This window comes from Setaria viridis, chromosome 8 (genome assembly GCF_005286985.2).
Source record: "Setaria viridis chromosome 8, Setaria_viridis_v4.0, whole genome shotgun sequence".
In the NCBI taxonomy this organism is placed as follows: Eukaryota; Viridiplantae; Streptophyta; class Magnoliopsida; order Poales; family Poaceae; genus Setaria; species Setaria viridis.
Genome location: NC_048270.2, coordinates 13,178,271 through 13,250,359, shown reverse-complemented (window position 1 = coordinate 13,250,359; position 72,089 = coordinate 13,178,271). Strand labels below are relative to the sequence as shown.

General features: G+C 45.8%; 1 protein-coding gene, 1 long non-coding RNA gene and 1 pseudogene across 3 annotated transcripts; 2 read left to right on the top strand and 1 right to left on the bottom strand.

Moving 5' to 3' along the window:
* Positions 1–9,682: 9,682 nt before the first annotated feature.
* Positions 9,683–12,846, top strand: LOC117866557 (uncharacterized). Of its 2 annotated transcripts, XR_004642936.2 has the most exons (4): positions 9,683–10,323; positions 10,458–10,545; positions 11,309–11,394; positions 12,607–12,846. It is a non-coding gene; the product is annotated as an uncharacterized lncRNA (long non-coding RNA). The 2 variants fall into 2 exon arrangements; XR_004642935.1 differs by lacking the exon at positions 9,683–10,323 and having other exon boundaries at positions 10,330–10,545.
* A 9,763-nt stretch (positions 12,847–22,609) lies between these two features.
* On the top strand, positions 22,610–40,202 carry LOC117866456 (uncharacterized; annotated as a pseudogene).
* Positions 40,203–40,882: 680 nt separating this feature from the next.
* LOC117866455 (phosphatidylinositol 4-kinase beta 1) lies at positions 40,883–51,532 on the bottom strand. The gene is made up of 16 exons (XM_034750661.2): positions 49,295–51,532; positions 48,459–48,647; positions 48,291–48,339; positions 47,407–47,539; positions 46,728–47,205; positions 45,827–45,907; positions 45,628–45,750; positions 44,930–44,999; positions 44,289–44,386; positions 44,091–44,195; positions 43,706–43,759; positions 42,650–42,793; positions 42,504–42,557; positions 42,350–42,424; positions 41,775–41,858; positions 40,883–41,704 (listed from the first exon to the last, which is right to left on the bottom strand). The coding sequence occupies exons 1-16, from the start codon at positions 51,053–51,055 to the stop codon at positions 41,603–41,605; spliced, it is 3,600 nt and encodes a 1,199-aa protein (XP_034606552.1). The 5' UTR covers positions 51,056–51,532; the 3' UTR covers positions 40,883–41,602.
* Positions 51,533–72,089: the final 20,557 nt, after the last annotated feature.

Sequence of the window (72,089 nt, the reverse complement as noted above, 5' to 3'; positions counted from 1 at the left end):
ATTTATTCGGCAGTGCCGTTACGCCGAGTGAATCTCTAATATTGTACCCGTATACAAGAAAAACGGAAAGCTACGCATATGTATTGACTTCAGGAATCTTAATCAGGCTACGCCGATGGATGGGTATCCAATGCCGACAGCCGATGTGTTGATAGATGCTGCTGCTGGACATAAAGTCATCAGTTTTATGGTTGGTAATGTTGGGTACAATCAGATATTAATGGCCGAAGAATACATTTTGAAAACAGCTTTCAGGTGTCCGGGCCACCTCGGTTTATTCGAGTGGGTAGTAATGACCTTCGGATTAAAGAACGCTGGTGCTACATATCAACAGGCTATGAATTACATCTTCCACAAGCTCATTGGCGTCCTGGGGGAAATCTACATCGACGATGTCGTAGTCAAATCAAAAGGACATCAAGAGCATTTGGCCGATCTGCGAGAAGTATTGGAGTGCACAAGGAAGCATGGGTTGAAAATGAACCCGAACAAGTGTGCATTCGGTGTATCGGCCGTGCAATTTCTAGAATTCATGGTTCACGAGCGCGGGATAGAAGTCAACCGGAAAATCATAGCGGCCATCAATAAGGTCATGGCCCCACAGAACAAAACTGAGTTGCAGTCCCTAATCAGCAAAGTCAACTTTATCAGGAGATTCATATCCAACTTGTCCTGGCGTATTCAAGCCTTCACACCATTATTGAAGTTGAAGCCTGACCAGGAGTTCGTATGGGGAGAAGAACAGCAAAAAGCACTGGAAGACATCAAGCAATATCTGATCTCGCCACCTGTATTGGTCCTGCCACAAGCTAACAAGCCGTTCAGACTATACTTATCGGCTGATGAACGAGCTATCGAATCGGCGCTGGTACAGGAGTTCAAAGGAAAGGAACGGGTAATATATTATGTTAGCAGAAGACTTCTGGATGCCAAAACAAGATATTCCCCGGTAGAACGGCTATGCCTATGTTTTTATTTCTCATGCACCAAGCTCAGGCATTACCTGTTATCGGCAGAATGCATAGTCATATGCAAGGATGACATGGTAAAGTACATGCTGTCATTGCCAATTTTGAAAGGGCGAATTGGAAAGTGGATCCTAGCTCTGTCAGAGTTTGACCTAAGGTACAAATCGGCCAAAGCTGTCAAGGGTCAAGTCATGGCTGATTTCGTGGCCCAGCACTGCGGATCGGAAATCGCTGTCGTTGAGCTGGTTCCGTGGACTCTATACTTTGATGGTTTGTCATATGGGGCCGGATCAGGAATCGGCATCGTTCTCATATCACCTCGGGGGGCAAGTTATGATTTCTCTCTATCAATAGAAGCGTCCACGACCAATAATCAGGCGGAATACCGAGCCGTCCTAAAAGGCATTCAATTATTGAGAGAGATCAAAGCCGACGCTGTAGAGATTTTTGGGGATTCCATGCTCATCGTAGATCAGTTAACGGGAAGATCTGAATATAAAGATGATGTCCTGAGGATCTACTATGAAGATTGCCTCCAACTCTTAAAGGAATTCAAGTCCGCGGTTATTGAGCATATTCCCAGAAGCTATAATGAAGAGGCTAATAGACTTGCCCAACACACGTCCGGGTATTGGCCAATTCAAGGCACCATGACTCTGGAACTCACGGCCGATGATTGGCGAAAGGAGATTGACGACTACCTAAAAGATTCGTCCAAGAAAGTGGATCGGCGAGTGCGTTTTCAAGCTACAAAATATGTACTACTCAAAGATGACTTGTTTTCCCGAACGATTGATGGGGTTCTGCTCAAATACCTGGGGACGGAAGAGGCAAAGATCCTTATGGGAGAAATCCATGAAGGCGTGTGCAGAGCTCACCAATCGGCTCATAAATGAAGTGGATGATTAGGAATAACGGATATTATTGGCCGACGATACTCGAAGACTACTTCAAATATTATAAAGGGTATCAGGACTGTGAGAAGTTTGGCAACGTACAACGTGCGCCAGCATCAGCTATGAATCCGATAATCAAGCCATGGCCGTTCAGGGGTTGTGGAATAGACCTCATTGGACAAATTTATCCTCCATCAAGCAAGGGACACAAGTTCATATTAGTAGCCACTGACTACTTTACCAAATGGGTGGAGGCAATCCCATTAAAGGCCGTGACATCGGCCGCTATGGTCGATTTTGTGAGGAACCACATTGTTTATCATTTCGGTATCCCTCAAACTGTCACAACTGACCAAGGGACGATGTTCACTTCAGGAGAGTTCGAGCAGTTAATTGTCGATATGGGAATCAAGTTGTTGAATTCTTCTCTATATTATGCTCAAGCTAACGGCCAGGCTGAATCGTCCAATAAGGGGATAATTAAGTTGATCAAAAGGAAGATTGAGGAACAACCTAAAAAGTGGCACTTGTGTTTGACCGAGGCTTTATGGGCTTACAGAATGGTCTGCCACGGGGCCACTAAAATATCTCCTTATCAATTGGTGTATGGTCACAAGGCAGTGTTGCCTTGGGAATTAAGGACGGGGTCAAGATGTAGATGGCTTCAAGATCAGTTGACGGCCGATGACTATTCCCTCCTCATGAAAGGAGAGCTTGACGATTTGGCAGGTCAACGATTGAGGGCCCTGATCAGCATTGAGGAGAATAAAAAGAGGGTGGCCAGGTGGTACGACAAGAAGGTCAAAGTCAAGCAATTCTCCCAAGGAGATTTGGTATGGAAGTTGGTACTGCCGATAGGGTCCAAGGATCCCAAGTTCAGTAAATGGTCGCCCACCTGGGAAGGGCCGTACAAAATCGGCCGATGCGCCCCGGGAAATGCATATATACTGGAAACGATCGAAGGAGAGGAGTTCACAAGGGCCTTGAATGGAAGATATCTGAAGAGGTACTACCCTAATATATGGGTCAATGCATAACTAATGGTGGAGTGTATCGAGATGGTGCGGCCAACTCCTATTAGATAAGATAGCTGATGCAAAATAACATCACCTTAATAACAAAACATGTGTCTGATCTGGCCGATTTATTATTCAGTACAAACAACGGGGTACATGGCTGACACGGTACAAGTCTCCCTTAGAACAAAAGTACCAACACATCTATTAACCACGCTTTTTCTTAAGCTCCCTCTCTACCCGACCTAACTCTATCAAGAGGCGGATGCTCCTTTCCACGAAATCCTTCATTGCGGCTTCAGCCTCAACTTGGCGAGGAAGAGGGTGGCTCCGATCAAGCGGTGGTTGAGACGTTCCCACTGCAGCGTCTTCAAGGGCAACTGGGTGAGGGAATGGATGACTCCTTTCGATTGGCGGCCGCTTGGAGCAGTTGGCGTCGATGTGATCCCAGATCCTCTGGACTTCAGCAGGGACATGATCCCTGAGTTCTTCGCAATGGGCTCTGATCAAATCTTTGTCCTCCTGTGACAATGGTTCATCGGAGTGCATGATCTCGATCGCCCGTTCGAGTTCGAGACCAAGGCGTCTCGGCTGAAAAATTCACAAATAACCGCTCGACATCAGACTGATCAAAATGTCAGACCGGGGAATGGAGGGTGAAGGAAGATCTCGTACCTGGTTGACAGAGAAGGAGGAAAAGGAGGAAGTTGAAGAAGACATCTTGGTGAATATTCTGATGGTTTGAACTACTAGAAGAGAAGAGGACGAGTGAGGCGAATGCCCTTGGAAACAATACGGGGTTTCGTACTTATAGAAAGAAAAGGGGCGAGAGTTTGGTAAGACACGTCCCATCAAAGTAAAAGGGGTAATAAATGAAAGGCTGCCACGAATGACGGGTCAGGATTGGATCCACACATCAACGGTCAAAAGACATTAATGTTTTTACAGAGCGGCCAGTACTTTTATAGTTCATCCAAGGAGGGCATTAATAGCCGCAATCGCTCGTTGCCTAACCTGATCGGCCAAGTCTAAAGTTCGCTGGTCGTCGTCGACCGATCCAGGGACTTCTGGCATATGGCGATGGAGCTTGATTGCTTCGTGGGCCAGGCTCTACCTCTCTTGCTTTAGCTCGGCGATAACAGAAGGGAGCTCTTGGAGTCTTTTCTCTTCGATGGCTATGTCCTTGGTCACCTGCTCCATCTCCTTGGCGAGCTCTGCCCTTCGGCGCTTGAGGCGATCTATAGCACCAACAATACCCGGGTGGGAACTTTCAAGGAAGTTGATTTGGTGATGTACCTCTTGGGCTAAGTGCTTGTAAGAATCTTCCTCCTCACAAGCTTTAGCTAGCTTGGCACGATCGTCCATGTGGCGCAAAGCTCTGAACACTGGGATCCGCATTGATTCAATGTATGCGGCGGGCGCCAGGGCTTCTTCCACCTCTTTTGGGACTCGACCTCTGATTTCACTGAGTAGTTGCCGAATCGGCGAGGCGTCCTCCACTAATCGGCCGATATCGTCTTGAAGGAGGGTTCGTATGCTCTCGAGTTTGGCACAGACATCATCAGGGATCGAGCTCAGTATGACTTGACACGAAGCAACCTCCTCATCATCAGAAAGCGCGACCGCGAAAGAGAAGAGACTGTTATTGGGAGTATCTTGTTCCTGTGAGAGGATAAAATAATAAGCATCAATTAGACGACGGTAATAGGGAAATCGGCCGATTTGGGTGATGAGTCTCTTACCTCTTTGAAGCGGATTTCTTCTGCTTGCATCGGTGGGAGTGCTGCCCTTGGTTCAGGAACTAATGCAACTAGCTCATCAGAGGAGGAGGATTCGACGATTATTGGTGCCCTGCTCGGACCGGCCTCCTGGAAAGGTACGAGGAGCAAATTCTTATGAGTATAATACAAATGGTCAGATCTGATGACATGTGGTGATTGCCGTACCTCCGTGGGTTCCCTGGCCGATGGCTGTTGAAAAGGTACAATTGATGTACCAAGGGTAGCCTGCATCAGAATTGGTCAAGCTTTTGATTAAGTATTAAAAAATTGAGTTAAGGGATTCTTTACCTCAGTGGGAGGAATTACTGACACTCCAATTTCTGCTTGGGGTGTGGCCGATTGCTGCGGAGGTTGCCCTGGGGTGATCTGTGCGGCCTGATAGAAAGAAGTTAATATCGGAAGAATACTCAGAAAGGCATGAGTACGAGGTGACCTGGACAGCTTCTAATAGCAATGATGCAGTGGCCGCTCCAGCTTCTGTAGCAGCTTGGGGGTCAACTTCTTCGATGATCGGAAGAATCGGCGCAGCCAAAGATTCAGCCGATGCCACCGCCGACTGCTCGGCCGATTCTGTGCGGGCACGCACTCGGCGGCTCGTCTTCTTTAAAGTTTTATTCGGCGTCTGTTTCAATCGGCCGGTGGTGATGTCATCAATGGTTGGGGCATGATTGTCGATGAGTGGGAATTCCGTATATGGGTAGCGGTTCTCTATCAGCCTGCCACTCCGGCTACGCGTTGGAGGAAGTCGACTCTCAGACTATAAAAGAAAGTAAGAGTTAGCGATAAAATTTTTAGCATAAGAAGGAAAATGGCATCAAAATCAGCTGAGGGAAAAGCAATACTACTGTGTTCGGGTCGATGTTCTCAGGATCCAGATCATTGCAATACGTCGCGGGAGACGCACAAAATAGATGCTGCTTCCATTCTGCCCACCATAATTTCAATGGTTGGACAACAAAAGGAGATACTATCCAGTTGTTCAAATCGATGGTGCTGGAATCGGGCACTCGGTCGCACAGCCGACTATAGTCGAGACCCTTGGTGAGCTCGTCTCGGAATTTCACGCAACCGGTGAAGTAGACTCGAATCGGCAGCTGACCTAGGCCGAACTGCCGTGCCGCAACTGATGGATTGTAAAACTCGTGAGTAGGGGCATCTTTTCCCGAGAAAAAGTTCGCCGGTAAGATCCCTGGCTTGATCAAGACGTCCGTGAGATCATTGTCAAAGGTGTTGGACGTCGAATCATAACAGAAGGGGAGCTCAACAAAAGGCTCTGTCCTCTGATACGGGCACCAGCTGGTGGTTTCTTCACTAAAGTCGTTGTAAAAACATCTAAAGTATTCGGCTACTTTGGTGGCGGTGAGTTGGCAACCAGGGAAGACTGACGCTGCTTCACCGGAAGAGGTGCATCGGCGCCGTACGGTGGGGTTTTCTTCTAACTCAATATTGGGGAATGTCATGTGCTCTACCCGATGCTGAGATCTTGCTCATATACAAATTGAGCTAGAGATTGATGAACCACCAGGGGCCACCTGGATTTCCAATCAGCTCTCCCTTTGATAGTTTGACGCCGATTTGGTGCAGCATATGATAAGTCGATCCTAGTAAATGCTTCCTGAGGGGGACGGAGGCTCCTCTTGATAGTGCTTCGGCTAGAGTCTGTGTGTTGGAAGAAGGGCCGACTGCCCTACCGCAAAAAAAATATTTCTCCAGCCACATCATCAGGAAGGCCGCGTATTCTCTCTCTGAAACTGTCCCGGTCTTCATGTTGTTTTTAATATACCCCTTCCACCCGCCGATTCCTTTTGTTTCCAGCCGATGGGTCGGCTTGACTAGATAGTGAAAGGGAGTATCGGGGGAAGAAATGTCAAGGCCGGTCAACATCACAACATTGGCCAGAGTGGGGGTCATGGGCCCATGGCCGAAAAGGAACGCGTTGAGGGCGTCGGACCAGAAGTAGGAGGCTGCCATCACCAAGGGTTCATTTCTCTCCATTGAACTCTCTTGGAGTTGGCTATTCTTTGGTACCACTCTTTCCAACCGGGAGTTTCATTCGGCCAAGATCTAAAAGTGCCTGACCAATGATCCAAGTTCATAGGTGACTGCTTAAATGGAATCCTATGGGTTTCCAAGTTGATCAGGTCGGTTGGGTATGGGTTCCCCATAGGGCCTAAACAGATGAGACCAAGAGCTTTGGAAAGACGGATGGTTATTTGGTGTCTGACTGTCTAAAAAAGGGAAAGGGGGAAGAACTAAGAATGGATCTAAAAGATGCGTGGACAGTAAAAGTAAAGAGAAAAAAGTTCCAGATGAGTACCTCTGGAATGAAAGTCATCATCGCCGACGGAGCTGCTGGTGGAGCTGCCGCCATTGATGAAACTGCCGGTGGGGCCTCTGTCGCCCATGGAGCTGCGGCCGCCGCTGATGGAGCTACCGGCGGAGCCTCCATTGCTGGTGGAGTTGCTGATGGTGTCGCCATTAGGAAGATGAAGCGGAATGCGGATGAAAAGGGGGTCGCCGAAAGATGTGGTTGGAAGCCAAAAGGGCGCCGGAAGAAGATGGAAACTAGTACGCCAAGAAGGAAGTTACTGGCTTGTGAAGAAGAAGTGCGGGGCGTGCCAGTATTTAGAGATGGTCCGAGAGAAGGGGTAAAGGAGGGTTTTTTACCGTGCCATCTACGCGAATTATGGGGGAGTGGTTGTCTCAGGCGCCCATTTCGAAAAGATTGCAATCATCAGGTAGGAGACCACGAAACGGAAGGAGATTTTTGCTGCGCTTGTTTCGGATGGGAAGTTAAAAAAGAATTTCGAAGTAAAAGTTTTACTCCGAAACTGGGGGCATGTGTTGACGCCAGATTTTGACACGTATGGGATCGACGTCAAGAGAAGAGAAGATTGGCTGATATTGGGGATTAAAAGGTGACGATTAGGAATCGGCCGATTGGTGCTACAGTTGGGGATCGGCTGATTGGCGCTACAGTGTTTATCGGATGGAGTTGGTGGAGATCGGCCGATAGGAAGGCTGGAGCGATTGGGCCAATATGGGCTTAAAGTGGATCAGAGAGAAGATAGAGAAAGATTGGCCCGTGGGAGTACAGTAACCAACTCCGATACGAGTTGTGTTTGTAAATATTCATTTTTGTTTAAAATTAGAGATAGCTCCTAGTCGGTTAGGAAATTGGTTGTAACAGGCTATAAATAGCCATCCTCAGAGATTTGTAAAACACATCAATCAACACAAACAAATCTACTTTTCATTGTACTTTACTTTCAAGTCGGGGACTTCGCCAATACTTTTCTTCTTTCACGAGTTCATACAGGTTGGCAGGGTTGCATTGACACAATCTCCGGCCGATTCTATAAGTTCTGTTTATCGAGTAATATCTAAGCTTTAACTTCGGGCGCATCGCTGTCGTTTCGTTTAGATTTATTCATCAGTTATCGATATTTACTAGAATCATAGGTTTCATCTATTGTTCTAGTTTTATCACCAGTTATCCAGCTTGAGATTCGAACTATCAGCTCTATTTTTGTTATTTTTTATTTATCATTATCGCATAGCCGATTAGATCTATCTCAAGTGTTGCTTTCGTAGCTTTTTCTAGTTTACTCTAGTGGTTTTCTTCACAATCACTACGTGATTGTCGGCTGTATCATAGCCGATTATCTTTATATAGCAAATCGGCCGATTCGCTGATACATTTTTCGAGATCGAAACCTTAGCCGATCGGAACCTGTGAAATTTGACACGTTTTCTTCCTTGCCAATCAACAGGTTAGATTGGCTGGCACGCCGCGTGAACCGCACTAGGACGATTACCCGAACAGGAGCTAAGCAGATTCTCCCGGGTCCTGTGTCCGACGCTAAGGGTCAATCGGCTGACTTCTAGCGCCAACACTGGTGTAACAGAAAGTTCCATACGGTGTGATGAACGTGGTCTTGATCTAGTCTTCTTCCTTGAGAGCTATCTGGTGATACCTCGAGTAGCAATCAAGAAAGCAAAGTAGAGCAAGCAAAGTAGAGCGCACCCAGCTGTCAAGTCGATAACTTGATCAATCCTAGGGAGCGCGAAGGGATCCTTTGGACAGTGTTTGTTGAGGTTCATGCAGTCTACGCACATCCTCGACTCGTTGTTGTTCTTCTTTCGCACCAGGACAGGGTTGGCCAGCCACTTTGGATGATGCACTTCTTTTATGAAGCCAGCCATGAGTAGTTTGGCTAACTCTTTTTTGATAGCTTCTCTTCTGTCTTGAGTGAACCGATGTAGTCGTTGTCGCTTGGGCGTTGTCATATCCCTCAAAATTGAGTGATATTAATTGTGTCAGTTTTTGTAAAAATTTAAAACTATTTGATCATGTGAATCTTATAAATACTTGGTCAAACTTAAGGTCAACGCTCAATTCTTTTCTCTAAATTCAAAAGTTAGTAATTAAATTGTGCATTTAAATTTAAGACATGTTTGCACGTGTGATTTGGATTTGGATTTTATTTGATTTAATTTGGATCTCGAAGGTGAGTTTGTATTTTCGGATAAGATTAAAAAATACAAACTAAAGCTAGTAGGTAAATAGCATAACACAAACCTAATGTAACTAACTCTAACTTAACCTGCCAACTCAGTCAACCAACCTGCTAACTCGGTCGAACCGCTAACTTTCCCGACCTTTCCAAAGTGCTCTGGAATTTCTTAAATGGATTAGAAAGTTTTTTCCCCGACTTTTCAAATTAATTACTTGATTTGATTTCGGAAAATAATCTAATTCTTTTGGACTAAATCCCCGGGAGCTCAATTTGAATTATGGCGATATTTTTCGGCTTCCCGAAATAAATATTTGCCATTTAATCCGTTCTTGGAAAATTAGTCTAGTTGATCTGTTTCAAGTCCACGGGATAAATTGCAATCAATTTATTTGACAGGCTTAATTTATTTTTAGCCCAAATCTTAAGGCCAACTAAAAACCCATCTAACTAACCTAACTCTAATCCCCTTCTATAAATAATCTCCTCTCTCCCAACTCCCCCTCTCCTCTCCATTTCCTTCCCGCCGCCGCCGTTTGCCTCTTCTTTTTCCAGCTCCTTCCACCGCGAGTTGCAAAATCAGCAGCTAGCGCCGGTTTTCTTTGATTTATCCACCGCACGAACTCCTCCGTTCTTTCTTCTTCCTGTTCTCTGCTTCTTCCATCGCAAAAACGAGCAGCGGAGCAGCACGAGCCAGCGCCGCCGGTCTCCCGCGTGCGCCCCGCTCCTGCGCTCGCTCCCGCGCGTGGCTGCCTGCTCGCCCGTCGCCTGGGCCGCACGCCCCTTCTTCCTGCGCCTGGCAGCGCCGCGTCGCCCACCTGCGCCTGGCTGCCCGCGCTCGCCTTGGCCCAGCCCTCCTGCGCAGCTACGCCGCACGCCTCTGCTCGACCCTGGCCGCGTGTGCTGCTCGCCCATGCGCGCCCGTCGCTGACTTCCTCCTGCGCACGGCCGCGTGTGCGCCTGGCCGTCGTCGCCCGAGCTGCCGCCCGTCGCCGTCCGTGGACCAGAAGGAGGAGGCTTGGAGATGTGCTGTCGCCGCCAAGAGAACCGCGAGCCGGCCCTGCCTCACCTCGCCACAGCTTCGATGTCTCCCCGCACCGGCTTCCACCTCACCCACGACCAGGGCCGAGCCGGCAAAAATCAAGGTCCTGTACCAAATTCTAAAATGAGATCTACCTTTCTAAAAAATAGGACTATAAATAAGATATATGAAATATATTACAATAACATATATCAAAAATCGACGAGATGCTTGAACCGCGAGCTCGCCGTGTACCAGTATGCTACCCCTGTACCGAGCCGGCTGCCTTCCACCTCGTCTTCAACGTGCTCGATGAAATGCTCCAACTGGTCTGTCCAGCCCCTAGGTAAGCAAAGCTCCCGGCTTACTTGTCTCTGTGTGCCAGCCTTCATACCGAGGAGTAGCACCGCTACGCAGCAGCCCCGCAGTCGCTTGTGAGCCGGTCTTCGAGCTGTGCCCCCTTTTGTTGCAGGTGATGTTGCTTCCCTGCTGCCAAGCTATGGCCTTGCACCACGGCCATGATCGTTGGCTTCTTGTGGCCGTGCGACCATCAACCGCATGTGCTTTGCTACCGTGCCTTGCTGCTGCCGATTTCCAAGCTTCCACTTTTAAGCTGTCGCCATCCGTTGTTTGGGCGAGGCTAGAAAGCCAAGCCTTGAGCTACCACCGCACGCTTTGTCTTCGCTGCTACATTGCCATCCCTTTTTGGCTCTATGTGCCATCGCTTCCTTTCAGGACCTTTTGCCCGAACACCTTGCTAGCGCGTGCACCCACCCACTCGCAAGCTTGCCATACCGCAACCCACATGCGTGCGTGGCCACCAAAGATCCCAACCGCGAGACCCGCGGCACAACTAGGAGCTGACACATGTACCCACCTTAATTTCTATATTTAAATTGTTTAATATGCTTTACTTCCTATTTAATTCTTAACTAATTCATACTAGCTCAGAAAATTATGAAACCAATTCCACTAAATTTCTAAAATCAAACCTATGTTTGTAGCTAGTTTGGAGTTATTTGGATCTTCTATTTTGCTCTTCTTGGTATTTTTGCATTAGATATATTGCTCGTTATTTATTTTCGCGTCACATCTCGTGTATGTTGTAGACCCATTTGAAGACCCGAGCTGCGACGATCGAGAAGACCCTTCGACCTCGACTTCAATGGCAAGGACTTCGACAAACAAATATAAGGTATCATGTCACTCCCAAACATGTAGATCCTATGCATGCTTAGGTGCTAGCGCTTTATTTATGATGCTTGCTTGATGATGGATTGCATAGCCAATGTTTTAGCCATGCCTTGATAATTGCTATATCCTGCTTCCTTGCTTTACCTACTTCTACAGACCCCTAGCTAGTCCATCATTATTTCATCTATATACATGGTTTTGAGTTATGGATGGGTATATACCATGGTTTTGGTAATGGGATTCCTTGACCACTCTCACGTGTGTTTTAGGTGTGTTATTCCTTGATGTGTACTTCGCGGGAGCGAGACAGGGTAGGTACTGAGGAGTGCCAGGCCGGGAGAGAGCATTCTAGACTCTCTCCATACCTTGTACTTGTGGCAGGTACCTTGCTTGAGGTGTTGGTTGGTGCTTTGGCACGTTCTTGTTCAGGAGAGTGTTCACTCTCAGCCGATTAAGGACCGAGTCAGTTTACCACCAGACATAGCATCTATTTACGTACATACTGTTTCGCTCACGTATGGGCGGGATTCGGTCCGAGACTAGTAGTGGATAGCGCTCTTCCCGCAGGCGGACAGGAGGTCGTGTAAGGAGTTCAAGGCGATGGCCTGCTCTGACAAGACTGCAGCCTGGCATGGTTAGGTTTCACAGCCTCGAGGTCTTCTCTAGTGACAGCGTGCCCTGCAGATGAAGATAGTTCTAGACTCAAGGAGTCGGGCGAGAGCTATCCACTTACTAGGGCTCCGGCCGTTAGGTGGGGTTTGGACGACTTGCTACTGTCCAGGCTCCATCCGGATGGTTACAGATGTACAACCTCTGCAGAGTGTTTAAAGCTATAGCTATAGTCCATGTCCAGAGGTATGGACAGTGCTAGTGTCTACCGCTACTCTTGACTAGACTTTTCTTATGCTTCTACCTTCCCTCTCTTTGGTGATGAGATAGGCCAGCGTTTGCCGTTGAGATGTGAGGGGAGAGAGCTATCACATCGCCTAGAGTGCTTGGGACTAGACCCTTGGGTGAAGGGCCGGTGTTTTGTGCTGACTACCTTGTTGAGGTGCTGACCTCAGGATATGTGCTTGCTTCCTTGACTTACTGCTGCCGCATGCATAAACCCCTGCAACCATATATAGGTTTATCATGCATATAGTATATTTCCCTTGTTTCCTTGGCTTTCTTGCTTTTGGGAGTTGACATGGCCTACCCGCTTCTCGGGTAGATGGTGGTTTTTCAGGAATCGGTGCTCGACTACGGCTTCAACTATAATGGATGGGAAGACTAGGGACCGTGCTTCGCTCAAGTCACCTATGAAGAAGGAGTTCTCCATAGCTTCTGTTTCCGCTGCGTAGATATTTTACCTTTCTTGATTCAGTCCCGGTGGACTTGTACCGGCATGTGCCGCTGAGATGTATTCTTACTCATGTTATCTATAATGATGTTGTACTCTATTTTTCCTCTCTGTTTCTGTGTTTGTATGGATTTGTACTATCTGAGATAGAGATTCGCATGTGATAGCCTTCCTAGGACTATCACCGAGGTGCAAAGGCTTGAATTCTCGAAAATAGGAATTCGGGTCCGTTTCAGGCGTAGCTTTGGGATCCACATTCAGTGAGTGCACGATCAACTCCCTAGGCACCCCCGGCATATAAGATGGCTTCCATGCGAAGATGTCTTTATTGGCCCAAAGGAAGCTGACGAGCACATCTTCCTTGGGATCCAGCGCTGAGCCAATCAGGACCGTCTTGGAGCTATCACCGGTCTCAAGGTAAATAGCTTTCAGATCAACCTCTCCTGCTATCTTGACCTTGGTTGCCCCCGACTTCTTCTCTAGGATTTCAAGTTCTGTCGGGGATAATTTCTTGGAGGCAGCGAAGACTTGCATCATGGAGTTTGGCACCTGAGTAGTCGTTGCCAGCTCCACAACTTCCTTGTCGTAGTCGTATGATCTCTTCAAGTCTCTGCGTAGGGAGACTACTCCCTTGGGTCCCGGCATTTTGAGTACTAGATACACATAATGTAGGATGGCCATGAGATTGGCCAGTGCTGGTCTGTCGAGGATGACGTGATATGAAGTTCCAAAGTTGGCCATCTCAAACTGGATGTACTCGGTCCGGTAGTAATCCTTGGTCCCGAAAGTAACTAGTAGGACCACCTGACCAAGGGGTACAACCGCATTACCTGGAACGATCTCATAGAACGGAGAGTCATCGGGGTGATCATATCTATTATGTCGAGGCCCATCTTCCTCAAAGTCTTGGCGAAGAGCATGTTGAGGCCACTGCCGCCGTTGATGAGTACTTTTGTGAGTCAAGAGCCTGTGACGATGGATCCAGGATGAGAGGATAACATTCTAGGTCGGATAAACTAGTCCACTGATCCTTCCTGGTGAATGTGATTGGCACTTTAGGCCACTTGAGGAACATGGGTGTTGCTGGTTCAATGGACATAATTTCCCGGAGGGCTAGTTTTTGGGACTGCTTAGCAGCAGTACCCGGAGTGCCGTCGAATTTGATGTTGATGGTGTTGGATGGGTTCTAGAATTTCCCACTATCGTCCTCGTCTCTGTCTTCTTTGGCCTTTCCCTTGTATTTAGCTACAGAAGATTTTGGCATATCTTTCGTCACTCTACGAAGGCTTATGCAGTCCATCGCGGAGTGTTTGGAGTGTCGGTGCCATGGGCACTGCTTCTTCAGGAGCTCCTTAAACAGAGTCCTTTCTTGATTTCCACCGCTTATCTTGGAGGACTGGGATATTACCATGATAGTATTGTCTGGCTTCCTCTTGAGGTTTTGACCACCTGAGTAGTAGCCTCGGTTGTCGTTCGGGCGATCAATGTAATTCTTGCCATTATTTTGGCCGTTGCTCTAGCTGTTGTTCTTCCGACCTCTGTTATGACTATATCCAAACCGCTTGGTCTTCTTATCTTGTTCATCTACCCAGGCTTGTATGATGGTCTTGAGGGACTTGATATCTTCCAGGCATCTTCTACCAAAGTCTTGGAACATCCAGCGGTGATAGAGACCATTCTGGAAGCACTCTATGGCATCCTTCTTGGAGATATCCATGACAGTGGCCTTTTGTCGAAGAAACGGTGTAGATAACTACGCAAGGTTTTGCCTTGTTGCTGTTTGACTTATGACAAGTCGATCCTGTTACCAGGATGTTGCATTGCCCCAGCGAAGTTATTTGTGAACGCCACCTTTAGTTGGCTCCACAAGTCGATGGAGTTCCTTTCTAGAGACTCGAGCCAAGTGAATGGCCCTACCTCCATGTATATGGGGAAGTAGATGACTTTGGTATCATCGCTTCATCCTGCTGCACCTCAGCCATTGGACTAGGTCCTACTTGCCGTCGTATTTGTTGATACCCAGATGTTTGAACTTGTTGGGTAGAACTGTCTTGCGTACTCGGCTTGAAAAGGTGGGGAACCCGTCAGTGTCTTCTCCTTAGTAGTTGACTTCTTGATCGCGTTCGCGGTGGTGCCCTTCGATGATGTTACGAGCGTCGTGATTCTGATTGATCTGCTGGTGAAGGTCGCGAGGTTGCTCAGGCCCTTGGCAGGGTCCACGGTGACCTCCCAAGGGTCCCGTCCAACTACCTTTTGCCCTGTGTTGACTTAGTCTGGGGTGCTCAATTTTGGGAACCTCATTCCTGGCGGCTTTGACACGACTTGGGCCCTGTTTGTATACGCTTTTTCTAGCCACGCTTGGATTATAATCTAAACGAAGATTTTCTCGCTTCTCGCTTTTCGCTTCTCGTAGTTCAAATCGTTGAAGCGGCTTACCACATAAGCGAGAATCGGTGGAAATAAGCAAAGCGTTTGGCGGGATTCTCGCTTATTTCCACCGATAAGCCGCTTATAAGCGGATACAAACGGGGCCTTGGATGCTTGCTGCTGCTGCCATGGGGGAGGAGGTGCGTCGGACTGAGCTGATCGGATTCTGTCGATCGAGTAGTTCACACTTGTGCTCCGCCAGTAGAGCCAGTTGCCTGGTGTACTTGCCTTGCGCCATCGCCCGAGTGAGTAGATCGATGGAAGCGATGGTGGTGGGAGCAGTGATATGTTGACGCGTTGAAACTGTTTTGAACACGTGATCCAAGTTCATGATGGGTAAATCGTTTGCAAGGCGGCATCAACGATCTGCTCATTATGTGTTTCTTGCTCGCTGGCGTGTCCATTGACTCTTCGTCTCTTCTCCTTCTACGTTGGCGGTGAGCTCATCCGTTGACACATCATCTGGGTGACTTCACGCTGTGGATGCCTTTCTGGTTGTTCTGCTCCATTGTCGTTGCATCTTTGAGGAGTGACAATGGCAAGAAGTTCCCACTCTAGGGAGAAACTAGCCAAGCTTGACGTGATGATTTCCATAGGGTCGTCTTCTTTGTAGATAGGAGATAGAGGTTTTCTCTCCTAGTATGGAAGGTTATCGAGGTACGCGACAAGGTGTGACTCATCGTCCTTGGCTAGAGCAGATGGTTTCATGCTGGGCCAGTAGATGAATCTACCTTGTGGAGTAGATGTGATTACCAGGCCCTGCTGCAGACTTGACAAAGGAGTCTCCCTGTCCGGATCCGTGTAGTAGTCGAGATCCTCGATCGAATTCGAGTTGAATTGAGATCTGGATAGGGAAGCTTGGTAGAAGGTGCCCGTGTTTCAGAGTTCGTATGGGAATCAAGTTGTATTGTAGACCGATTCACACAATGGCTCAAGCGCCAGCTCGTAGGAACCAGTCCGACTGGTGGGAGAAGTCGAGTTGTACTCGGACTTGTCCCTGGAACCTCGGAAGAGGTCGAAAATTTTGTTAAATTTTTCAACAAAATCCTCCAAAGCTTGGCGATGGAAGTTGATGTTGTAGTGCTTCTCCTCTGAGGCTAGCGCTATGTGGCGGTAGAAGTTTCTAGCGCCATCCGTGACGCAGACCCAGGAGCTGAAGACGAACGTCGCGCCTTCTTCAAACACGACGGTGGGCTTGATGATGATTGAAGCCATCGAGTTCGTCGGTGGATCTTTGGCGAAAGCCCCTACCTGGTACGCCAGCTGTCAGTGTTTAGACCCGGCAACCTATCGAGGGGGTACCCGAGGTAGTGTTTTCTACGTGGGGCTCACCAAAGACTAGGAACTCGAAGGTGAACTTGAACACACAATTTAGATAGGTTCGGGCCTCTTACGTTGTGTAATACCCTACGTCCTGTGTGTTGGTTGGATTGTATTGATTGATCATTATTTGGAGGGGGGGTCCCTGCCTCGCCTTATTTTGCCAGGGGAAGGGTTACAAGTCGGTTGTTGTAAAAGCATACTAGTCAGATTCAACTAAAGAGTCCTACTCTAATTGCTACGATTAGTGTCGGATTTATAAGCCCAGTAGTCCACCAGGGGGTTACCCAAGTGGTTGATTTGTAGGTGAGGATGATTGCAAAACTAAGAACTCAAAGGTGATCGCGAGAACACGAAGGGGACATGAGGGTTTTAGATAGGTTCAGGTCTCCAGAGAATAATACCCTACCTATATTTTGGTGGATTGTATTGCTCAATGGTTTGATGCAATTGCTGGGATTGGGATACCATCGGGGGGTGCTTTTGGCCGCCTTATATAGGTTGATGACCTATGGTTACAAGTCAGTTTGAATCTAATATACTCGGTAGTTACATGGAAAATAATCTAAGTTGGACTACAATACGCGTTCCACGATATCTAGGTAGATTTGAACTGTCTTGTTGTCTTGACATGTACTCCAAGTAACTTCATGTCCTTGGCCCGCACGCCCTGGTCAGGCGGGCCCACTTGTCAAGTCCGACCAGTATCCTGGTCAGTAGGGACCCATGCGGTACCCATATCCCTCAAGCCCCTGAGCGATGTGTAGGTAAACAGGAACTTGAGGTCATCACAGCGAAGCTTGAAATCAAGTCGGCTGAAGCTGTGATGGTGTCATGGTGACGGAGATGCTGCGTCATGCTCAAAAAAGAAGAAAAACCGAGCGAACGCCAAGCCAATGCGCAGAGCGAAGACGAGTGCCGAGTTGATGGATGCTGGCATCCAGTAGGTCGAAGCGACGGTTTTGAAGGGCGTCACAAGACACACTCTATAGGAGTAGCCCTCGAGCATTGAAGTGATTAGGATAATCAGTCCAATGGTCAAAGAAGAAAAATTGTCCCTTGAAGCAGATCCTAGTGCCCGAACACAAGGATAGGCGCAGCCACGGAGGCCCGCCGACCAAAAGTATATGCCTAAATCTCTGGAGATAAGAACTGGTGCAATGATAGATAAGCAACAAAGGTGTCTGTTCATGGGAGTAATGTACCATCTGAGCAACTTCAAGATTCCTAGCAGTACTTGTGGGTTAGGCCAAGCATCACGTGAACACTGTAGAACTATATCAGCATGGGAGAGCCTTGTTTTTGAACCCTCACGAGCCCACTGTAGCACTTTGGATGTAAGCTATTGACCAGGCTATAAATAGACCAATGTTCAGCACAAAGAGCCATAGCCAAATAATAGCGCTTGTAGGCTTGAAGCTTGTAGTCTTTGATAGGAGTAGCACCCACCCGAAAGTTTGATACCAGAAGAATTCTTGTGAGAAAAACCAAGGTGCTCCTTCCCTTCGCATTCTCTTCGATGAAGTCGGCAGGTAACGATGCTAGAAGAATCCTCGTGAGGAGGTTGCATCGTGAACCCTATCACTTTGTCCAGGACACCACTAGGGGAAGTGTTTCGCGCAGCTTTCTTGTATTGTGCTTTTTTCTTTTTCTTCATTGTAGCTTCTTATCCTGGGATGTCAGCTATCTCAAAGCTGTTCACAGGCATTTGTAACATGTATTGCCAGTAATCTGTCCAGCGAATATGATTGTAGCTGAAAAAATATGCCCGCACATCCGAATGTGGGGATTTATAGTGCCACAGGGGCACACCAGCCAAAATTTGGCACCCAGCCCCCAAGGACAAGGACTAGCGGAGCCACGGAGGCATGCTGATCAGAATTAGGTATCCAGCCCTCAAGGACGAGGACTGGCGGAGCCGCAGAGGCACACCGACTAGAATTAGGCGCCTAGCCCCCGAGGACGAGGACTGGCGGAACCGCGAAGGCACACCGACCATAATTAGGTGCCCAGCCCTCGAGGCACGCCGACCAGAGTTAGGCATCCAGCCCCCAAGGACGAGGACTGGTGGAGCCGCGGAGGCACATCGTTAAAAGCACAATGGAAAACCTACAGATCCTGTCCCGCGCATGTGGCGCCAACAAAAAAATCCGCAAATTTCACCCGGCACGTTGCGCCATAATAACGGGACGCCCGCAATTTCCGTCCATAGATTACGCCGTCATCCCCTCAAAAGCGCAAAAGGTCACAGAGCCGTTTTCACTTCTATCTTGAACACTCACAGCGCTGCCACCACAGTCACCTCAGCACTTTGCCACCGCGCTCGCAAACCCCAGGCCACGCCACAGCAATCCCCATTCTACTCATGCACATTCTGTCGCCGCCGCTCAAGACGCCATGCCACCATCGCTAGAGCCACCGTACTGCCGTATGCACGTCAAAACCCTAGCCACAATTAGATCTAAATCTCAAGGCGTAGATCTTGAAGAAATGGCGCAAGCAAACATCTCAGAGCCATCCACCATCTGGATGAAGTCCGTGATGACCCAAGAGCGCATCCAGGCCCTCGTCGACTGGGGCCTCCTCGGGTCGCAGGCGCTACTAGATTGGAAGCCCCCCGCCGGCCAAGATTTCCCATTGCAGGACATGGCGGAGACAGTGGTCTTCGCATCGTTCTTTGAGTGCGGGCTTGGGGTTCCGTGCGGAGATTTCTTTCGGGGTCTTCTGTACTACTACCAAATCGAGCTGGTACATCTCAATCCCAACTCAATTTTAGACATTGCGGTCTTCATTCACCTGTGCGAGGCATATCTAGGTATCCCCCTGCATTTTGATCTCTGGAGATATCTATATCATCTCAAGCCCATGTCAAGTAAGGGGAAACAAGCACAGGTTGTTGGGGGTTGTGGATTCTTGCTGCGGCCCAAGAAATTACAAGAATATATTGATCTGCAACTGAAGGAGTCCAACAAAGGTTGGCATAAGGAGTGGTTCATCATTGCCAATCAGGAGCCCGAGCTGCCACCACGCACAAGGTAAAGGCCAGTGGTGATGCCCGAGCGGTCAAACCAGCCGACCTTAGAACAACAGGTCCAGGTGAATGAGTTGCTGGCGAAGATTGTCGACTTAAAAGCATGGGAACTAACAGTTGGGCTATCAGTATCAACTTCAGCAAGAGGCTGATCCAGCAATCTGGCACCGAGTGCACCCAGCGTACAAGTATTTAGGGCCAGAAAATCTGACTCGGGAGGTGCAGCGCAAGGTGCCCAAAGAAGAAATTATCAACCGGGTGTCCAAGTTCTTCAGGGACGTGATCAGGAACAAAAACTACCCCAAGGCATACTCATTGAAGAGGCCATCATCCAACCTCGTAAGATTGTTAATGTCATGGATTTGACTTACTACATGTTCTTGTGTAACAATTCTGAATAAATCTGTGATTTGACCAGGGTGATGTTTTTATATACTTTTCCCCGGTGCCAATGCCTGAAGAGGTCAATCAGTGACGACCCAAGATCTGCTCGACCGACGAGCCCAACGTGCCGCCCGCCGACCTTCAGTGGGATATAAACTCTTCCATTAGGTCAGATGAGGGTGTGACGGAAGGGGCCAGCTAGGCCCAAGGCACTAAGCCGGTTGAACGCCAGACACGGCAGGCCGTGCGCAAGCAGGCCATCTCCAAGGGGCTGCAGCCAAGCGGCAAGAGGAGGAAGATGGTCGGGAAGAAGAAAGAGAAGGCTGTCCCAAGCACAGCTGCCCTAACCACGTCGGTGAGCGATCCGGATGAAGAGTCCGACACGCCGAGCCCAGACGCGAAGAAAAAGAAGTCGGAGCTCCATGAGACCACTACTGCCGACGCAGCACGTGTCAAGGAGGCACTGAAGGTGAAGATCCTCGGTGGGTCCTATGAAGATGCATCGGTGCCGCTACCACCATTGCGCCCCAAGTTTCGGATGAAGTTGAAGAGCACTCTGTAACTGCGATCTGCTTGTGCTGTCTGTATTGTAGTTATGGTTGCCGGCCGAGTTGTTTGAATTGCTTGTTTACACTTGGTGATGCAGGACCGCCGTGCTGTCTGATGACGATGGTGCGCAGCTGGCCGGCTGCTCAGCCCAGACTGATGCGACAAGCGGTCGCACCGTGGAAGTATCGCCGCCCCCGGAGGCTAGAGTTGATAAGGAGGGTCACGCCGAGGAAATTTTGCCGACTCCAGCACCGCAACGTGATGAAGCCGGCTCCGGGGCTGCGGATATTACCATGGTTGACCCTAAGGTCAAGAAGGTGCTTGATGAGGGGGCTAGAGCTAAGCCTCAACAGGAGGAGTCACCCAGGGATGACCTACCACCGGAGAGGTCCACCGAGGATTATGACCTTGGTGTAATTCATGAAGATGAATCTGACCTTGAGGACTTCTCCGACACAGATTTAGCGGAGGATGTAGCGCGGGAGAAGGAAGACCTTTTCAAGCTGCGGAAAATGTCCCTGGAAGCTAGCAAGCTAATGTTTGTAAGTACATTTGCCGACTTGTATTTGAAATCAAGTTTTCCTGCAAAACCCTAAGTGTTGAAATGTAAACAGAATCTAGCCTTACGCATGTGGAAAAGGCCGAAAGGGACCCGGTAGGCCGAGCACTATCGCCTAAAGGTAGAGCGCCTGGAGGCCAAGTTCAAGAGAGCTAAGGAGGATGCTGCCAACCAGCTCCTACAGAAGGACCTGGAGAAGGTGGCTTCACACATGAAACGTAGGCTATGCCGACCTGTTTACTCATCTTTTGCCCTCGTAATCTTGATATTGATGTACACCTATCTGGTAAGCAGATGCCGCGTTGACAGAGCAGAGACATTGGGCGTCTTGATTTTGCTAGTCGCGATGCTCTTCTTGATTCTAGCCATCGTGGTTGTCACGCTTGCGGTTGTCACGATCGTTGTGGTCTTCACGGTGATGGTCGCGATCGTCGTTGTAGTGGTCGTTGTCGATGTTGCGATCATCATAGCGTTGGTAGTCATGCCTGTTGTCATCCTAATGGTAGTCGGTGCAGCGGGGCCGCTTGTACTCCACTGGGACGCCAAGCTCTTTCTTTAGGACTGTACAATCTCAAAGGGTGTGATGTGCGTCCTTATGGAAAGGGCACAAAGCGCTAAGGGTTTTTTCGAATTCTTCCCAGTTGAAGGTGGTTAGCCTAGCGGGATCAGCTTCAGCGTTGAGGACCACGGGAGCCCTTTTTTGAAGTTGAGGCTCATGTTGTGCTTGTGGTTCATCATGAATCGGCTGGTCGTAGTCATTGGCCGAACGGTTCTTGACGTTTTGGAACTAAACTTTTGCCGCCTCTTTGATGTATGCTTGCTTGTTGACAACTTCCATCATCTGCCCGACCGTCTTGGGGGCAGCCTCGTACATCTTGCAGAACATGGTGCGGTTCATCATCTCCGAACAAAAGTACATGATGATGTCACGGTCATCAACGTCGACCAGCCTATTGCAGTTCACGAAGAAGCGGTTGGCATACTCACGGATGGTTTCACCTATCCTCTGGTGGACTTGGCCGAGTTTCTTCATGTTGCTAGGTCTGTTGTAGGTAGCCTGATAATTCTGGGTGAAAGCTCTAGCAAGCTGTCCCCAACTGTCGATATTGTTTGGTGGGAGATTCTCCAGACACAGGAGTGGAGCGGGGCCCATCACCACCGGGAAGTAGGAGGCCATCTGGTCGTAAGTGCCATTGGCGGCTTTCACCACGGTACTGTATGTCTTGAGCCAGATTGTGGGGTCAGAGCATCCATCATACTTTTCATTGATGGTCGGCTTGAATATGACCGGCAATCAACTGCCCTGAGGTGTGGGGTGAAGGCGGTGAAGCCATCGATCACCGTGTTGTCATCGTCGAGGTAGTACTCGGCAGATGGAGCCCCGGGGCATCTGCCATAGTCTCGCCTGGGTGGATCGTAACCGTCTTCAGGGGCGTCATACCCACGATCGTAGTTGGTGCAGCGGCTCATCTCGTCTTCCTGGCAACGGCGGTCTGGAGTTCAGCATCGCGGTTGAGTCCAGGAGTGTCGTAGTCACAGTCGTACTCAGCGCGGCAGCAGAGCTCGTACTCGTCACGCGTGTTGTGACAATTATTGAGGTCGGGATGGAAGTCGCGGCACTGACGGAGGTCGTGCAACTCATCACGAAGATCACGTTGCTGATCTGGTCGGCCGTGGTCCTCATCATCGCCTCTCCTGCCGCCACGGCGGTTATCGTTGTTGTCGCGCTGATGTTCATTGTTGAAGTTGTCATTGACGGGTGGGTTAGCGTTCTACTCCACCACTTCTTTAGGGATTGGCTCCATCCGACCTCCTGCGTGGTCGCCTCGGCGGTGGTTGGATATGCTATGCCCGATCGGATCCGACAGTGCCAGGTAGCTGTGGATCGAGAGTGTGCGGGCCGGTTGTTGGCTTGTTCCTCGATTTGCGCATTTGCAACTTGGAGTCGTGCCCTGATTCACTGGACTTGGTTCGAGTCTGGGAGATTCTCCAGGTCGGCGTACACAGCCCCCAAATTGGCCTCGGGTGTAGTGAAGACATTGTGGCCAGCTTGTTCGAGGTCGGCTAGTAGATTGCAGGCGCGTACAGGGTGCCTGCGTCTGTCCCAGGCGCCGCCCTGGTCGGTGTTGTCACGATCGTTGCACGGCGGTTGGCGCTGGTCACCTATTGCCTCTGCGATAGCGTCCAGCTGCTGCTGGGTGTTAGCTTGCTCCTGTTGGCACCATGCCGCGCGGTTTCGGTTCTTGGTGTTACGGCCTTCTTCCTAAGATTCTATTTCACCATCCCTTGGTGACTCATTAGCGGAGACCACGAAAGCTTCACGATCGGGCTTGGAGGAGGTTCTCTCATCATCGCTTCCATATGGATTTGGCGTCAGGATGATACGGGGCACCTAGAATTCACCATAGTCTGGAAGCTGGGCAGGTTCGGGTGGGTCTCCAGATTGGATCTAGAAAATATGGTTGAGCTTGGCGGAGTACTCGGCGGCCAAGTTCCGCAGACTGAAGGGGGCACAGGACGGACCCTGCGCCGACCTTGTTTAACGTTCCGTGCCTCAGACAAATCTATGCACTCAGCAATAGTGTTGCTAATGCGATCTAGCCCCACGACCAGGTCAGAGGGCATGGGTGGGTGGGCAACAACAAGTAGATCTGGAACCCTCTCGGGGAGAGAGAGAGAGAGAGAGAGAGAGAGAGAGAGAGAGATCACAGACCAACTAGGCAAGCGGTGTGACGATTCTTGGATGGGAACTTATCTCGCCGGAGCGGATTTGACGGAAGCCAAGCTGGTGGAAGACGCCGAGTCGATAAAAGAAGCAGTCATATCGAAATCTGCCGGCATGGTTCTAAAGAGAATCTTGATCGGGTTAGCGAGGAAGTCCTTTATGCTCTCGGGAAAAATAACGCGGGGATGGGATGCCATCAAGGTCACTAAGAGGATCTCGCAAACACCCCTACCTGGCACGCCAACTGTTGGATTTATAAGCCCGACAGACCACCAGGAGGTTACCCAAGTGGTTGATTTGTAGGTGAGGGTGATTGCAAAACCAAGAACTTGAAGGTGATCGCGAGAACACGAAGGGGCACGAGGGTTTTAGACAGGTTCAGGTTTTCGGAGAGTAATACTGTTGGAGGTATGCCCTAGAGGCAATCATAGAGATGATGATATTCCATTTGTATCCATGATTTGTATATTGTGTTCATTGAATATCCATTAAAGGCTACTTGAATTGATTTGCAATTATGTGAATTGTATGTGAAACTCTTTACTTGTATGGTTATTCTAAAGCTGTCCCTAGTCGGAGTTCATGTGAGGACACACATGAATATTAGACTAGCACATGTATTAGTTGATGACTATGTTTCACAAGTCATGGATATGGAGATGTTGAACTAATAATGTGGAAACATGTGGAGACATGTGCTAGGACTGACCCAACACGAGAAGTAGTTCTCTCTTTAAACAACATATACGCTTTGTCCTTAGACCTGAGATTGTCGCATATATTCTAGATGTGGATCGACCTACTTAGGGGCTATCAAACGCTACGTCGTAACAGGGTAGTTATAAAGGTAGCTTTCGGGTTTGTCAAGAAGCATGCTATGAGACATGGTCAATCAAGATGGGATTTGCCCTTCTCTGATTGAGAGTGATATCTCTGGGCCCCTCGAGTGGTCGGATCCGAAAATGCATGGCCATGCTACGTACGGTTAAGAGTTAACCTACAAAGGGATTCCGAATCACAGGATCGAGAAAGAGCGGTCGGCTTGAAGCTAGACCAAATATCGTGAGGCAAAGGGAATAGCATGTATATTATGTTGTGATGGTTCGTCTGATATGATCTTCGTGTGAGTATAGGAGTTGGCACGTCTTGCTAGAGGCCGCTACCGACTATTGGGCCGAGTAGGAGTACTCGGGCCATGTCTATACGTATCCGAACCCATAGGGTCACACACTTAAGGGGCTGGAAGCCCAATTCGGATCTGATCCGAGTTGGATTAGGTTTAGAAGTACTAATGGGCCTCGGACCCAGAGGCCTGTTAGGAACCTCTATAAATAGAGGGGTGGGGCGCCCTAGGGTTTACACCTTTTTGGCGAAACACATCTGTCGCGCCTCCCACGCCCTCGCCTGTTGCAACTCACGGATCTAGCAGTCCGACTTGCGACGCATCCTCCCTGCACGTGTGGATACCTTGGAGGTGTTGCGCCTGCAGCACTTGGACGAGCCATCGACGAGCCACGACGAGCCGCGGCACGAGCGCGATCTTGCTGCACGTGGACGAGCTGCTGAGGAGCTGTTGGACGTTGACGTGATCGACTATGTACGACTACGTTGATCGACTACGTACGACTACGTTGATTCTCTTCATTGCATCGACGCAAATCTACATCTTCCGCACCAGTAGTGCGTCGAGTGGTAATCCCGTGATCCTTATACGGCAGTTCTTCCTGGTTTTACGCGGTAGAAATTTTGATTTGCGCTAGTGTAGCCTACCTCGTATCCCAACAATGGTATCATGAGCCGTAGCTGTTTAGTTTTGGATTCGGGATGTGTGCATATGGAGATATGTGAGTTTTCAGTTTGATCTATGTCCTGGTTTCGTGCTCTTGCTGCAATGGTAGTGTAACGACATACTCCTACCGGTCGGTTTCCGCCATCGGAGTTAAGTGATACACGTAAATCTAGTTGCAGTGAGCGAAGATCAATATGATTGGTCGAATCGAAATCCAGGGTCATACGCCAGGCGCATTAGATGTGCAAAAGTAGATGGGATCTACTACCGGGGTCGGGATTTTTGCCGTATGCGTATGCTTCGGTAAATCAGCCGTAACTTTTCGGTACGATCTCGGATCGGGGCGAATTTTATATGAAAATTGATCTACAGAAAAAGTTACACATGAAATTCAATGGCTTTGCCATTTTCGGCGAAATTAGATTTCCCAAATTCGGCTTGGAAGATGGAGTTTCGGGCATCCGAAGTTTGGAACATTAGAACGCCTAACTCTATTTTGCAGGATGTATGTATATATCTTGTGATCAGTATGGCCCCTTTGTGTATGTGATGCATGTGTGTAACTCATTCGTGACCTGCGTGTCACGCGTACGGCAACACGACAGGAGCCATATGTGTTGTCACCTTAATGTATTTAATGGTCTGCGTACCAATCTGTGATGATCCAAGCAATTATGTAATCTTCATCACTAACTTCTTTACTAGCTATTAGGCGTAATAGCATGTTCTAGTTCTTGGAGGACTCATCACCAGGAGGATGGCGCACATGGAACATGGAGATGAAGATCACCATGGTGAACAGATCCTATGGAGATGGAGATCACCATAAGAAAAAACGGGCCATACTGTGTCACAACTGTGTGAATGCTATTCTGTTTATGTTTTACTTTCTGCATGCTGTGATGTTAGAAGTAGAACGATCCCTCACAAAGTTTAACTTAGTATGCCCTCCCAACTAAAACTTGCACCGTCCCATGCCTTGTACAATTAGTGGTGGGTCTATGAAATTAGGGTACCACTAGTTTTCCTTGACTAGACGGGTTTGTGTCGGACACTTACGCGCATAAGGGTTGGTTTGCTTAACAAGGTTATCTTAACGGTTAAGGACCTTAGGGCATAAAGGTTGGGCGCCGAGACATAGATATGTCACCCAACAACAGGAGTCATATGTGATATGATTAGCAAAAGTTGCTTACCGATCTACCTTGTTTGCTAGCAGTGATGCTAAAGCTCACTAGTAGACTTGTTAGTTGTGGATCCTGAATCACTAAATTTCAATAAAGGGATATTGATTTTAGTGGGAGTAGATTCTGTTAAAATAGCTTAATGTGATTTGCTCTATCATGGATACGTTTGTCTTAGTGTATTTTGCATTACTTTTGTTGTAGATTAAATGGCACCTAGCAACACCACCACATCATTTGCTTTGCGTTCGGTCCTTGAGAAGGACAAGTTGAATGGAACAAACTACTCGGATTGGATCCGTAACCTGAGAATTGTTCTTAGGGCCGATAAAAAGGAAGATGTTCTAGACACCCCACTACCACCAGCACCTGCTGATGATGCATCAGCTGCCGTTAAGGTTGCTTGCAAGAAGGCATTTGATGCTAATCTTGAGGTAAGCTGCCTTATGCTTGCTTGCATGGAACCCGAGCTGCAGATGCAGTTCGAAACAAATCATGAGGCACACGATATGATCGTGGCGCTCAAAGACATGTTCCAGACACAGTGCAAGCTAGCAGAAGGCGCAGCAGTAGGACCACATGTAATCAAGATGGTTGGTTACACTCAGCAATTGGAGAAGCTGGGCTTCCCAATGGGTAAAGAGTTGGCCACAGACTTCATTCTTTCATCTCTTCCACCTAGCTATGGGAACTTCATCTCGAACTACCATATGCATGGGACGGAGAAGAGTCTGAATGAACTGTGTGGTATGCTCAAGATAGCAGAGGTAGACATTAAGAAAAGCGCTAGTACCAGCCATGTGATGGCTATACAGAACAAGCCTAGCTTTAAGAAGAAGGGAAATTCTTGGAAGAAGAAGGGCAAGGCTGGAACGTCCAAGCCAAACCCAACGCCCAAGGTTAAAGCTGGACCTGGACCTGCTCCAGACAAAGAGTGCTTCTACTGTCATGAACTTGGTCACTGGAAGAGAAACTGCAAGCAGTACCTAGCTTCGTTGAAGAATGGCGGAAATAAGAGTACTTCTACCTCAGGTACGCTCGTTATTAATGTTATAGACAACATTTTTCTCGCTGATACAATTATTAATTCTTGGGTATTTGATACCGGATCAGTTGCTCATATTTGCAATTCGATGCAGGGAATGATAAGAAGTAGAAGCGTGGAAAGAGGAGAAGTTGATTTCCGCGTGGGCAATAATGCAAGAGTTGCTGCGTTGACCGTCGGGACGATGCAACTCCACCTCCCATCAGGATGTATTATGGAGTTGAATAATTGTTATTTCGTTCCTAGTTTAAGTTGAAACATTTTATCTCCTTCATGCTTGATGAAGGATGGTTATTCATTTGTGAGTGAAAACAATGGTTGTGTGATCTCTAAGAATGATATGTTTATGGATTTTGCACCCATTGTGAATGGATTATTTGTTTCAAATCTTGATGGTTCACCTGTCTATAACGTAAGTGCTAAAAGGCCTCGGCCTAATGATTTGAGTCCTACCTACTTGTGGTATTGTCGTTTGGGTCATATAAGTGAAAAGCGCATGAAGAAGCTCCATTCTGATGGACTTCTAACTTCATTTGATTTTGAATCATACGAGACATATGAGGCTTGCTTGCTAGGCAAGATGACCAAGACCCCTTTCGCAGGATTTCCTGAGAGAGCAGTAGACTTGTTGGAACTCGTACATAGTGATGTATGCGGACCAATGAGCACGACGGCTATAGGAGGATTCCAATACTTCATAACTTTCACTGATGATTTTAGTAGATATGGCTATGTCTACTTGATGAGGCACAAGTCTGAAACCTTTGAAAAGTTCAAGGAATTTCAGAATGAAGTTGAAAATCAGCGTGGCAAGAAAATTAAGGCCTTACGATCTGATCGTGGAGGCGAGTATTTGAGCCACGAGTTTAGCAATCATCTAAAGAGTTGCGGAATTGTTCCACAACTTACGCCGCCTGGAACACCTCAAAGAAACGGTGTATCCGAGTGATGTAATCGAACTTTGTTAGACATGGTTCGATCAATGATGAGCCAGTCGAACCTACCGTTGTCATTTTGGGGATACGCTCTAGAAACAGCAGCTTTCACACTTAATAGGGTACCATCTAAGTCCGTAGTTAAGAAACCATATGAGATATGGACTGGAAAGGTTCCTAGTTTGTCTTTTCTAAAGATTTGGGGATGTGAAGTGTTTGTCAAGCGACTTCAGTCGGACAAGATCACACCCAAGTCGGATAAGTGCATTTTCGTGGGATATCCAAAGAAAAAACTTTGGGATATTATTTCTACAACCGATCAGAAGGCAAAGTGTTTGTCGCTCGGAACGGTGTTTTCCTAGAGAAAGAGTTTCTCAAAGGAGAAAAGAGTGGAAAGACAGTGCATCTTGAAGAAGTTCAAGATGAGCCGATCGGGCAAGAATCAATGAGTGATGCTAACGTAGCAGAACAAGTTGAGATACCCATGGCAAGAGAAGCACCGCCACAACCACGAAGGTCAGCAAGGCTCCGCGAAATGCGGGAAATATTATTGTTTGACAATGATGAGCCTGCGACATATGCAGAAGCAATGATGGACCCAGACTCCGAAAAATGGCAGAGTGCCATGCAATCCGAAATAGAGTCCATGGGAGACAATCAAGTTTGGAACTTGGTTGACCCGCCTGATGGTGTTAAAGCCATAGAGTGCAAGTGGATCTATAAGAAGAAAAAGGACATGGATGGAAATGTTCACATCTATAAAGCACGACTTGTCGCAAAAGGTTTTCAACAAGTTCAAGGAGTTGACTACGACGAGACCTTCTCGCCTGTAGTGATACTTAAGTCCATTCGGATTATTCTAGCTATAGCTGCATATTTCGATTATGAGATATGGCAGATGGATGTCAAGACAGCTTTCCTGAATGGAAACCTACCTGAGGACGTGTATATGATACAGCCCGAGGGTTTTGTCGATCCGAAAAATGCTGGAAAGGTATGCAAGCTTCAGAGATCCATTTATGGATTGAAGCAAGCATCTAGGAGTTGGAACATTCGTTTTGATGAAGTGGTCAAAGGGTTTGACTTCACCAAGAACGAAGAAGAGTCTTGTGTTTACAAGAAGGTTAGTGGGAGCTCTGTAGTATTTCTAATCTTATATGTGGATGACATATTACTGATTGGAAATAACATTCCTATGCTTGAGTCCGTAAAGACTTCATTGAAAAATAGTTTTTCGATGAAGGACTTAGGGGAAGCGGCATATATTCTAGGCATTAAGATCTATAGAGATAGATCGAGAAGGCTTATAGGTTTAAGCCAAGATACTTACATTGACAAAGTGTTGAAGCGGTTCAGCGTGGAAGAGGCAACGAAAGGGTTCTTGCCTATGTCACATGGCATACATCTCAGCAAGACTCAGTGTCCTTCGACTGCTGATGAGCGGGATCGCATGAGTAGAGTGCCATATGCCTTGGCTATTGGAACTATCATGTATGCAATGATAAGTACTCGCCCAGATGTTTCATATGCGCTAAGTATGACAAGCAGACACCAATCTGATCCAGGTGAGAGTCACTGGACAGCGGTGAAAAATATTCTTAAGTACTTGAGAAGGACTAAAGATATGTTCCTCATCTATAGAGGTAAGGAGGAGCTCGTTGTAACAGGTTACACCGATGCTAGTTTCCAAACCGACAGAGATGATTCAAAGTCACAATCAGGATTTGTGTTCACGCTAAATGGTGGTGCTGTTAGTTGGAAGAGTTCCAAGCAGGAGACGGTGGCCGATTCTACGACAGAAGCCGAGTACATCGCGACTTCGGAAGCCGTGAAGGAAGGTGTTTGGATAAGGAATTTCCTCATTGAGCTTGGTGTGTTCCTGAATGCGTCCAGCCCATTGAATCTCTACTGTGATAATAATGGGGCAATTGCGCAAGCAAAGGAGCCAAGGAACCACCAGAAGAACAAACACGTAATGCGGCGATTTCATCTCATTCGAGACTTCGTTAACCGGGGTGAGATCAATATATGCAAAATACACACGGATCTGAACATTTCTGATCCGTTGACAAAACCACTCCCGCAGGCTAAGCATGATGCGCATGTAAGAGCTATGGGTATTAGGTACCTTCTAGATTGACTCTAGTGCAAGTGGGAGACTGTTGGAGGTATGTCCTAGAGGCAATCATAGAGATGATGATATTCCATTTGTATCCATGATTTGTATATTGTGTTCATTGAATATCCATTAAAGGCTACTTGAATTGATTTGCAATTATGTGAATTGTATGTGAAACTCTTTACTTGTATGGTTATTCTAAAGTTGTCCCTAGTCGGAGTTCATGTGAGGACACACATGAATATTAGACTAGCACATGTATTAGTTGATGACTATGTTTTACAAGTCATGGACATGGAGATGTTGAACTAATAATGTGGACACATGTGGAGACATGTGCTAGGACTGACCCAACACGAGAAGTAGTTCTCTCTTTAAACAACATATACGCTTTGTCCTTAGACCTGAGATTGTCGCATGTATTCTAGATGTGGATCGACCTACTTAGGGGCTATCAAACGCTACGTCGTAACAGGGTAGTTATAAAGGTAGCTTTCGGGTTTGTCAAGAAGCATGCTATGAGACATGGTCAATCAAGATGGGATTTGCCCCTCTCTGATTGAGAGTGATATCTCTGGGCTCCTCGAGTGATCGGATCCGAAAATGCATGGCCATGCTACATACGGTTAAGAGTTAACCTACAAAGGGATTCCGAATCACAGGATCGAGAAAGAGCGGTCGTGTAACGACCGACCCCTAAACCTTTTCCCAGTTAGGCTTGATCTCAGCCCTTAACCTCAGTCAGCTGTTCTGTTGACCGCACCTAAGTGCTCAGTCCTCCGCCAGTTCCGACCCCTGAGATCCGACCCCTACCGCTTCGTTCCTTTTCCCGACCCTGGCGAGCTCAGCCCTCCGTCGGATCCTGCTAATCTTCCTCACCCGTCCGATCTTTTCCCCGGTGGACCCGTGAGATCTTTTTCCAGATCCCCCGCATCAGCCGCACTCGAGTTGCATGGCCGCCTCAGAGCTTTCCTGCCGCGTGGCTCGTCTTCTCCGACGCTACCGCTCAGTTTTGTCTCTGGCAAGCGACCGAGTGGGTTCCCGCGCCCTTTTCCCCAATAGCAGCGGAAGCCCTCTGCACCCCTTTCTGCAGAGCCTCGCTCCCCGCGCCCATCATCACGATACCAGATCCCGGCCCCGGAGACCGATGTCGCCCGTCTTTTCCGTCCCTTCCAGCAACAGTTGCGCCGCCCGGTCGTCGCTACACGACGATTCCCCCATCGCCAACCCCGACCGCGGCCGCGACAGTTCCTTTCCCCGCTCTGTCAGACGCCGCCCGACAATCTGTTGTTCCGCGCTCTCCCCCGCGCCGCGTCCGCTTGTTCTCCCACCTGTGCGCCCTCGATCCTAGCGCCGTTTAACCGGTCGCTTCTATCACTTCTCCCGCACGACGACGCCCGCTCTCCGCCAAATCTCAACCACCGGTCTACCCGCGCCTACGCCGCCCTGACGAAGTAGCGCAATGATCGCTGGCGTCACCCCCGGAGTTCTGCAGCACCGCCCGGTTTGCTCAATCGCCGCCACGGCAGAGCACTCCATTGCTTCTCCCCGGCCTTCGCGCCGCTTCCCTCCTCTCTCTCTGCGACGTTTCCGTTCCTCTGCTCCAGCAGCTATAAAAGGAATGCCCCCGTCGCCGGAGTTCCCTCCGCCTTTGTTGCCCTTAGTTTCCTCTAGCTCCCTGCTCAAGTTCCTAGCGCCATCCGCCAGTCTTGAAAAGTTCTTCTCCCGGATCCTTCTCAGTTCCTCCAAGTCACCGGCAGCGTGCTCCCTTGTGCTGCGTAGAGCTCTCTTGTGATCCACAAGCAGCGCCGCCGCCGGAGTATCGCCAACCTTAGTCCCTGCTCAAAGCTTTAGTTCCGCGCCCAAGTCTGCCTCTTCCCGACCCCAAGCTTTCCTTTCAGGAAGAAGGTGAGTGCCGACCCTAAGTCCGCTTCGCCCGACCCCTCCTATCCGCCCGACCCCAGTTCCGTCTCGTCCGACCCTGTCTGTTCGCCGACCTTTGTCCGCCTCGCCCGAGGGCTTGGCTGTGATCTTTTTCTTCAACTCGAGGGTGTATGTGTAAAACGTGGGAACCCTTCAGCGCCTACGTCTGAGGATCCCAGTTATCACATCCTCTAGTTCAAGGATCAGACCACTAGTTTCGTTCCTATCCTTACCTGTTGATCATCATCAGCTCTCTCAAGCAGCCTCCACCTCCTGCTCTTTGTCGCAAGTTTCTGGGCTCAGGAGAGCCAGTGTTGCTGTCCAATCAAAACGTTTAAGCTAACCTTTGCATTGCATTCGTGTAGAGCTGCATCTCGCTGACGGCTTCTACGAGCTGCACCCGACGCCCGAAGAAGAAGCTGTAGCCGAGATCCTGCCCGCGGAAGTCGAAGCCGCCCCCGAAGTCGAGCAGTTCCAGCCTTCTTTGTTTGCAGGCAAGCCCCGGTTGCATGAAAATCCTACATGTTTTGCCAAACTTGCACATGCCTTCCGAATAGCATGTTGTGCATTTACGTTTAGGAGTTGTGTGAAACCCTAGATGCATGACTTAGTAACCCTTGATATGAGCACTAGCTGTTGGACCGAATAGCTGCATTGCTTAAATAGGAGACGGTAAAAGCCGAGTGATCTCCTGTCACTCGCGAGTTGTAGGAGTTGCATGTGTTACTCTCCTGTTACAACTATAAGGACGATGGACGGGGCAGGGTTTGGTAACTCTTTGGTGGTCGGATGGTTGCCCCGTCTGTCTATGAAAACTTGCTAAGGCCCGACAGGGGTGGTGTTCATGATCAAGTGTTTGAAAGTACTAGCCTCATACTTAGTATGGGATGAGGAAGCCTAGTACCTGATTGAACCTAGACGTGAGTGCCCCATTGTTCTTGGAACGGAGTTTCCCCTGCTGGTTGTCGCACGTGGTGGCAAAGCGTGGCCACAGGACGGCAGAGACCGGGTCTGTGGAACCTTGCACCAAAGGAAATGGGCCCGACACGGGTTAGGGGATCGATGGGGAAGGCCGACACAGGAAGCGACCTCCGGGTGCGCGGATGTCGTGGGGCTAGGTTCACCATGCATGGTTAAAGAACTCGAATCGATTCGTTTGCCTCTCACAGTTTGAGATTACTTGATCGCTATGTCACCCTGAGTAAATGAGGAATCTGATGATGGCAATGTTGTTGTTTCTATCTACACACTTGACTGGCTCAATGTTTGCTTATAATAGGTTGCACAACCTAGACTGGTAAGTAAATCTAGAACCGGAGCTAAAACTTGAAAATAGGTTACTAGCGCTTTTGGCAAAACAAACCCCTCAGCCAAGAGGCCTTGCATGTCTAGTTGGAGGAGTAGTTGGCTCCTCCCCGGTTAAGTCTTGTTGAGCTTAGTAGCTCAGCCTTGTTGTGGCTCCTGTTTTTCAGGTGAAGTTGCAGTTCCCGACCCCTCCCTTGTTGGTGCTTGGCCGCCCCAGCTCCCGCCAGGCTGGACGGTCGAGTGGGACCCCTCCTCGGATGGCGAGGAGAGGATTCAGTGATGTTCTGGCTGGCCTCGCCCGGACGTCCGACCCCGACGAAGTCTTCCGCTAGTGTTTTCTCTGTTGTTCTTTTGTTATAAAACTCTAGTGTTAATTTTTATGGCCGAACTAATTGAGTAAGACTGGTTAACTCAGTGGACTTGTTGTATTCTCTGTAACCGCTCACCTTCGCGTGGGTTTGCTGAACTCGATCCTGTTTAAGTGGTTAAATCGGACGAAATCCGACGGCACTTCGTGTTAACTCGGTTTAGGCAGTGGTGTCGCATGTTAGGCGGCTTAACCCTGCTTAATCAAGCTAATCCGAGGTGGTTCCGCCACAGGTCGGCTTGAAGCTAGACCAAATATCGTGAGGCAAAGGGAATAGCATGTATATTATGTTGTGATGGTTCGTCTGATATGATCTTCGTGTGCGTATAGGAGTTGGCACGTCTTGCTTGAGGCCGCTACCGACTATTGGGCCGAGTAGGAGTACTCGGGCCATGTCTATACGTATCCGAACCCATAGGGTCACACACTTAAGGGGCTGGAAGCCCAATTCGGATCTGATCCGAGTTGGATTAGGTTTAGAAGTACTAATGGGCCTCGAACCCAGAGGCCCGTTAGGAACCTCTATAAATAGAGGGGTGGGGTGCCCTAGGGTTTACACCTTTTTGGCGAAACACATTTGCCGCGCCTCCCACGCCCTCGCCTGTTGCAACTCGCGGATCTAGCAGTCCGGCTTGCGACGCTTCCTCCCTGCACGTGTGGATACCTTGGAGGTGTTGCGCCTGCAGCACTTGGACGAGCCGCCGATGAGCCACGACAAGCCGATGACGAGCCGCGGCACGAGGGCGATCTTGCTGCACGTGGACGAGCTGCTGAGGAGCTGCTGGACGTTGACGTGATCGACTACATACGACTATGTTGATCGACTACGTACGACTACGTTGATCGTCTTCACTGCATCGACGCAAATCTACATCTTCCGCACCAGTAGTGCGTCGAGTGGTAATCCCGTGATCCTTATACGGCAGTTCTTCCTGGTTTTACGCGGTAGAAATTTTGATTTGCGCTAGTGTAGCCTACCTCGTATCCCAACATACCCTACGTCCTGTATTTTGGTGGATTGTATTGCTCAATGATTTGATGCAATTGTTAGGATTGGGATACCCACGGGGGTGCCCTTGGCCGCCTTATATAGGCTGATGATAGTCGGTTTGAATCTAATATCATCGGTAGTTATATGGAAAGTAATCTGAGTTGGACTACAATACGCGTTCGACGATATCCAGGCATATTTGAACTATCTTGTTGTCTTGAGGTATGCTCCAAGTAACTTCATGTCCTTGGCCCGCACACCCTGGTCGAGCAGGCCCACTTGTCAGGTCCGACCAGTATCCTAGTCGGTAGGGACCCATGTAGTACCCATATCCCTAAAGTAGTTTCTTAATCCTCAACTAGTCCTTGTCCTCCACATAAACCACGCCATCCTGCACCGTAGTCTCCATGTCTAACACGTCTTGGTGTACAACCCCGTATGTAGGACTGTCCAAGCCTCCCAGTGAGCCCATAGATGTATAGCCGATAGCCGACAGCTTCTGCGTTTTAGTACAAATGGGAGCTATAGGGTGAAGCGTGACCAGAAGAAGTTGCAAAAAAGCGTGCCATTTGCTACTAGTTTTGGCATATTTTAATCATTAGCAGGATTTAAGCTATTCCAAACAGGGTTTAAATACGTCTTTTAAAAGTGTTGGATTTTCACAATAAAAAAGCTCGTATGAGCTTTTTAGAAAGGCTCAAAAGCTGCAAACTCAAACAAACAGGCTCTAAGTGCAATTGGGAAAAAATTAATGACATGCAAAGCTTAAACAAGGAAGGATGACTAGTTTATTGCATTAAGAACTTTTAGTTGATAAAGTTTTTATTAGTAGTCTATTAATATAATGTAAGTTTATACCAGCTAAAGTTTAACATAAAAAATAACATAAACAAATCATAAATAAACCACAAGTTAATAATTTTTTAAGTTCAATTGTCATGGTCCAGGCTGCTCTTTACCATGAGCATGGCTCAGTTTTACACTTCACAAATATTGTACATTTTACCCACAAGTCTGTTTTCCATGTCGCCCAAAGTAACTAGCCTATTAAACACAATAACTGAGTGCCTAGGAATTCAATGTGAGATCGCTAAGGTTTCAATACCTGCATGACTATAACCCCACACCCTCCCCCCACACCCCAAAGGTATGCCTACATAGAGAGCAGTACACAAAGGGACGGAGCTATACCACATCACAGGACCCTGTGAATGCTGAGGTTGGGCTGCTAGTTGGGCTGGGAAAGCATGCTGAAAGTAAAAGAGAAAAGAGTAAAAAGAAAAAGGTTTTTTCCCTATTTCTAAAAGCAAGACTTCAAATAAAGTTGAAATCCAACCGTACAAAATAAAATGCAGTAGCACGAATGCACCAACAAACTTAATATCCTATATTTCATTAATTCATTAGAAAATATTTATCCTTAATAAATTCAATATATTCCTAGAAAATCATTATGGTCTTAAATAAATCCTAGAGAAATTCTAACAAATTTTTATTAATTGTGATGGAGAAAATTGGGGTGTCACATCTCTCCTTGATCTGCTAAAAATTGGGTGTCACACCCCTCCTTGATCTGCCAAATAAAGCCTCAGCATAAGGTCGCTTTTGTGATTTACTCTGCACATGAGTCCATTCATCCTCCTCTTCTTTCAGCCAAAGAATATGCTCCCGCTGCCAATTGGGACCACCATTACCCCAAAGAGTGAAGAAGAGAGCAAACAATTTGCACACATGAGAGCGGAGGCGATAAACCAGAAACCCAACATTCTTAGAGGCAACAAAGAGCCAGAACATGCAACCCGAGAGATGTTGCACATTGAAATTCAAAGCAGTACCACCCAAACAGGATTGTAGGATTAGGCCTATTGATTCCACATTGAGACGAAGAGCCGATCCCCAAAGGACGCGACCAACCAGAATTCAGGTTCAGAAGAAGCTGGAGAGAAACTAACCAGGGAAGAGAACCTTTCTTGCACCAATAGTTGGATCTCCAACCTAGGACCAAAGTCAAGGTCAGAGAGCCCAGCCATGGTGATGAAGATCCTCATGAGGAGCCATGGCTAGCGATCACCACGAGGGGGGAGGAGGAGGGCGACGGAGGAGCCATGGCTAGCGATCACCACTGCCTACTATTGTTGATCGTGTATGTGATATGCATTAGTTGTTTTGCTTCATTGCACTTTTCAGGTTTCTTGTCTTCCAATTACTATTTTTCAATGTTGCGGTGATTTTTTCAAATGTTGCAATGATATTTTAAGATTAATATCAAGAGATTCATGGCATCGAGATGAGGATCTAGGGGGGACTTGATTTATAAACAAGGAACATCATTGTCGCATTTTTTTTCCATGATGATTGGTTAAGAAATGAAGTTTTTCAATGATCCCTACCAGCCTATCGAGTTCAAGTCACCAACAGAGCAAGAGTACCATGGATGTTGCATGAAACATAGCTCCATGCTGGGTGGAGTTTTCTTCTCGCTGGATCAGATGACGGTCAAGTGAGCATGATGCCCGCATGCGATGGACACCCGACGAAAATGAGGCTCAAAGAACGGAAGAAACACGACGATATCTCCCCCCACGTCTCCCCGCACGCATGCGATGCGATCAGATGACAGAAGAGCCGTGAGTAAGAGGATGAGGAGATAATGGTTTTTATCTTACCTTTTAAGTAATGGTCGAAGGAGAGAAACAAGAGCAAGACATAAGTCTAGGCTGTCCGGCAAAGAGCGGCTCAAAGAAATCCTCGAGGGACATCGTCTGAAGGACTGCTGCATTGCATGTCGTATGGAGCCAATTGTCTTTAGAGAAATTGCTGATTTTCTTAGAAGAGAGCATCTATTACGTGACATGAGAGGTGTTACTCTGGAGCAGAGATTAGGACTCTTCCCATTCATGTTATCTCACAATGCTAGCTATGAGGATCTACAATATGAATTCAAGTACAGTAGTGTTCCATAATATTATACAGATGTACAACGGTGATGAAGGTTGGTTGAATTAGCCACCAGACAACATATCACCAGATGTACAATGGTGGCAGGTACACAGAAGAAGAAAAATGGTTCACCGAAAGGTATTGATTTTCTTTTGCTCCAAAGTCTACTGTCTTTTGTGAAGATTTATTTTTCAATCATTCTAAATATAGCATATAATTTTGTGACAGTTAACACTAGAGCGCATTGGAATGCTAGACTTGAAAAGGCATTGGTTGACCTTCTACATGAGCACAACAATGACTGTTGCAGGGGTCAAAACAGGTGGTCATCAGAAGCTTGGAACAGAATTTGCAAATTATTCAATGAGAAGTTCTCACATATCAAGTTTACAAAGGTCCTGATCCAAGATAAAGAGAAGGATATGAAAAGAGATAACAAATTTCTGAAGCAGGCAAAAAGTCAAAGTGGTAGCCACTGGAATGAAAAACTGTGCAACATTGAGGCAAACCCACCCATTTGGGCTAACATCATCCTTGTAAGGGTCGAATTCCTTATTTTGGCTAATGTTATTAAAGATTTTGATTCTTGCTAATTACTTGTTACATTTCATATATTGAACAGTCCTTTCCTAAAGCAAAGAAGTTACAGACTAAATCATTCCCACTATTTGATGCCTTAGGAGAGTTGTATGATGCTATGTACAAATCCTAGATCTTTGATCTTCCTACAAATTAAAAATGTTGCATTAAGTTCTCAGAAGTTTCAATGGAGTACACTTCTCGGTGCATGGCATGCTGCTGAGGGAAACCTAAGCTTCACCGCCGTTAACCCTTCTCAAGCTTATGTCACTCAAGTCAATGGTATTGAGTAAGAAACTGAGAATGACCCCTTTGACCCTTCTCTAAATGCTACTTCACTTGACAGAAGACCTGTTGTTCAACAAAATAATGCTGATGAAGATGATAATAATGAGGTGACAATACTTGAGCAACCATCTGCTACTTCATTTGCTGCTTCCTTGAGGGGCAAAACAGTCGCTAGTTCAAGAATCAAAGATACAGCAGCCTCGGGTGAAAAAGCGGGAAGGGTATGACAAAAACGAAAACAAGATGGCAAGGTGGTTCAAATGATGGGAAGGTTTCTAGACAGGAAAGAAAAGCAGGCTGAGGCTGGAATACATTTACCATTCCTATTTGCATTGCTGTTGTGGACGTAATGGAAGATCTTTGAGATGATGAGAAGGTCGATGCAGATGATGTGTTTAAAGATGCACAGAATAGAGCCATTTTCATGACTGCAAAAGAATCTACACGCCTTAAATGTAAGAAGATTCAAACGTAAGCTGAAAAGTTATCAATGATATGCTAAAGTGTTAGTTGCAGACTGCGGCTATTTGCACTCTGAATGTACAATGCTAGTTGCATCATATTGATTCATGATTTAAATGGCTTCTGTTCAGGCAAGAGTAGAGATGGTATGCTAAAGAGCACTTGCAATAATCTCAGTTGATCATTTTAGGTACATTAGCTATGTTTTTGTAACCTTCTACTCTTTCTCATAATCTGACTTTTTTCATGCTGTGAGTGAGGTAACAATTTCTTGCTTGTTTTCTAGGGTCACTGATATCAGATACTTGTGTGCATGGCTACTACTAGCAGATACTTGGGTCAATTTGATTGTATAATGCATTACTAGAGATTCATCAGTTATTCTTTGGTTCATTTACTTGTAGTTCTTTCAAGAGATACCTTTTATACAATTATCTATGTTCTGGATATGATCACTTAAAAACTTGTCTCTTTAAATTTCCGTGACATCTAGTCAAATAAGTATATTGTTGTTGTCAATAATTTGGTTGGACATATTTGCTCAAGCTAACAGTTTGGTCCATCCTTTGTAATGCAGGTATATGTTGGCAAGGATCTTTTGTTGCAGATATTTTTTCTCTGTCAAGCTTCACTCTTCATTCCATTGCTCAGCCAATGCGCCAAGGTGTCAACTATTGCACGGATGTTAGATGTCGAGAACTTTCTGTTGGAAACTTGTGCTTAGTTTCTCCAACATTTTGCTTCATGTCATGCGCTTCCTGAGTGATGAGGCATCACAATTCTTTTGAATTTATTTTTATTTTTTTTAATTCTTTTCAAATGGCAGTTTGATTAAATTACAGCTGCATATAGAAATTCATATCAAATCCCTCCAAATGGCAATTTACATGCACGCGGTAATTAAACACCCAACCACCATTCTCCTGTGGAATGAATCCACTAATGCCAAATGATTCTGCTCCGCAAAGATGGCCCAGCTGTGCAAGTGACCGGCGAAGTCGCCTACCATGTTTTCTTCTGGCCCAGACACAGTAATCATCGACGACACTGCAGACTGCGTAACATTTTTTTTTTACTAAAAGATGTAAAGAAATACAATATTGGCCGCTCATGTATTGAGGAAATGTATATTGCTACCCTAGATTGTGTTTTCCTTGACACATACCAAAGGTCCTTGGCAATAGGAAGTACCACAAGGAATTCAGAATTGCAATTTGTAGAAGCATAAAAAAATATATCCAAACACTGATCATACTGCTAGTCAACAAGTTAGCACCAAGATGTTTCTTCGAACACCCACAAGAAAAGGAATAACCTTAACCAAAAAGAACACCAAAAAAGGGAAAGCTCCTATTGTATGGGCCCTGTACAGTAATGGTAATATACAAATGCAGAAAGCACATCATCTACTCTGGTGCTATAGGGATGCCAAAGGATATCAGGGTAACAATTCCAGAAGCACAACATCTAATCTTATCTTCAGACGATCCCCAGCTCCCAATATGCCTATAATTTACACTTGTTTTCTGAAAGTATGGCTCGGTCCTCACCTACATCCTGTCCAAGCTACGTCAATCAACGGTCTGTACAGCAATGCAGCTTGGGTTCCAAATTCCAATACACCAAATAGAGCTCCACCCAGTCCCAACCTCCTAGCACGAAGCACTAACTAGATAACTGCCGATGACTATACACTTCTCAACTCTGTCAGAGGGGGGCCAATCACATGCAGTACAGTGCAGGCACCGTTTTGTTTCCCATAGTTGGCCAATGCACAGCGATACCACAGGAAACGACAGTGCTCAATTACCTGGTTCACTCCCAGAAACCGAGATAGGATGAGCATATAGATCAGCCCCAAATTGACCTATGCCATCCCATGGTTTGGCCCAAGGATTCAAGGAAAATGGTTTCCAAAAGAGTCTGGTGCTCCTGTGGGCAAATGTCACAAAATCCCATTCAATACTCTCTGGTAGTAATCATACTGCCGAGTGCGCCAAGCATCCATGCTGCTACTGATCAGCGAGAGCACCAGAGATACACATTGCTGCAACCATAGCAAGACTATTAGTAAGAGAAGTCCTGAAATGATGACTTCCAAATATTAGTCAGCTAACCTCTTCAGTGAGACTCAAGTGGAACCTCTTCCTCAAGTTTTGTATAGTGCGAGGACCACCTTTAAAGCACGGGAAGCCAGAATCCTGGTAAGGGAAAGCATATTTTACACATGTATAAGATAATTTCTGTAAGTGGGTTCTAAAAGCCAGTTAGAGAAACAGTTAGGTCATCATAATTACAGGAAAATAAATATCACGAATCACAGGGTTAACATTAAACTAGAGGCCTTCATGTATTGCTGGAAAATGACGGAACTTTGAAACAGGCATTACACTAGAGGCAGGAAAATATAATACAAAGTCATACCAAAAGGCTAACTGATGAATATAAAAAAGTGGAAGTTTGAATGCAACAAAACTACTTCACTTTTGGATGAGGAAATATTGGAAGATGATTGGCATGTAACCAAGGATAACTTCAGCCAATATAGAGACATGGAAGAAAGATCTACTGCAACAATTCTATACTAATATATATCATAAAGTATTGAGTTTATAGTAAGGCAAACATAGTCGCATGACATCAGATAGGCACTAACATCAAATGTGCCAGATCCTTTTGATAAAGAAAATACCTGCAACATCTCTACAAGAAGTATAATGCGCTCTGCATGCTTCCGACAAGTTAGGAAACCTTGAATGCATAGCACCTGAAGAAACAGAAATTTTAATATAAACAGATACAAATTGGATAAGCCCCAGCACAAAGATAGTTTATTACTCAAATACCTTGAAGTAGTCAAAGAACTCGCTAGGAGTTCCCTCTGCATCAGAATCCATCACCTAGTAAAGTTCCAGCCACAGAAGTCGAAGAGGATTAAACATTTGCAGAATTAAACTTCACAGTATAAATTTTAGACAATAAGCTGTCATACTTCAAGGAGCTCCCTTGTCAGCTTAAATGGTGCACTCTCAAAATTTACACCACCAGGAGAGTTGGATAGCATGAAACCAAAATCAATGTGAATAATATGTCCTTCCTCATCTATCAGAAGATTCCCGTTGTGGCGATCTTTGACCTGTAAATTAACAAAAAGCACCAGCCATGTGCTTAGCACACCATCATACAAATTGAAAACTAAAGGATACAAGGCTATGAGTTAATTTTCTTCCACATAATAAAGGGAAAAGCAATCACCAGAAAACTGCTTTTCTCTTTTGGAAATGCAAAAAGATAGAGATGCAGTTTCTTTACAAAGAATCAGGCAACAACACTTCAATAAATGTTGCGGCCATATGCATTCAAATTCCAGTAAACCTACTCAATGTTCAACATGAGCTAGGACAATACACAACCAATTGATCATTGTTCTGACCAGTTTATTTTGCAAGATAAAAGAACTCATGAAAACAGTTGGCTGTCCCTTTCAACTTTTGTTGCAATTTCTGAACTAGTAACATTTTAACCAACAATTCATGCAATACTGATTCTGCTTACAACATACCATCTCACTAACCTTTTTATAATTTAAACATAACATCCTACTCACAGAAATAAATATACTCAGAAAGCAGGAGATTTTTCTAGTGACATAAGATAGAATCTATTTACTGGAGTTGAGAACAATTCCTTTGTTCCTTTGCTATGACTGTTTTGGTTGCTGATACAGAACTTGTTTGTACAAAGCATTTCACAGTACCAAAGAGAAGAGAACGGTTACTCTAGAAGGCAAACAGCACATTTTAGAACTAATTCAGAGCAGAAGGGTGGCTGGCTAAAATTTGAGCAATAATACAAAGATTTAATAATAAATATTCCTAGTATTGGAGCAACACTACAGAGATTTAAGAATAAATATTACTAGACTTTGAGCAATAATACAGAGATTTAACAATTAGATACGCGGATGTCAATGAAGGAAACAAAATTTCTCCATCATAGCTACGCAAGTTATGCTCCCAATTACAAATGAGCGATTTGATTTCAATACCTGGAGTAGGTAGCATAGAATTGAATATCCTGCCATGCTTTCCACAAAGTTTCTCTGTGAAAACCAAAAAGTATACACACTGCTCAGACAATAGTACAATGCATGTTACTGAAGATTTTCAAGCAGTTGCTTTTCAACTTAACTCTTAACACTGCCAATCAACAAGTACTAAATTTAAGGAATGTATTCGTAAATAGGAAAAACATTCTTTATCAATATATGCAGTGCTGCAATGTCCGCAATACATATATCATGCTTCAAGAGTGGACAACAATTGTCATGTTGATGGTTACTGAAAACGTCTAGGGTGGATCGCTGGGTGCCATTTCTTCTCTTGGAGGCTGGGAAATAATATTAGTCGAGGGTTTTTGTAAATGCAACTCACCTGTGCAAGTTTGAAATTTGCAGAATTTTCTTCATACTTAGCCACATAGTAGTCACGGAGACTTGAGATATTGGGAAACCTACTTTTTATGGAATGGATTGATGCCTGCAGTAAAATGTAAAAAGACTGGTACAATCAAACACTTGAGACAAAATGCAGAGAAGCGGAACGCATTAACAAATTGCAAAGTTAAAGTACCGTATCAGGAATAGTCTCGATCAGTGCTGTATAAGCAGAAGTCACAATAACTTCATAAGGCCGCAGCCAAAGTGGCAAACCCGCTTCTTGATATATGTCTGTAATTAAATGGAGTTCAGATGATCTCACAGATAAGCTTTACCAACAATAACATAAAGATAATCGTAAAATTTTGACAACAGTGTGTCAGTTCTCTGATCTAAATACAGCTATGACAACCCAATGAAGTGTCACGGGACAAATGCTACTTCTATATCCAGAAACCTGCTTCTATTTTGATGTGCAAGAAATCCGCCTATTTACATGTGCTATTTTCCTGCATTCATGGCTTTCCCTAAGAAGTAATAAGTTTACATGTGTGGCTAAATATGCACACGATTGGTTAGTGCACTTCAAAAAAAAATCACAGATGTACAACATGTTAATAGCAGAGATAAATGTTTAATTATGGAGATATATATAGCACAGACAACATATTAGATCAACATCAAAGGATAAGACAAGGTCAATCCTTTCTGAAGGAAATGGCAAACTTTTCTACTGCATCAGGTGCAGAACAGGCACGATGTGAACAGAAGAATCTCCGTAGTCTATACATAAAAAAATATTACAATCATCATAGATCGAGAGTAAGTTTTCACCATAAAAGTGCGCAACAAGCTGCACAGCCAAATGTTCCTGACGGCAGTCATCACCACTCTTGACAATAACCTACATTAGGAGATGTTTCAGCGGCATGGCAGTAATCAGAAATGATTCAGAACCAAAAGATCACAGAACATGCAGGGTGTCCAATCTGAGGCATGATAAGGGACATCACCAAACATGCAACTCAGTGTACTTGAATAGAATCCAGTTTGTCAATTTAGACAGAAAAAGGATCACTCAATTTAACTATTTTAAATGCAGTACACTAGATTGAAACCCCAAATTCCTAGATAAAAGTATCAGATCATTCAATAGACACAGCAAATCCTCCAGATATAGGCAACACAATATATTCATAGTCTATTTTGAAAGTTGATATTGTTAAATGGTATGGCTGCCAGATCTAAATGATTTGGACAATGAAAGAAGTTATATGTTATTACAAGTTTTTTAACTAAGTAAAGTTACTGTTAACTCACAAAAGTAATATGACATTTATGGAATTACCCATGCATATGCTAATGGTAACGCATATGCCATACTTGAGGTAAACATTATTTGCACACCCCCAACAAGAGGGTAAGCACAAACACAGGCGCACACATCCGCACATAAGCATCCATCATCTCACCAAATCCATGCTCAGATAGAAGAAAAAGAGCAAACTAATGATTTAAGTTATTTTGCTTACAGAACGCAAGTCCCAGCTAGGTGATTTTCCATGAATCGAAGACCGTCGTATTCTCTCCTTCTTGACAGCCCAAAGCTCACCAGCCAAAGCATCAGTCGGTTTTGGATCCCCACCATCAGTGGCCTATGGAAACATTAAAGTTACTAACTTGTAGAAAAGTACAAAAGTAATCAGAATTTAAGTTCATTAAGTTGTTCACCATAGAATCTAAATTTTGGGTGCTCTGCCCTACTCCTTTAAGTGGAAGACCAGGTGGTGCTTCTCCTTTTAGTGCAGCAGCCTAGTCAAAGAAAACAATTCAACAGATGTTAGCCCAAAATGTATCAATTATCATTTCAATGTTTTCAAGTCGTCCGATTAATCGCGATTAGTCGGTCTGGTCGGTACCATGGCCTCGATTAGAGACTTTGACTCGATTAGCTCGACTAGAAACCTGGTCGTCCGACTAGTCGACGACTAATCACGATTAGTCGTCCGACCAGGGGGCTGCACAACCAGGCTGGGCACTGCCTTCTTTGGGCTTGCCTGACTGGGCTTCCAGGTGAGCAGTTGGGCTGCCAATTTGGCCCACTAGGGTCTGTAATATATAACCGGTAGGCCAAGACTCTAGGGTTTCCATCTCTCATTCTCTCCTGTGCGTGACAGCTGCTGCTGCTCTGCTCTTTCTCTCTTCTCTGCTTCTCTTCCCCAGCCAGCACACCTCTTGGTGAAGCTCTTCCCTGGCTCTGCGCCTCTACTCCCCCCTAGTCGTCCTGGTCGATGACTAATCGCGACTAGTCGTCTGGTCGGTCCCATGGCGACTAGAGTCAACTAGACGACTTGAAAACATTGCAATCTTTAACAAAGCAATCAGTGGAGATGTTATTGCAGCATAGCCACCTCATTATGCATTGGAACTCTACATGTTTCAAACTGCATCAATATAAACATCTAGGCATGGACAAGATGGCTCGGGCAAGAAAAATGTTATAGTGACCGTAAATCTTGGAGCAAGTGCAGTAGTTGGAGAAAAAATACAGAAAAAATCAAGGAAAGAAAGAAAGTTTAGCTATATAACAAATATTAAAAATGAAAATCAAAACTTTACATGTCAGCCTCACCTTGACTTCCTCAATGGCAATTGTACTAGGGACACGCCGATGGTCCTTCTTACGTGTGGGCTCATTTTCATCGACATCATCCATGCTAACTCCAGGAACTGCAGACAAAGTAACTTTCACCCATTCTATTGGCTGATCATCAATTGCCTGGAAATCTTCTGAAGCATCATGAGAATCTGTTCTTGCATGTCGTGGCCTATCCGTGTCAGAGATTGCTAGGCTCCTTGAACGGCCAAGTTTTTCAACAGAGAAACTAACATTTACAAATTTCACTTTGGTCTCCCAGAGTTGAGCCATTGCTTGATCAATAACCTGAGAGGTAGACTTCAGCATTCTGTCTGTTTCATAATTTTGTGTTTCATGCCGACTCCACAAAGGATATGCCCATGGAGGTGGTTTTGGTAATTGGACATCTCCATTAGCCAAGGGTATCCCACCCTTTGAAAGCTTGTGCGCATCTGATGGTCCTTTAGAGTGACTGGAGAGAGAACAACAGATTTTCTACGTGATCACCACACCCAGTAACAAAAGATGTGACAAGAGGAACTAATTGGGATACGGGCTTCTTGTAGAAACCAACTATGGCAATTTTTAAGTCAATATATAGACCTAAACACTACTAGCAAAAAGAATACCAGACGGTAAACATTCAAACAATTAACTCAATCAAACTGCATACCTTGGTGCTTCTGCTTTTAAAACTTCAACACATATAAGATAAGGAGCTTTTTCCCTAGAATTCAGAAGAACAGACTCATCCTCAGGTATATGAACCACTCGATAAATGCCTTTTCCCATTGGAAAGCAAACTCCTATGCATAGAAAAAACAGAAAAAAAAATATATATCAGAAGGGTATTCTAGGCAATGCTTTGCAACATGCTGTATGGATGGATCCGTAATCCAATGCTGTGATACTAAAGGTAAACAGAGATAAGTTGGGCCAGAGCTGCAATGAGACTGCTTTGTTTTTAACACGCAACACATTGGTTAATGTAATACTTTGCAGCATAATGCCTACAATTCAATACTATCACAATCATGCGAGTGCACATAACGTTCGACAGATTAAACAACAGTATTGATTAAGAAGCATAACGTGGTGAGAACTAGTGCACCAAAAATCAAAAGATTAAGTATATTGAATACACTATTCTACGCGGCTCAAAAGTTAGTTTTAACCATTACCAATCGGAAACAGCTAAAACTTTGGACAACCACAACTATACAGACATTAAAGCCACCCTATAAGAATATCTTAACTTTTTGTGCATGTAACACTAGCGCAATAGCGAACAAAAAAAAAAGGTGAATGAGAATTACTCAAACTGCAACCCAAAAAAATAAAGAAACAGATAAGAAGGCATGAAGCATATGGATACATCAAGTACCTTACAATATCTAATGTAATCATACAGGAAATGTAGCACAAATATTGGGTACCCAAAGGCTTAGGACAGGAGTTTCACATGCACACAGCGCAAAGTACAAAAATGCAGAACACACCTAAATTAGAAAAACAACAGTAATATTCACTATATACTAAAAAGGTGGCAGAAATCACCTCCATTTTTCTCAGCAGAAGCAATCTGAGAATTGATCTCTGCGAGGGACTGCCACGTAAAGAAGATACCGTTGAAATTAGAATGTGAAGTAGCAGAAAAATAAAAATATGATTTAAAGCCATAAAGTGGAATAACCATATAGGTGCAAAATAATGTATCTGACCTACCTCTCGAAGAGCAATCTTACGATCTTCAACGGGGAATATGTCCACTAGCCCATAAGATGTGTCACATAAAGACTGAACAAGCTCCAATGAAGCATAGTAAGAACCTTTTCGAAGTTCTGCTATGGTGTTGTTTGGTAAAGGTGGTTTTCCACTTTGCTTCTCATTGGTTCCTGTGCTACCAGGGTGTTTCTGCAACATCCCACCATGGCAAGGAGTAAGTGCAAATACGAAATAAAATGTACTATATGAATACTAGCACAATGAGCAAATAGTATTATATTACTCAACAGCCTCTCTAGAAAATATTTACTGATACATGATGAAAATGGGCAGGGCAATATGCATTGATGCAAATTGCAACAATATAACAAAGTGTGAAACATCATTGTTTTCCAAATGAAGAAAACATTATGTGATTCTTCTGCTGTACCCAGCAAAAGACTAGGTGTACAATTGAAATATTTCCATGACACAAGGAAAATCTTTGTAATGTACTATATTGATAAACATGCAGCTCTTTTTCGGTTTCTGGTTTCACCTCTAGCTTAGGACTGGAGGTTTGGCTCTGCTGTGTGACTGTTTGTTAAGAGTTCAGCATCTTTGCAACAAAATTAACAAATTAGTTCCACCATTTGAAGCACGAGATTTTACACTTCAAATAGCAGCTAGCCATAAAAAGTCATCTTACCCCACGAGGTAATAAATAACTTTCTTGATTAAACCATAAGCAGCAATTGCCCAATAAAATGATGAACCATACCACTGTAATACAAACATTGGAATTTTCAACTGATGAAACAAATTATTAAGAGTAGATCATTTGCCTCTTTCATTACCTTCGAGCCAAAAAGCTCAGAATCTTCGAGTGAGCGATCTCTATCTCGAAATAGCCTCTTAAAAAAGCTCTCCGATCCTGGGCTCCCCTCTGTAAGGTTGTTGGGTTGACTAGTTTCTATATTTCCACCCTTAGCATCTTCTGGGTGCACTCTAAACAACCTACGAAATGACAAGAACTCTGGATTATCTTCCTCTTCAATACCACTGGTGCTCCTACCATCATCATCATTTTTCTCAAGCCCTTCAGTTCTCCTCTCTTCATGCTTGTCCTTGAATAATTTGCGAAAGAAGTTTTCCTTATCAGCTTCCTCGGACTTATCATCCTCATTCCTGTCATGAGTAGCTCCTTTCTTTTCTTCATTCTTATCCTTGAAAAGCCTGCGGAAAAAATTATCATCATCTGTATTTTTATGGCCTTTCTCATCTTCCTCTTTCTTGCCTGGCGTGCTTCCTTCCTTTCTCTCATCATTTTTCTCCTTGAAGAGTTGCCGGAAGAAACCATCTCTCTTGTCCTCTTCTATGTTCGCACCAGCCTTTTCCCTCTCATCCTGCTTGCTATGTGCTCCATCTTTCCTCTCCTCATTCTTCTCTTTAAATATCTTACGGAAGAAACCTTCTCTGTCATCATCCTCCAGACTCTTGCCCACTCTTTCCTCATCCCCGTGTCTAGCATTAATGCTGTCTCTCCTCTCCTCATTCTTATCCTTGAATATCCTCCGAAAAAAGCCCTCCTTCTCGTCGTCCTCACCATGCCTATCCTCCTTATCACGGAAGAATCGCTTTAACAATCCTTCTGAACTCGGCGTTAGCTCCATGTCCTCCTCCTTGCTGTCCCTTAGCAATCTGCGGAAGAAACCATCTCTATCCCCTTCGTCCTCCTCATGCTCCTTTTCCCTGCTATCCTTCAGTAACCTTTTGAAAAAACCTTCCCTGTCCCCATCCTCTTCCTCCTTGTCTCTGCTGTCCCTAAGAAGCCTTTTAAAAAATCCATCCCGGTCCTGTTCTTCATCCTTCTCTCCAGATCGCCTGAACAGCAGCGCATCACGCATCTTCGGCCCAATGCTCAGCCTCTTGAGCAGCTTGTTATCCTCCGATGACGGTGTGGCTGGCTGCTTCCCTCCACTACCCACAGCATCCTCGGCAGCTGCCACATTGGCCCCACCACCGGCTGGGGGGCTCAGGCCAAGCGACGGAGACGACGCAAGGGACAACAGACGCTGCTTGGATGACCGAATTCTGCTAAGCATGGGGTTGCCTCGCGGACTGGCAACAGGTGACGGCGGCGCAGGGCGTACCAGTGGCGGCCACTCACCCTGCACGGTCGCTGCAGCCTGGCACTGCTCCTGCACCTTATCGATCCCATCCAGATCGTCGGCGTCCTCCAGCTCAAGCTCCGCGGCGAGGAGCCAGTGCACCTTGAGCGCGATGCGGAGCGACTTGGCGCAGGTGTCAATGACGAAGCGGTCGAGGGAGGGGCTGGGCTTGTGGACGAGCATGTAGCAGACCTGGAAGAGGTAGGCCTCGAGGCCCGGGAGCGGGAGCGTGTACATGCGGTTGCAGAGGTAGTCGCGCACGCCGGCATGGTCGTGCTTGTAGAGGTAGCTGACGGCGATCCACTCGCAGAAGAAGGCGGAGTCGAAGAAGCGCACGAGCCAGCCGCTGCTGCCGACGGGCGGGGCGGCGTCGGCGGTGGAGGGGATCTCTCGCGGCGACTCCTCCGGCCCGAAGCTCAGGCTCCGCAGCCCGAGAAGCCGCACCATGGCCGGCGCGGCCTCGGCCCCAACCCAATCAGCAAACTCTACTCACCGCCGCCGCCGCCAGCTCCGCCGCCGCCTACTCGTCTTCCACCTCCTCTCACCACCATCACAAGCCGACTCGGAGCAGCTCGATCCAGCAACCCCCCACAATCAGAAGGAACCACCACCAAATCCAAACCCTACCCTCCGCGCGGCCCCGGGATCCGGAGCTTCCCAAACCCTAGCCTCGAAATCACGTCCAGATTCGCAGCGAGGCGCTGCGGAATCGGGCGGGGGAGGCGGGGGCGGGCGGCGAGAGCACGGGGGGATCGGCAGGGGTGGGGGGTTTGCGCTGGCTCGATTCGATTCGGGTGGATTCGATTTGAATTGTCGCAGCGTTTTCGTCGCTGGGTGTGGGAGACTTTGATTTGAATTTTCGGTTTTCTAATTATTTTTCCCCCGTTTCTTGCGGGTTTCTTCTCCGGCGTGGTGGTGGTGGGGTGGGGAGAGGCTCCTCAGTCGGGTGGGGTGCGGCCGTGCGGGTGGGGATCGGAGGACGCGGAGCAGGTGGGAGCGCTGATGGCCGCGGCCCGGATCCGCCATGGCGACCACTCTGTTGCCGGTTTTCTGCGGCGTCACCGGATCAGCCATTGGGGAAAATGGTACAGGAAATTCACATTACCCATCATAGTCATTTTTCGTATTTATAATATCATCTTCGACGGTTTTTTATTTAACAAACACTAATTATTGTGTTCAATTGATTTAACATTAATATTGTAACTACCATTTAATGTGTACTATTTTGAGCCCTTTTAATATCTGTAACGTTGTTTTTATCACTTTTTATGTTGTCAACCTTACATGTATGCAGCCAAACCCAACTTCTATGCACAAATCTGCTTTAGAAACATAAATATAGATGTGTTTATGTGGCGTGTCAAAATTTGAAGATTAATATATAAGAGAACTGAAACTCAAATTCAAGAATTTGTTGCAAAGGATCAAGAATGGTATATTCACCTCAATGTACCATTTTGCTAAAAAAAGGCACTATATTTTATTTAATTTATCCCTTTTATTTTCCTAAAAAGCACAAAAAATACAAGTTATTTTTTAATGAACTGTTGACCCATATAAGACTCTACTCCATACTAAATCAAAGGGTCAACAGTTTGAGCCAGCATCACCTTAGTTCACAATGGATAATTGTCTTTCCTCTCAGCGACACACATATATAGCGGTCACTCTATTTAGGCCTACAAATAATCAGGTGCCTCCACCTTCACTAGGTGGTTCTCCTCTAGGTAGTGCACACCTAGCGGTCACTCTATCTAGGTCTACAAATAATTAGTTGATCATTTTTTGTTAATTGCATTGGAAGATTAATTTTAGCACGATGATGACTTGGTAGTCTTCCAAGTGCATGTGAGGCTTTTTTGTACTTTAGCGTCTTAAAAATGGAAGCAGAGATATAGGCCCAACGCATCTTAAACTAGTTGTTCCTCTAATGACATAAGTTCATTGTGCACATAGCACAGGATATGAGTTTTTTTATAATGGATAATATTCCAGCTTCAACCTTCTCAAAGAGGAGAATCAGTCCACTATTATTACAAGCAGTAGCACTTGCTACACCCACAATTTTACAAAAAGACACAAAGACGACTCAAAAACCAATTCGCAACCTAAAAGATCATCCATTTGAATTAAAGAAAGAGTAAAGTGCATCCACCATACATGAAGTTGCATCATTGTTTCACTTTGGTCCAACAAGTTGCAAATGTTGTACCTACCATACACAAAGTTGTTCGCTATGTGCATGAACAGTCCACTATACACCAGTAGTACGTATTTTGTAGACGTGGTATGCTGGCAAAGACTTGGAAGGGTATAAGCACTTGCTGCAAGAATGGGAGGGGCTAAAACACAAAATTGGCATGTTGTATAGAAATTCATGCTAACATTGCAATGTGCACTCGTACAGACCTACGGAAAATCTGTAGCATAGTGTGATCGGAACTGATGCTAAGTAAAATTCCTTCATTTTGATATGTTCCAAACATACACGTGCAAAGTGAAACATATATTGATAAGAAATAGGCAAAATATGGTAGGACTTGCATTATCAAAAGCAGTGACATTCCCAATACCACAGTTCAAAAGAAAAGCCACATCATCCAAACTTAAATAAATTGAAAGGAAATAATCAAATAATATCGCATAATTCTAGGTCTCTACAAGCACAATTCTAGAACAAAATGATAGCAAGCCTTAAAACCAAATTTAGCACTTCTCAAAGCAACGATTCTCTATTGAAGGAATCATGCTTGAGAATGTTGGTGACTCATGTCATCTGTTGGTGCATCCAAAGTCATGTCAACCTCCACCATGGCTAGATTTTGAGCAGGATTGCCATTTATTCTTGGGCAAAATGCAAAGGCAGAGCCACCTGTTGTTCTGCTACCCATCTCTTCTATTTCATTTCTTGCACCCCTTCTTCGACCATGTCCTGTTGTGCTCCCTCTTGTGTTATATGTTCTAGCCCTTGATCGATCACGCCCTCTAGTCCCCTTTGCACTCCCACCTGTGTCATCTATTGTAGCTCTTGTTCGACGAACTCCTCTAGTCCCCCTTGGCCTCCCTATGCTACCTCTTGTCATTGTTGCCATTGTCGGGCATGCACCCCAAGCCCACGAGTAGACCCTGAACGGCCCACTAAGGGATGTACTCGGACATGATCAAGACAAGGGGATAGGCGTATCCCACTCGGACTAGTCAAGTATGTATATGGAAACTACTCAGGCCATACCGAGTAGAACTCTGTAATTGTACTCGACTAGGACTTGGACTTGTAACTCTGCCCTCCTGCGTATATAAGGGCAGGTAGGGACCCCCCTCAAAAGAACAACTCCAAGTGCATCTAAGATCAATACAAACAAAGACACAGGACGTGGGGTATTACGCGATCTAGCGGCCTGAACTTGCCTAAATCGTGTTCCTTGCGTCACCATTGACTCCTTGATTCTCGACGGCCCTTACCACATAAAAGACCACCTAGGGTACCCCTAGGAGGGTTGCCGGTCTAAAACACCGACAGCTGGCGCGCCAGGTAGGGGAGCTCGTCGAGTTTCTCAGCACGAGCTCAATGGCAATAGTCGTCATCAAGCCTGTTTTTGTCATCGAAGCAGGCGTGACGTTCGTTTTTGGATCCTGGCTCTGTGTCACCGATGGTGCCGGATCATTCCGGCGCCAGATCATCAACATCCAGGAGAAGAAATCAGAAGATCCAATCAAGAAAAATCAAAATTTCAAAATCAACAACCTCGAGTTTGACTACGCGTCGGACTCGACATCAGTTCGGACTAGTCGGTCCTAGCCACTCCCCAAATCGACTTCGACTCCAAAACGGTTTCCACATGGACTCTGCAGTGCAGCCGAAGTCTATCAAAGTTCCTTTACTCGAACACGGGAACAATGAAGATGGCGACTTCGACTCGGTCTATCTCCCAGAGATCCCACTGACAGGACCAGCCCAAGGACTGGTAAGAACTTCGACATCGCAAGGCCGATTCGTACACTGGCTAGGATTGAGATCATCTCTCTTCGCCCGCGACTATGAATCATGCCTTGTCGCTCACATAGACAACCTCTCATATTAGGAAGGCGTCCCACTCACTTCAAGCCGTGAGGAAAGTTCCACATAAATTGCAACATCAAGCTCCGGAAGCTCCTACCCAGGCAGAGAGGTTTTTGTTATTACTCAAAATAACAACCCGGGCACCAGCCAGAATATAACACCTAGGCGATTGGCACAACTCGACAACGTCTCAGAAGACGAGTCAACAGCTAACGCCCTACAAGACGAAACTTCTGATCAAAGGAACCAAAGAAGGATACGCAACGCTACTCGAGCTGAGCGATGGCAGACACTGGCTACAAATATTCCCATCACAAACCTCGAAAGAGCATTTGATGCAGTACAGGCTCAAGAACATACCACCCCACTCGCATCAATCACTTCTATCAATCTTTTAACAACGTTAATACCTCGAGACAGGGACAATGAAGCCATAGCTCAGCTCTACAGCGTGGCAACGGACTAATCGCACAACTCGTAGAACAAGCTTACAAGCTACTCGACAAAGAATCGCCGATCCCATCTGTTCCTCGCATCGCAGCTCATCAAGAAGGCAGTAGAGGTGCTGCAGCCAACAACAATGATGCTCAGAGAAACGACAACGAAGTCGTCAACCAACCTCGGCAACACAGCCAAGATCCGAGTAAACACAATGCCCCAATACGCCAGAGAGACGTTGGAGAAGTCAGCTACACTAACTCCGTGAAGAGTCCCCGCCCTACTCGGAAAAACCATGAAGTATCAAATTTCAGCGATTTACGAGAAATACTCAACAGTCGGCGTGAGCGAGAAGTCGACAACTACAACCACTTTCCCGCTTTCACAAATCGGGTAATGAAGACAAGACTACCCGAGAAGTTCAAACCGACAGGAATCACCAAGTATGATGGCAAGCAAGACCCCATTCAATGGCTACGATGCTACTCACTAGCAGTTCAAGCAGCCGGGGGCAATAACGACACCAAAGTTATCCACTTTCCGATATGCATGGAACCCGCACCACTAACATGGCTCGAGTCCCTCAAACCCAAGTCAATCAACTCTTGGGCAGATTTGACAAAGGCTTTCACCAACAACTATGCCGGCTCCATGGCTAGACCAGGCAACCAGATCAACTTGAGTCAAATTAAGCAAAAAGAAGGTGAAACACTACGTGACTACCTACGATGATTCTTCGAAAAGAAGGCTACTATAGTTGACATCTGAAAAACAGACGGCATCTAGTGCTTCCAGAATGGACTCTACGATCGACGAACATACCAAGACTTCGGTAGACGACGACCAGCTAATGTAAAAGACCTCAAAGTCATGGTACAATAGTGGGCAGATGAAGAGGACAAAGAGCGAGAACGGTTCGGCTCTTATCGCAACCGTGGACACGACAACAACAACAATGACCAAGATCGAACTCGACACAATGATAATTGAAACAACTTTTCGAGTAATCAGAATCGCAAAAGGAAGCCCGACAACATCGTTGCTGCCATGACTAACTCCGGGAAAAAGGGATCCCCCATAAAAACGACAAAGGGCCAACCTGCAGACATCATGTGGCAATCTCCCTCAGTCGAGCAATACGACGAAGAAATGGCAGAAGAAACAAGACGGACAGATCTAGACAGTCTAGAAGAAGCAAGATGTGCAGTGTTAGTACAATCTACTAGATACCTTGACGGGTTAAGGCGTTACCACGACCGCAATGTCAAAGAACGATCCTTCAACTTAGGCAACATGTTCCTCAAACGAATCCAAGACACGTCAGGGTTGCATAAACTCAATTCACCATGGGAAGGTCCTTACATTGTATCCAAGGTTACGGGACCCGGATCTTAAAGACTGCAAGAACTCTTAGGAGAACAAGTACCAAACTCTTGGAATATAGAACACCTCTATCGCTACTACCCGTAGTAGACAAAAGAACTTGAGTAATTGCTTAAACTCATCTCGACTACTTGAGCCAGCAGCTCGATTATCGACAACAAGCATTCCAACTCTGGTACAAAGACAATAGCAGAGTAATTTCTTACTCAAATTCAAAATTACACATGAGTAAAGGTACTCGGAGTACAATACAAAAGGACTACAAGAAATTGCCTACTAGCGGGCTGCATTTAAGCATCAGGCTTTTACAATATCACAAGGCTACTCAGGTCTGCCGACTACAATGGGAAGGGCCTACACGCAAGGAAGCTGCGCAAAACACAGCCATAACTAAGTCCTCTACCCAAGGCAACGCCAGGTACTCCCGCACCGCTGCTGCCTTGATAGCGTCAACAATGAATCCCGCGTGCCGCGCAAAGAAGGAAACAAGGCTGCTCTTTTGCTAGCCTTGTCGAGCCAACCCACTCTACGGCCACACCTCCACCTCTAAGTGAGCGGGATAAAGACCACGGCACTCATCACCCATCACTCGCGAGTTCTAGCATGTACCCGGCTGGATCACAAGCTGCAAGATGAGGTGCGCGATGAAACCTCCTACGAGGATTCTTTTAGCATCACGGCTATCCCTACGAGTGCTAGAGTCTGTGGAGGGAAGGTGGTCTCAATCTATGAGGAATCTTCTAGCACCGGTGTACTCTTTGAAGGCTCTCTACACTCAAACAATAGCAACCGAAGGCAATCCATCGCTACTCAGCTTGATTCGGGTCGACCTCCACGACGGCCTATTTATAGCCAAGTGCTGCAACCATTAACCACCCAGGAGTTACTATGCGCCCGTGATCGATGAGTCTGGATGATCTCTAACTCTGCCCATGTGAAAGCATTCAGGCCACAAAGGACAAAAGAGTACAGTACACCCGTGCACCCCCTGTTCAAAGAATAACAAAGCAGAGTACTCAACAATAGCGCAACTACTCAAACTCAGCACTCGGACCACTTCACATGACAAAATGTCGGACAAGTGTTCATTTCAGACAAAATGTCAATCAAAGTACTCGGAAGCTTACAAGAGTATATAAAAGCTCAAGGCTCCTCTAGAGATACAAATTCAGACATCTTCGACGCGATTAGCTCAGCCTCCTCGAGGTACTGCGCATAGACTTCCTCTGTGCAGTTGCGAGCAACGCCGTCACCAATCACCGCCAAATCTGCCCTCGGGTAATACGACTTGACCACAGCAAGGACTTGTTTGCAAACAGCCTTGTAGAGGCCGGCCACCTTACCCGGAGCAGCCTTCAAGCGCTCGACTAGTGATTGAGGTCATGCGTCCTCTTCCAAGGGGGCAATAGCATTCACCAAGTCTTGAGTGGCATCAGTTAACTCTTGGAGCTCGCCTCGAAGTCTTCCTACAATCTGGGCATGATCTCTGCATGCCACCATGGCCATAGGAAGCATCACTCCATTCTGGATCTTCCTGTCTCGCTGATGCTCGCAGGCAGCTTGTGCTTCCATCAGCGCAGTCCAAAGATGTTCAGCCTCATCCGCTACTCGGTCGTGCGTGTTTCTCCAGTCAAGGAGTTGGCTACTCGCAGTTGCCTCCTTCCTCTTGAGTTCTGCAAAAATGACCAAGTTCAAACAACCGACTACAGTCGGACATACTCAGAACTTGGAAAGTACTCACCTTGATACTTTTTATTCAAAGACTTGTAGCGGCTCTCCAGTTTCTGCTGCAAGACTTCATGATCTGACTGTTCAACAGCAAAGGATTTTGCTCCATCTTCATGAACCCTCAAGGATACCGTAAGCCGGGCACACTCCTGCTCCAATTGTTCGTTTCGCTCCTTAAGGGCCTGAGCGTTCCTTTGCGTCTTGTCATACAGATCCTGCGAAGCAAAGCAAACAGTCAAGTCCCTTAGTTACTAAATCTGTTAGACAAGCGAAGAAACACACCTGGAAGCTTCGAAAAACATCAACAGCTCTCTGAAACTCTGACTCAGACGGAAGCCCGAGTACTGGACCTTGAGTACTCTTCACAACATGAGGAGCTGCAACCAAGGCGGTACCTAAGACAATAACATCAGTCAACTCAATACTACGACTACAATACCAGGACCCCGGTTACATACCTGGAGCAGTTGGTTCTTTGGATTTCTCCACATCCACTACAGCCAGAGCTCCGCCAGTAGACGCCGACAAGGATACATTCTCAGAACCCGAAGCAGCTGAGGGGTCCTCCACCGAACGGATCACTTCTTGAAGCATAGACATGGTAGCTCCAAGGCGACTAGCATCAACTCCGAATACTTCTTCGACAGACAAATCCTTCAAAGGAGCAGAAAGAGTAGTCGGGGGACACAACTCTACTCCTGCCTCTACAGGGATAGTCTCCTCCACATCCCTACATCAAAATATAAAGTCATCACACGGCTTCAAGAAAGCTCGAAGATACACACCAAGGATAAACAACTCACTGAGTCGATCGTGGTGGCAATCGCACACGCTTCTTCTCGGCAACAGGCGGCCGAGTACTCAGCACCACGGGAGCAGCTGTTGGCGCTGTCTTCTCGCCAAGACCTGGAAAAAACAGGGTCAAGACTACAACAAACTCAGACTAACAAAAATAGTCGGGAAGGAAGCTCACCACTATCAATCACATTGGGTAACAAAAAACTAGTAGCAACTACGGGTGATACTTCCTTCGCAATATCAGCCCCTCCGGCAGGCAAACCCAGAACTGCCTGACCAGGGACTGGCGGCACATTAGCCGATGGAGCCTGGACTGTCAGCTCGGGGGCTACTCCAGCATCTGCCGGTCGCACCTCCTCTGGCACCTTCTCAACAGACGCAACACCGACACCCTGGGCGGTCACGACTACTTCTACGGAAGTAGCCTCATCACCACTAGGAGTCATGTCGACATCCTTTTCAGAACCAAAGAAATCATCAAAGGACTACAGGGTAAACTTTACCAAGTTACCAATAAGTACACGAGTACATACCTTGGTACCCTGAGGTTTATCAGGAGTTGAAGTCGAGGCTGACTTAGCAGCAGATCTCTTGCGGACTACTCGGTGTTTCTTTACAAGAGGAGAGGGCTCGTCCTCTGACTTCTCAACAAGAGATTCTTCTCCTTCCGACTGCGCCATATAGCCGGCAAGAACTCGGGACTACAAAAACAAGTCGATATTCAAACAAATATCCCAAAAGTTCAAAAAAGTACAAGTCAAGTGAAAGACCATACCACTTCTGGCTGATACCAAACATCATACTGACGAAGAGTTGAAGGAATAACTGGTACTCCTTGATAGTTCCTGAAGAACTTGGCCAGCAACGCCTCCATATCATCATCAGATATATCCTCGGCGGACATACGCGATGGATCATCAAATCCCGAGTACTCACCCCCCGAGTGAGCCCGTTTCTGAAGAGGTTGAACTCTTCTCTTGAGAAAACTGGCCGCCACATTAACTCCAGTCAAGCCCAGTACTTTCAACTCGGCAATCTGGGTCAACAAGTAGTCGAGCTCTGGGGTATCTTCAGGCTCGCTCACCCAGTTCTATGCACGCTTGGGGGCGTGACCTGTGACTACCGGCAGGCGAGGCTCGTGGTTTCCAATGTAGAACCATCTCCTTTTCCACTCCCTATGGGAGTTAGTCAAATTGTAGTCAATATACGCGCCCGAGTTCCTGAGTTGGAACCCGACGCCTCCAAAGACCTCTGTCCTAACGGCATTAGGCTGAGGCTTGCAATGAAACAGCTTCCTAAATAGCTCAAGGCTAGGAGGAACCCCCAGGTAGACCTCACACAAGTGTACAAAAATTGACATATGCAGCACACCATTGGGATTCAGATGAACAAGTTGAAGCCTGTAGTACTCGAGGATCCCTCTCAAGAAGTCGGAGGTAGGCACTGCCAACCCCCTCTCCACAAAGTGTGCAAGCATCACCGTCTCGTTCAGATGTTCCTCGAACTGCCACGCATTCGCAAAAGCAGGGCGCCACTCGAGTACCTCCTTTGGCTGCAGAAGTTTGGCATCAACAAGCGTCTGAACAGTCACCTCCTTCATCACGGAGTTTTGCCACATCACTCCAGGTGGCGGCGGCGCAGTCTGGTTTGTCAGCCCCACCTTCGGCGCCGGCAACACTAGTTCCTTCCCTTTTTTTGACTTCACCCTGCCCGCCGCTGGAGCCTTGCCCTGAGTCTTATCGGGTTTCTTCCCCATCTTCTTGGTGCGCATAAGAAGATCACAGCTGCAGCAGGAGCAAGATAACCTCGGATCTCTCTCAAAGAGCTGCAATGGTGGCGGTGGCGCTAGACAAATCGTGGCGGCGGAAAAGAGGAGCAGAAAGGCAAGGGAAGAAGAAAAGCATATTTGTTAACAGTGGAGCGTAAACCTAACCGAAAGGGGACCCTCCAGTTATATCTCCGTCACCTCCGGATTCCAAGCGTCAGTTACGCAACGGAAAGGTTTTAAACCGATTTCAATGAGTTTTTGACCACTTCAACGACAAAAATCGCCTAAGTGCTCGGGGGCTGCGGGTACCGTACCTGATGGTCAGAATTTTTTTTTTAGATTACCAAGAGTAAAACAGTCAAGAAGCAGGATTGACCCTAAGCCTGACTCTTCGACTCAACCTAAGGCTCAGGGGCTACTCCATATGGAGTGCGATTGTCATCGCACTACCATATAAAATTCTTGGAATAAGAAGCAACTCAAAAAAAATAAGAAGAGTACCTTCCAGCCAAGCGACAGTACTCGAGCACTTTGAACATTGCAACCTCTGCGAAGAACTACTCGAATAAGTGCCCACAGTACTCAAGAATGCAGCGCACGACTATAAAGTACTCGGGGGCTTGTTGGGCATGCACCCTAGGCCCACGAGTAGACCCTGAATGGCCCACTAAGGGATGTACTCGGACATGATCAAGACAAGGGGATAGGAGTATCCCACTCGGACTAGTCAAGTATGTATATGGAAACTACTCAGGCCATACCGAGTAGAACTCTGTAATTGTACTTGACTAGGACTTGGACTTGTAACTCTGCCCTCCTGCGTATATAAGGGCAGGTAGGGACCCCCCTCAAAAGAACAACTCCAAGTGCATCTAAGATCAATACAAACAAAGACACAGGACGTAGGGTATTACGCGATCTAGCGGCCCGAACCTGTCTAAATCCTGTTCCTTGCGTCACTATTGACTCCTTGATTCTTGACGGCCCTTACCGCATAAAAGACCACCTAGGGTACCCCTAGGAGGGTTGCCGGTCTAAAACACCAACAGTCATGACCCTCAAAGATGGGAGATCAACCCTATGTTGTTCCACAAAGACAGACTCTGGAAGTGGACCTGGGGGTTGCCTGTTCCTATTTTCCTCAAGTGGATCCTACGAATAAGATTTAACACAATATCAGTAACACAAATATAGTAGCTGGTTGGGAATTACTACTTAGGTGTGTAAGAAATGCACCTCATGCAGCAAGTTGAATACCATACTTCCATTTGTTTGGCTAGGATCCATGTTGGGATTGACAGCTTTGGGATTTATGTCCTGCAATTACAGGAAATCGTATTAATTTGAGTGTTGAAAAATACAAGATTCAGGCAACTATGACATTAGTTTGTACCTGTAGTACTATAAGATCAACTTCCTCATCATTTGTTGCTGCATTTGGTAGCTCAAGGCCCTGGTTTTGTTCTACACAACGGCTATGGTTTCTATTAGTGTGATTTTCTAAGTTGTATATAATGCAGTGCATAGTAGCTCCATGTTTGCTCAGCTTTGCACCACCCTCGAGCTCCATCGGTGCTTTCTTTCTTGACTTCTTTGGCCTCCCAACCTTCTTTTCATAAACTGGAGGGTGTATCTCCACACCATTCATCTTCTTCCGATGTTGCTTGTCCCTAATTGGCATGATGTTGTGTCCATAAGCTCTAAGATAAGTGTCAATAGAGTAACATTCATGCACTCGATCTTCAAAAAAAATATGTCATCTTCTCTGAAGCAAGCAATTGCATGTGAACATGGGATACGAGTGAGTTGCCACCTATGGCAATCACATCGAGCAACATTGATATCAACCACATGTGTTTCTTCCTTATCTTTCACTGGAAAAAACCCACCACCAGCAGGAAATACATCAAGGCAACCAGCATAGTCAGCATGCCTCTCCACTTTCTTCCTTACCTTTGGACATATCCTGTCTCTCCACTTCTCAACAACTTCTTTGTGTTTTGTGTATAACCTATTCATGATCTGACATCTTATTTTCTCAAACATACTGAGAATAAGCATCTCCCTTGCATCAAGTATGTACCTATTCCATGAAACATTAGTTAGAAAAATTACATCACATATATAGTAGACAATTATTCACAGTGAACTCAAAAGTTAGGATTTTAGACACCTACTTGTTAAAGACTTCACAGTTGTTGTTTATCAACATATCACATTTCAGAAACTTAGAGAAGAAGGCCTTACACCACTAGTTTGGAGGTTGTTCCTCTATTCATTTGTAGGCTTCAGGGCTGTCCTCCTTTAACTTTGCCAATGCATTGTTCCATCTTGGTATATACTTGCTCTTGCACATGCCCATAAATCATTCTTGAGGGTCTCACCTTTGTGGACAGCATTGAAGTTTTGATAGATGTGGCGAACACAAAATCTGTGCTCAGCATCAGGAAAGATGGCTTCTACAGCATTGATAAGGCCCTTCAAAATAGAAATGAATAGAGAACTACCAATTATAATTGAAGAAACTACTTCACAAATGAAACAAAGAAGGACCTAAGCAATGCTCACCTTCTGTTTGTCGCTCATAATAGTGTATGGTCCAGTATTGATGATGTTAAGGTCATTCTTGAATGTGGATAGAAACCATTTCCAGCTATTAGTTGACTCTACTTCTGTAACCCCCCAAGCAATTGGATATATGTTGTCATTGCCATCTATATCCACAGCCGTGAACAACTGTCCACCATACTTAGTTTTGATGTGGCAACCATCTACACAAATTATGGGTCTACATCCTTTGAAAATTCCCCTCTTGCATGCATCTAGAGAATAGTAGTAGGTGCTGAAGTGTTGTAGTGATCTTGGGGGTGGCCCTGCATGATGAAGTGTTTTAAGAGTCAGCCAAAATGTGCTCCCAAGATTGATTGTTCTAAGCTCTTAACCATAATCCCATAGGAAATTGTACTGCTCCAAAACCTTACCATAAATCTCTTTTAATGCTGCCCTCCTTGCCCTACTCATCTTGCATTTAGAAACTTTTAATTGGAACCCTCTTTGCACAATCTTTGTAAAAGCTTTCAGACTTAGCTTCTCATCATCTCTAAAATGCTCAAGATACCTCTTTGCTAGAAAAGGTGCTGTAAATGCCTTGAGTTCCCATACTCTGTTGCAAGTGTGCTCGCCATCATAATGCTTCACTAGCATGCTTTGGCTTATGTTATCATATCCTACCTTCAGAAACCAAGGGCATCCCTCTTTGCACACAGCTTCAAGTCTATTCCTCTCATTTCTTAATTTTCAAATAGACCTTCTATTCTAGAGGCTATAAGCATCCACAGCCTTCCGAAGCTCTACAATATCTGCAAAAATCGTTCCAACTCTGAAAATTGGATTTTTCATGTCAATATCATCCCTAAATGTATGGAAGTTGAAATTAATGATTTCCTTCCCTTCATGAATAGGCAGCTGTAACTCTTCGACATCAAGTGCATCACTGTCCTCCTCTTCCTCATCCATTGGCTCTACCGCGAGCCCTTTGCCTTTCTTCACACACATTTCATCCTCAACCATATCATCAACATTATGCACATAGAGGTCATCATCATCATTGTCTATTTCATAATCTGAGTCAACATAAACTGTTTTAGCATCAGTTACCTCATCTGAACCTTCACTTTGTCCATTCACATGAAGCTTCTTTCTCTTGTTAAGAGTTGTTACATCAGGAAACTCATTCTGTCCATCAAACAAGATATCATCCACCATCTTAGTTTTTTGTGACTCCAACAGGTTATGATGATCAACATATAAGAGAATGTTCTTTGCACTCTGACTAGCTTTGTTCATTTCCACTATGTGAGCATCACACTTAAGGGGCCTCAATCCTTCTCCCATAGATTGGTTAGGAACACACCAATACACCCTCACATACCGTGTGAATATAATATGCAGTTGCTTCAGAAAATCCTCCACCCACAACAGTGACCAAGTATCATTGTTGCAATAATCGAACCAGTCAATCTTTTCATTAAGATAGGTTCTGTTTCTCCCAATCCCATAGAAAAAGCCTGAATGGTGTACCTCTACAATGAACCATTTGTCAGATGAACCTAGATTGCAGAAAAGACAACCAATCCATCAACTCTACTTATACAAGCATAAAAAAAACCTATTTCCAATGAACTCTGATTTGACAATGATGATTAATCTGCATAGTGATCCAATATGTGTTGTTGTTATCTGGGCCTAGAGAAAAATTGGTTTCAATACTTGCTATCCAAACACACACAGTGATGTAAAAACCAACAATAACATAATACCTATCTAAAACAAGTTTATCTTAAATTCATTTCATGATAAAAACCTATTTCTAAAAAATGATTGATAATCTTGAGATCAAAACAACCAATCAAGCATACAGTTCTAGAAATTGAATATGCAATTGGAATAGCAATCTTGTTCCCACGACCAACCTAATTGAAAGTGAAATCAAACTGTAACAATTATTTTGCATCTAGAAGGCCAACAAATTGTATTTCACTTTCATGGAAACAGACAAATGTGGCTGGACTTACCATAGTCGGGAGGAAGGCCTTCAGGTTCACGCCACTACGGCTCCATCTCCAATGATGGGAGGGGAGTAATTTGCCTCCAGTCTAGCCTCCAATCGCAATCTAGTCACTCTGAAGGCCCAATACCTCCACCTAGAGCCCTTGACTGAGTCAACAAGAATGGAGTCACGAACAGAAAATAGAGAGTTTTCTGCATAAAATGGAGTATATTATTGCAGAGACGTGATGCACGTCCCACGTTGCCTTGACCCGGAGCCTTCATGACTTTTGGTTCATGGGATGCCAGGAGGGCAAAGCGATACAATAATCCTATAGTGATGGCCTCATATCCCAGCAAAAATATCCTGGGGAAGAGGGTACTTATGGGATAAGGCTCAAGTGAGGGAGCTCAGCTTACGGTGAGAGTAAGAACTGCACCTGGCCAGCTTGGTTAGCTGCTTGATTCCGCCTAAGTGCCGACCGTCAACAAAAACTTCTGTAGGGCAGCCAGATGGATTGCCAGAGCTACTGTTCATCTCCAAGCCTAATCTACGACTACCCAATCCCAACATCGCTACCAAGCTCCAGCTGTGTGAGCTGAACGAGGCCATCGGGGCAGATAGACTCCATGAGCTAGACGATGCAAGGCTCGCGGCGATGCAAATGCCCACTTAGGTTTAGAATTGCTATGTTATGTGTGGTGGATGCTGCCTGTGCTTGCTTTTTCATTTGGATTAGTCATCGATGGCTAATTCTTTCTATTTTTCCTTGGTTTTCTTTTGAAGATAAGATTTCGCAATCCTAATCTGATTTATTTGCAATAGACAAAATGTATCCTCTTTCCAAATGTACCTCTAACTATTACATATTTCCATATCAGTATACAATGTCTCACAATTTCATGAGCCCACCATCTTGGACTGTATGTCATCATATTTTGCAACTTGATGTATTGCATTGCCATGTTTGCAACTTGTTGGACCAAAATGAAGCAACGATGCAACTTCTTGTATAGTGTATGCACTTTACTCTTAAAGAAACATAGAGCTGCCATTTCCAAGGTTCGGCATGCTGAAATGAAGAGCTTCTCATTGTTCTCACTTCACTGCAACTTGGCCTAAGATTGGAGCCAATATGTTCCAAAAAAATTTTTGGTCGACATTTGTCCAAAAACCACCTCATTTTGAGACAGCCATATTGCCTAACAAAAAGCCGATACCCCGTTAGTAGGTTTAGATTTGGCTTATGCCCGCCTTGTTTAACCCATGAAGAGAACATGTCATTCATGGTTGTTTGTGGAGAAATACCAAATCCTATATGTATTGCACGCCATAGAAATTTGGCATATCAACAATGAAGGTATTTGTAGACTTGGCCTAGTGATTTATTCTGAAGGTATTTGTTCCTTAGAATTTTCTGCCACATCCCCTCTTCATTGCATAGTTTGAAAAGCTATTTACTTAGTAAATATCTATTTTGAATATCTAAGTTCATAATCCCCAAGCCTCCTTGTTGTTTCAGTTGGCAGATAACCTCCCATTTAGCTAGCCTGTATTTTTTTCTATGTTGATCATTCTGCCAAAAAACCTAGACCTAAAATGCTCTATCTTTTTTAGAACACCCTTGGGACCTCAAAAAATGTGAGCATAAACATTGGCAAGCTTGATAATATAGAATTAATCAACACTAATCTACCTCCAACTGATAACAATTTTCCTTTCCATCCACTCAACCTTTTTTCAATTCTATCTTCAATGACCCTCCAATCTTTCTTATTCAATTTCCTAAAGTGCATTGGAATACCCAGATATCAAAAAGGGTAGGAGTCGAGTTTACACCCAAATAATTGTGAATATGTATTCTCGTGCTCACTTGCTCGTCCAAAGCAGAAGATTTCACTCTTATGAAAATTGATTTTAAAACCAGATAATTGTTCAAACATGCATAATAAAAGCCTCATATTCTTTGCTTGTTCAATATCATGGTCCATAAAGATCACTGTGTCATCTGCAAATTGCAGAATTGGGAGTCCATCTTCTACTAAGTGTGGAACCACCCGTTTTACTTGTCCTTCATTCTTAGCTCTCGTAATGATGATCGCTAACATGTCAGCCACTATGTTAAATAGTATAGGAGATAGTGGGTCACCCTGTCTGAGCCCCTTTTTAGTTTGGAAGAAAGGACCCATCTGGTCATTAACTTTGATACCAACATTCCCACCCTGTGTGAATGCTTGAATCCAACTGCACCATGTTTGTGAAAACTCTTTCATTCTAAGAGTTTGTTGTAGGAACTCCCATTTGTCCTTATCATAGGTTTTCTCGAAATCTATTTTAAAGACTATTCTGTTTTGCTTCTTTGAGTGCAACTCATGTAGTGTTGCTTCTTTGAGTGCAACTCATGTAGTGTTCATGTAAAATTACTACCCCCTCCATCATATTTCGCCCTAGCAAGAAGGCTATTTGAGAAGGTCTAATGATCCTTTGGGCTATCTTCGAAATTCTATTTGTTGCAACTTTTGTAAATATTTTGAAGCTAACGTTCAATAGACAGATTGGTCTATACTGCTGAATTTGCTTTGCTTCACTACTTTTAGGTAGTAGAATTATTGTCCCAAAATTTAGGCTGTGTAAATGTAATGAGCCCTTATGAAATTCCTCAAATAGAACCATCAAGCCATCATTAATTATATTCTATAAGACTTGATAAAATTCAGGTAGGAATCCATCGAAATCAGGTGCTTTATTATGTTCCATTTGAAACACCGCCTCTCTTACTTCAGCCTCAGTAAATCTTTCAATTAGTAAAACATTTTCCTCCTCAAAGACTTGGGAAATGTCACTAACCAGTGATTCATGCATAGACATGTGGTTTGAATTTGAAGGGCCAAAAAGTTTATTATAATATTTAGTAATAAACCTTTTAAGCTCTTCATCCCCACATATTCTATCCCCATCCCGATCAAGTTGGTAAATAGGCATTTTCCTATGCTTACCATTTGCCACTAAATGAAAGAATTTAGTATTTGCATCACCCTCCAATAAATTCTTTACTTTAACCCTTTGGTACTATTTCAATTCTTCTTCTCTTAAGAGTTCAGCTAGTCTCTCATTAAGGACATGTTTCAAGTTGAGCTCATTTGGATCTACCTGAATACATTCAGCTTTTTTATCTAACTCATCAAGCTTATTTAGTAATTCTTTCTTTTCCTTCTTATATGCGCCACTAGTATTTTTAGCCCACCCCCTTAGTTATTGCCTCAATCTCCTAATTTTTGCCTGCCATCTATGTAGGGGAGTGTGGCTATCATTAACACACCTTGCCAAACTTCCTTGACCATATCAAAGAATCCATCACGTAGCAACCATCCTAGTTCAAATTTTGAAACTAGGTCTAGTATTATGTGTAGATGGGTCACCCGTGTTTATAAACAAACACCGCGTTCGGCGGCGCTTATAGCGGCTGCGGCTGCTGGCTTCCGCTGCCGCTGCTGCAGCGCAGCTGCAGCTGCTGCTGCCGCCGGGTTTGCCTGGTAACGGCCGTTTGGCCCACATGACGGTCAAGGTTAAACTTAGTCCCTGTTACAAAAGCAATTTATGCAGCAAACCAATTTATCAAGTCTCATTTGCCTACTCTTTTTTACAAAATGAAACAATTACAAGGTGTGGGACTACAAATCATAAGGGAATTGTTGATACTTAAAAAATATAAGGTTGTTAAAAATACAGAAAATAAATTGTGAAAAGCCCCAATAGGAGCGAGGGAGCGGTGACAGCTTATCCTTAGCAATTTCCGATGTGGTTTCCCTACGGATGCGCTGCTACGTTCGAAAATAAAATTTGTAGCGGTAAATGGAACTACACCATTTAAATGGTGTCCGGCAAACATAACAAACACACTCGAGGGTACGAACGTACACACAACATATTACAATTTCGTACCTACAAATTACAACATGAACGTACACAGCATACATCCCGCGTCTACATCAACGAGATTCCCGCCGCAATCCAATCTCGGACACTGCCCATATCAGGTGTAGCATTAGCTGCCACCCATTCGGACACCCCATAGTCCGGTTCTCGCGCCCTGGACGATCCTGCAGAACTGTCATTGGCAAGGTCCAGCAAATAATTATGCAGTGCAAAACAAGCAATAACAATCTTCGTTTGCCGTTTTCTTGAATATAGTGGAACTTCCCGCAGAATGTGCCACCTCAATTTCAGGACACCAAATGCGCGTTCCACCACATTGCGAAGACTGGAATGGTGAAAATTGAATTTCTCCTCCAATGTGTCCGCCGCCCTTCTGCTAAACTCCTCCAGGTGATACCTCGTATTTCTATACGGCCCCAGATACCCTTCGCGAACTGCGTAGCCCGAGTCGACCAAATAATAGCGGCCTGCAGGTAATCACAAAAAATCAACATTAGTGCACCACATTTTCCAAGTCCAGCTACATGTGCACACTTAGAAGTCACATACCTGCAGGTGGATGTGGGTACGTCCTTGCCGACATACAGTCACGCAAAACCGCCATGTCGTGACACGAGCCTGCCATCCCAGCTCCTACGTACGTGAATCGCATGTCCATATCGCATATGGCTAACACGTTGAAGCTCATCCATCCTTTTCTGTTTAGGAAATCCACACGGGACTCACGCCCGACCAGTACTGGAATGTGCGTACCGTCTAGAGCACCTATGCACCCATCAAAGAACGGCGCATATTGGGTCAGCTTGTGATTGACCGTAGAGTACGCTTTGGAGCGATGACTTGCTGGGCAAACGAATACATTACATTTGCCACATGCGCCATCTTCCTACTAACTGTGTCCAAACTCCGGTCAAACCTTTCTCTAATCTGACGGCAAGCCTGCTGTGTCGCACACGCCCACACAAACATAGCTAACGCCTCAACAGATTCTACCCCTTGCGACGTTTTCAACCCATGATTGCTAACCAACATGTCATGCAACTGAAGGAACGTGTCGGGATACATACAAAAATTATCGAAGCACCGCCTCCTGTCCCGGAGGTTCAGCTCCACCCATTGCCGACCCGTCAGGCGTGGCAGCTCAACTGACAGCTCAACTGGCGGGTTCCGTCTAGCACGATGAATGCTGCGAAGCTCTGCATATGTGAAGCGTCCCCACATAAGTAGAGACTAAATGTGATACAAATATCAGTCCCAGGAGGCTGATAGCACATTTATTCGATAGATAATTCAGTTACCGTACAACTCCCGAGGGAGTGGGCGTGAAAGCCACGCAGCGATAAACAGTAAATAAATAACGGCGGCTAACCAAGCGACTGCCAAAAGACAGCACTCGGGACTACACGGCAGCAGCAGCATCTTGGGTAGGCCAACACCACAGGCAGCGTCGGGTGTGGACACAACCTCTACTCAAGGTCCTCGGCGACGAAGTCCGGGTCTTCCTCTGTAGCAACGAAGCAAGGGTGAGTACAAACGTACTCAACAAGTCCAACCCCATCCACGGAGGGGGATACAAGCAAGTTTATGCACAGATGCAACAAGGATAGGCTATAGTTTATTTGCGGTAAAGCTAAATTTTAACACATGCAGGGGATTGTTTTCGAAAGGGTTTTTGTAAAGGTTTCCGTTAATACCCGAAACATTGGGGTGGGGTTGATCCTACACAAAGGATCCACGTTTTTATCGCTATCGGACTCCCCGTCCGCCATAGCACACGGCACAACTGCCGGACTCTTCCAAAATCCAACACACACACACGCACACATGACATCCTTGCCCAAGTACTAGTTATGTGACCAAGCCGTAACTCGTCCAATACCGTGGACACGGCTACCCGGATAGGTTTTAACTCTGTAGAGGTTGTACACTTTTCCCACAAGTAGGGTACCGCAGCACGATCACCTTAGTGTCGATGCGGATCCTAACAAAGCCATTACCCACCTTAGCTAAGACTGACTAGCCCTCACGGAAGCACCCAAGGGGTTCACGGCTCATCATGAGACCGTAACCGGGACCTAAGTCACCAAGATCTTACTCCTTTTCCATGGGCTCCCGTTGCTCACCAGCACCTCTGAGGACTAACAATTCAGCTAGTGGGGTTTATGCTAAGCCGTTGCCCATACAATGGTCGAGTGGTTGCACGATGGTAGAATTAGGCAAGATGACACATCAACTCGGTCCTTAATTACGATAAGATGGATATCTCCCGACATTGCTCAACCACCAAGGTACGAGCACAACAACATGGCATCCCACACAAGGAATACCCATCCATCCTGTCTACACATCCTTTTCCCTTGAACCCAAAAGCCATTTCTCTCACTTGGACACACACACACCTTTATTTTTCCGAATACACCATTGTAATAATGATTGCAGTTAAGTAGTAATTTCCTAAGCATTCTAGCGGTTGTTGTTGACTAAATAGAGCGTGTCATATTTAGAGACAACCATAGGATAACAAGGAATGTTCATAACAATCAAGGGGTGGCTATCCAACCATGTCTTGCGATGAAATAATATGCACTTTGTAAAACTGGCCAATAGGTTGTGTTCGAAAAACTAGGTATTAAGTATGCATCAAAGGGTGAGATTGGACTTGCCGTCTTTAAAGCCTTCCGGGAGTTCCGGCTCGCGGTACTGGTCCTCGAGCTCGGGCTCGCGGTCAAACTCCTCCTCGGGCTCCTCCTCGGGCAATCCGCGATCTACGACACACACAAACAGATACACAAATAAATAAAAGAGGAAACGGTTTTTA

What these genes read in the sequence shown, in the direction of transcription:
- LOC117866455 (XM_034750661.2), bottom strand. Translation starts at nt 51,055, where the DNA reads ATGGTGCGGCTTCTCGGGCTGCGGAGCCTGAGCTTCGGGCCGGAGGAG. An exon ending in TTAAAAGCAGAAGCACCAAG is followed by an intron (nt 47,206 to 47,406) that starts GTATGCAGTTTG and finishes TTCTCTCTCCAG; the next exon opens with TCACTCTAAAGGACCATCAG. An exon ending in TTCTTGTAGAGATGTTGCAG is followed by an intron (nt 41,859 to 42,349) that starts GTATTTTCTTTA and finishes TTCCCTTACCAG; the next exon opens with GATTCTGGCTTCCCGTGCTT.